Source organism: Podarcis pityusensis (assembly GCF_964106645.2).
Source record: "Podarcis pityusensis genome assembly, chromosome: 5".
NCBI lineage: Eukaryota > Metazoa > Chordata > Lepidosauria > Squamata > Lacertidae > Podarcis > Podarcis pityusensis.
Genome location: NC_138032.1, coordinates 30130988 through 30203076, shown reverse-complemented (window position 1 = coordinate 30203076; position 72089 = coordinate 30130988). Strand labels below are relative to the sequence as shown.

The 72089-nt window shown below is 42.8% G+C and overlaps 3 long non-coding RNA genes across 3 annotated transcripts; 1 reads left to right on the top strand and 2 right to left on the bottom strand.

Moving 5' to 3' along the window:
• Positions 1–21773: 21773 nt before the first annotated feature.
• LOC308477929 lies at positions 21774–45471 on the bottom strand. Its single transcript, XR_013986763.1, has 3 exons — positions 45397–45471; positions 44323–44369; positions 21774–21904 (listed from the first exon to the last, which is right to left on the bottom strand). It is a non-coding gene; the product is annotated as an uncharacterized lncRNA (long non-coding RNA).
• Positions 45472–58469: 12998 nt separating this feature from the next.
• LOC308477398 lies at positions 58470–60110 on the bottom strand. Its single transcript, XR_013986541.1, has 2 exons — positions 59998–60110; positions 58470–58711 (listed from the first exon to the last, which is right to left on the bottom strand). It is a non-coding gene; the product is annotated as an uncharacterized lncRNA (long non-coding RNA).
• A 42-nt stretch (positions 60111–60152) lies between these two features.
• Positions 60153–64739, top strand: LOC308477390. Its single transcript, XR_013986532.1, has 3 exons — positions 60153–60214; positions 61800–61928; positions 64408–64739. It is a non-coding gene; the product is annotated as an uncharacterized lncRNA (long non-coding RNA).
• Positions 64740–72089: the final 7350 nt, after the last annotated feature.

Sequence of the window (72089 nt, the reverse complement as noted above, 5' to 3'; positions counted from 1 at the left end):
TCTAATTTTCTCCGTCTCCTCCGCTGCTTTCTCCTCTGCCTCTTCTGCCGCCACAGTGGCCAAAGTGTCTTCTGAGAAGGTGATCATGAAAAGGTCACACCAGAGTGGAGGCGCTTTGTTGTGTCCCTTTCACGATTGCCAGAGCAATACCAGAAGGCACTCTGGCGCTCTTCAGGAGTGACCCTGTGACTCACACCAGGGCACCAGTCTTAAATGGACATTCTGGCATCAGAACTGAAGCCACAATTGACTTCTGTGATCTGGGATGTCCCACTTAAAATGGGACAGTTGCGGGGTATCTTTCTGCTTCCAGTCCTTTTTGGGGGGTTCCTGTTTTTTTACTGCACTCTGAAAACTCAGCACATTGCTATTTTTTTAAAAAAAACCTGTTACTTGTTGGAGCAAAATCTATTTTGGGAGCAAAGGGATGTTCCGTGAGTGGAATGCTGAACGCACGCACAGATGCTTTCCATCATTAGCATTTCAACCATTTAAACATTATCACTTGAGAACAAAATATTTATATTTGAAAGTGGATGGGGGTTAATTCTTTATGCTAATCACTTGAACTTAAAAGACGGTTTGCTGTTTTTCTCCTGGCCCTGCTGACGCATACATTATGGAGGATAGGTTTTGTAGGAAATCTTCAAATTAGTAAATCAACCCACCTCTCCAAACATTATTACTAATCAGAAGAAAAATTATGGGACTGACCTCCAGCAGTGGCTAATAATAGAGAAACTGCAACCACTGGTAATGTTGAATGGTAATGTTTCAGGTGGGTGATGATGTACGCTGTCTGTGTTATTACGCAGACAAAATAGCTGGCTGGGGTCCCCACCCTCCTTATGAACATTGTGTCCAAAAGAAATTGTCAGGGTCACAGTCTACTCTATGGGGAGCTTTTGCACCTATTAAATACATCCTCTGTAATCTGTAAGAGGATGCATTAATGCTTTGTGTGTGTGTGTGTGTGTGTGTGAGAGAGAGAGAGAGAGAGAGAGAGAGAGAAACTGTGCCTGTTCCTTTATTTAAAGTCATACTGAACATTTTTTTCTGAGGTGTTTGCATAATAATAATAATATTAATAATAATTTATTTATACCCCACCCATCTGGCTGAGTTTCCCCAGCCACTCTGGGCAGCTCCCAATTGAGTGTTAAAAACAATACAGCATTAAATATTAAAAACTTCCCTAAACAGGGCTGCCTTCAGATGTCTTTTAAAAATAGGATAGCTGCTTCTTTCCTTGACATCTGATGGGAGGGCGTTCCACAGGGCAGGCACCACTACCGAGAAGGCCCTCTGCCTGGTTCCCTGTAACCTCACTTCTCGCAATGAGGGAACCACCAGAAGGCCCTCTGAGCTGGATCTCAGTGAACAATGGCTGAACAATGGGGGTGGAGACGTTCCTTCAGGTATACAGGACTGAGGCCGTTTAGGGCTTTAAAGGTCAGCACCAACACTTTGAACTGTGCTCGGAAACGTACTGGGAGCCAATGCAGATCTCTCAGGTGTTATGTGGTCCTGGCAGCCACTCCCAGTCACCAGTCTAGCTGCTGTATTCTGGATTAATTGCAGTTTCTGGGTTACCTTCAAAGGGTCACCTTGTCACATCCTGAAGGAACAACCAGAAAGGGAAGCCTTGTTGGTGGCCCACCAGGGCTGGCCTACCAAAGAAATAGTCTTCCTCCCTGGAAACCAGCTACAGCTGTGGCAAAATTCTTACTCTTTATGGCTGGGTATAGCCAGGGGCAGCGTATCCCTTTTTGCTGCTTGAGGTGAAACAGGAAGCGCCACCCACCTCAGCTGTCTCTGTTAGAATCCTTGATCTATGATTGCAGTCATGGGATTGTTGTCTATCACATGACGGTGTATGTTTTGACTCCACAGAGTGGGAAGTGACGGAGACAGGATGTTTGTGTTACTGTGTTCCGTGAAGTGGGACTATTCTCCTTTGTTCTTTTTCTCTTTGCTGTCTGATGCTAGAGAGAGAGGGAGCCATGTTGCAGTGCTCCGTGTGTGTTTATATGTAAATAAAGTAGATTAGCCAAAATGCTGAGTTGCTGAGGTCTGTTACGTAACTGTGCAAACTCTGCGGATCCCTAAGTCTGCTGGTGTCAGTTGGCATCGGTTGCTGTGATGTTCGGGCAGAAGAAAGCTTTTGAAGCTCCCAAACGATTGACCAGGAGGGAGAGAACATGCCAGTTGGGCATGTGTCTCTACCAGGGTCCTACTCGAGTGTAGGCTGAACTCCTGACCGTCTCTGCTAAGAGCGCCACCGCCATGCCACCAACCTCTGCCCATGCTGCTTCCGCCGGCCCTGTGTGTAGCCAACAAGCTGCTGTTCTCCACATATAGCAAAGTTCAGCTTGTGTCATATTCGTAACTTAAAAAAACAAAGAGCTCAGATGTTCAAGACTGTGTTGAAGGGTAATGAAAAATGTTGTTTCAGAGCCAATCCTCTGTAACTTCTTTATGCAGCTTCTGGGTCAGATTATTTAGTATGCTCATATAGTAGAGAGACGGTTTTAATGATCGAGCAAGGTTTTTCCACTGGTAGTGTGATATTTAATCAGAACATCATGAAACAGACCATATAGACATAATTAAGTACACATGCTTTAACCTTTCCTGGCAGAGCACAGTGTGTTTCAAAAGAGGCAACCACAGTAAAGCTTACTAACTGCATTTCTGGTTAAAGGGGGGGAAAGGACAAAATGCCAATGGGTGGAGAAACGTCCATTTAAAAGCACAATGTCTGTCAATTTCACTTCTATAATTTATTTTAATCTTATAAATTCCATATTATTTCAGAATTGGTATACTGAAGGGTACATAGATGTAAAATAACATACTTAAAATGCCAAATGCCTCCTCCCCCTACACTACAACTCCTATCCAGTTCTTTCTTATTCACCCTTCAGCTGCTTTTAAATTTTATGGATTTTTTTCAGTAACTGAATATTTGTTGATCTGTTGCATTCACGTCCCAGCCTTCCTTCCTATCTGCTACCCAAAACACACAAACTAAGCAGCAAGTGCTCCACAGTTTCAGACATCAGTACCCGTGCCTTTTTTCTTTAAAAAAACATGTTTAGGGGTACTCTCATTTTGACTCAAGAAAATCACAATTTTTTAGTTCAAATCTGGAAAAATTAAATACAGTAATAAATACATTGGCATGAGTTTTGTGTGCACTAACACCTTCCCGATTCCTCTGCTTACTGTTGGTGTCCGTCGCCAGATGTCGTCCTCTCAAAACCGTGAATTCACTGAAGGCTTATGCAAACTCAATGGAGGGCCTACCAATTTTGTAAACATCCACATTCCACGCTGCTTCATACATTAAACACTCCATCTGAGACTCAGGAAACAGGAAATGAGGGCGCCATCAGTGTAGCAACGGAACTGATGATTCACCATGCTAGAGAAGAAACTATTTTTTAAAAAATAATTTTTAGTTTCTTCTCTAGCATGGTGAAATTTTTAGTTTCTTCTCCAGTTAGATTCACAAAATGTTTAGGGGTATGTGTCCCCCTGCGTCCCCCCAGAAAAAAAGCACTGATCAGTACCATCACAGTGGGGGTGTTTGGCTGTATGAACGCCATTTCCAGACCATATGCCAACAATACTCCAAGTTACATAACTGACTTCCTTTTTTTTTTTAAGACTTGAAAACGAACCATCAGCACTTTTAATTGTCTCTTGTTTTTTTAAAAATTTATTTAATCATTTTTTCAATACAAACAACTGCAAAAGACACATACAACAAAAACCATAATAACACTAATAACGCAATTTGACAATTCAGATTTGAATACACTGATATACTTATGACTACACCTTTTTAACAATATTTTCCCACCACTCTCTCCTCCCCCTACTTCCCACCACTATCTGCCTTATCACTTAAATATTCCTTCCAGATTTCTTCATATTTATCCATTCTTAATTTGCGTCAACATGCAATTCGTTCGTATGTAGCTAATCTGTCCATATTATCAATCCATGTGCTCAACGGAATCTTTTTGCGGCTCTTTCAATTCATCAAAACAAGTTGTTTTTTAAACTGCCTGCCTGATGCAACTGACTTCCTGAGGAAAAGACTATTTCCAGGAGAACACTTTCCTAGCTACATGGATGCTGTGGCTTCTGCACTAACATCACCCACGAAGATGCATTATTGTTGGGGCTACAGCACATCTATCCACCAAACCCTACCACTTTGTTCTTATCCACATGCACTTTTGGGGAGAACATATATCTCCAGGTCAGTAGCATTGCCATGGGCACTCACATCTGCTCAAACTCAAAGACTCCAAGTTCGAGCCCAGCAGCTCCCGACAGTGTCTTCCATTGTGGGCTCTTCTTTCACAGCGTTTCCCAAACTTGGGTCTCCAGTGGTTGTTGGACTATAAATCCACGGACCTCTGCGATGCTGATTTATGGCTGGATGGTGAACGCGAATTGAAAAGTCTTCGGTTCCCTGAGAAAAAAGCTCCTGTTTTGGATAAAACAGAGCGGAGAGAGGCCACATACTTCGCATTCCAGAGCTGATAAGAAGTTCCGTTGCTAAGCGACAGGTCGTGAGTACTTTTTGAGCTAAATTTATGGGCTGGTTAACTTTAGAAAGCAAAGAGAGAAAAGAAGCTTCAGAAACGAAAGCAAGGCTGGGTGTTTTTCAGCGACGCTTGTTGTAAACAAACTGTTGGAAAGGGGACTTTCCAAGCAGAGCGCAGCTTGCTGGTAGCTGTTGGAATTGCAGCGAAGGCTTATTGTTTACAGATTCTCGGAAAGGGAAAATTCCAGGCAGCTGGGCTGACTGCCAGGTGCAAGCAGCTTGTAAACAGCCCAATAGACTTTAGGATTTTCCAGCTTGTAGCTGATGCTGCAGCTTGGGCTTAAAGGTGGCTCTGTTCTCTCAAAAACTGAATAGCCAAAATTGGCTAGAATGGTCATTTGCAATGGAATTCTTGCTGGTGGGAGAGCAATTATGGGACTTAGTCCAAACTTCACAGCCTGTTGCTGTACAAGCACAGGGGAAGAAGGCTGCAGTTCAAAGTGAATTGAAGCAGCGTGTAATGAGAATTTTGGCGGAAAATGTGGACGCTTATCTTGAGCCAGTCCTAAAGGGTGCACAAGAATCAAGGGTCGCTTGGGAGCCACTCCGCAAAGCTTGTGAAGCTGGGGTGGGAAGCAAGGACCGAGAATTGGTTGTGCCAAAGGGGGAGAGCCAAGATAAAGCTAGCCAGATTCTTGAGAGCTCATCAAAAGCTGGGAGGAGCTTTGAGCCACAACAGGGAAGTGAAGGGACTGTTGCTGCTGTTGCTGATGATGATCCTAGCATTGCTGCAATGGCTGTTGCTGATGGGGGGAGTGAAGCTCAGAAATCAAGCACCCCCACTACTATTGCTACAGAGGAGAAAGCTGTAGCTCAGAACGCTGTTCGTCAGGAGACACCATGTCAGGAGAAAGGAGCTAGAGGGAGCTCTGTAAAGCCTGAGGCTTCAAGCAAAGGTCAAGCCAACTCCCAGGCAAAACCAGATATGGCTTTGATGTCACTAAAAGCCACATCATCCGTGGAGAACTCATTTATTGTAGACACAGGAGCAACGCAACACATGGCATCACGCCGAGAATTGTTTTCTACGTTCGAGAAGCAATGCTTCACTGTGAAACTGGCCAATGGTCAGGAAATGGAAGCAACCGGGATCGGAACTGTGTATCTATAAAGCCTGAACTTGACTATAAACAATGTTTATTTTGTTCCTGATTTAAAGTACAATCTGTTGAGTGTATCTCAAATCACTAAGAAGAAACTGGTGTTATCCTATTATGAGGACAGTTGCAAAATCTACAAAGATGGAGAGCTGTATCTTTCTGCCAGAGAGAAAGACGGACTATATCTGTTAACTTTTGATGAAAATGATTATAAAATGTGCACAGCATGTGAATCTAAAATGCTTTCTCTTGCAGGTATCTCGAAAGAAGACACGAGAGGAAAGGCAACAAAGATTAACAAAGTTTTTCAGCGAGTGTATGCTGATGTAATTGGTCCTTTAGCACCATCTAGAGGCAATGCAAAATACTATCTTGTATTCGTTGATCATTTTTCTCAATATGTATGGATTTACATTTTGCAGAGTCCCAGAGAAACCTTAGAAAGGTTTAAGGAGTTTTGTGACAAGGTTAAGAATATTCATGATGCTAATATTGATTTTCTTTTCACAGATGAGAAGCCAATTTTTCTTTCACAGGATTTTCAGGATTTCCTTGAGAAGCAAGAGATAGAGCACAAGGTTGCTGTTTCAGAAGCTGCATGGAACAAAACTGTTTGTGTAAAAGTGAACAAGGAGTTGCAAAATGGCATGAAGGCACAATTGCTGAGTTCACACTTGCCACATGAGTTTTGGGCTGAATCTTTATCATGTTTTTGTTACACTTGGGTGAGAAAGGTTTCAAAAGGTATGGAATGTTCTCCTTTTGAGAAGCTGTTCCACAGGAAACCTTCTGTCTCACATTTTAAGGTTTTTGGATCTCAAATCAGAACTGAAACTCCAGATGGGGTGAAGAAGAAGGCATTTTTGTGGGTTATGAAAAGGGTCTTTACAGAGACCCTCTACAGAGTAATTTTGTCTGAATCTGGTCAGGTGATTCTCACAAAATTTCTAGAGAGTGCTCCTAGAGAGTAATTTTTCACACATTTCACACACTTCCCACTGCTGATGATTCAGATGATGAATTTGATTATTCTGATTATAGTGGTACTGAAAGTGACACAGAAAGCTCAGAGAGTTCTGTTGACACAGTCATTGAGAGAGGTTCACACACAATGGCAAGATCTTCACAGGTTAAGGATGAACCACTGTTTACTATTGGAACTGGTTCTCCAAAAGGTCCTGAGACTGAACCAGTCAGCAAGGAGGATCAGCACCTCATACGCAGGTCTGAGAGAATCACAAAGAGCGTACCACCAAAGAGGTATTCTCAAGAGTTTGCTAGTTCAGCTGTTGCATGTATTACTATTGTTGACAACAAAAACCAGGTTAAGGGTATGTCTAAGTCAGAGACAAAGACACAACAGGGAGTTGCTAAGCATAACACAACGTTCCCTAACCAAGGTAATGCAGAAGCACTTATTCCTTGGAAAACAGACAACCAGAGAGTTACATTGGTGAAACCAGTGGCGGGTAGTTCCAAGGGTGGAACTGAAACAACAGGGGATTGTTACATGTATAACAACTGTTTGTTTTCTTCTCTGGATCAAGCTTTGTCCGCAGCTAACGATGATTCAAATGGGGGAGGATGTCAGTATATGGAAACATCAAAGCTGCAGACAGCCAGATTGTTGACATCACATGATGTGCCTATCTGTGGGAAAGAAGAATTTCCCAGGACGTTCACAGGCTGGATAAGTCTTTGTGAAGAGTGTAATTTGAAACCTTCTGTGTGTGCATGTTCAGGAAGTTTGTCAGATGTGCTAGAAGAACTGAACTGAAAGGACATGTTTTTCTCTAGTGCTGTAATGTCAGAAATAAACATCATGTAAATAGATTTCTGACTTATGTTCTTTCCCCGGCGGAAGCAGGAGGGAGGGGTTGTGCATTTTACCCACGCTTGGGAAAATGTCGCCTATCAAAATCTCCCTGGTCTGTCTGCATATCAGCCAGAGGAGGTTACCGGTAAGCAAGCTCCAAGGACAGTGAGAGGGGCCAGCCTCTATGGAGGGGACTTGCAAACCAACATAAATCCCATCATCCCTTGCTAGCAGGACCAGTTGTTAGGGACAAAGGGAATTGTAGTCCAAAGACAGCTGGAGACCCAAGTTTAGGAAACTCTGGACTAGAGGATGCTTCCAGACTGTCACCATTTTGCAGGAAGGATTCAAGCGCATATCAAGGATTTTAAAATTTTGCAATTAAATTGGACTAAAGTTGCCCTAGTGCAATAAATCCTCTTTTATCAAATAAACAAACAAGCAACAACGGATTTTTTTGCATTTAGGACAGTGATGGGTATGCATAGGAAATTAAAGAGAATATGTGTAACCAACCCACGAGCAAATCAGGATGAATTCTCATTGTCCAACCACCTTTAGCTGTTCCTATTTTATCTGTAAGGTGCCTTGAGTCCCAGTCAGGGACAAAAGGTGGGATATAAATAAATATACAACAAGAAGAAGAAGAAGTAAACAAATAAAGTGAATGCTCAGTAAGTCTAACCAGCTTTGTGCAAGCAAAACAGGATGAATGCTGAATAAGTAGCTTGTTTGGAGGAACCCCAGGAATGACCCCAAATAAACAACATTTCCCAAGAGTGGTGTGTTTCTTTGATGCACGGTTTGTGGGGTAAGGAGGTTAGAGGGTATAAAGGAATCTTTTTGAATTGTAAGAACTTCAGTACTAGAAAAGGGCTGATTGTCCCAAAGAGGCTCATCTACCTCCCTGCATTACAGATCTTTAGGCTCCAGGTGAAAATGTTTCTCTGTAACCAGGTCTTTGGTCGATTAACATTCTATGTCTTTTTAAATATGTTTGTGGAGAGGATGGGGTTATTGCTTTGCTTTTGTTTTCCTGTGCATTTTGTGTTCTCATTTTGTATTTTTTATGTTGTGTACCGCCCTATGATCTTTGGATGAAGGGCGGTATACAAATTTAATAAATAAAAAAGAAGTAAGAAAGCTACCAGGCTTTGTAATGAATCTCCACGTGCCGGTTTCAATTGCAGTATTTTCAGTGGCTGCTGCCAGTTTTGCATATTAATGGACATGCTGCCTTCTAGCAAGCTACTCACGACAATTTGCCCTGTTTGAACGGTGTCGGGAAAGCCCTCTTGGCACCATGTGATCAAAACCTTCCCTGTTGTTTTGGCAGACATCGCATCTGAGCAGTCAATGGTGGCTGTTTTTGCACAGCTGGCAGAGAAAAAATCAGAAGGAGGAAAGCACAGGGGCCTTCAATCCATATATCATGCAGCCCATGCAGTGCTGAGCGATTGTCTATCTGTTTGAGTGGATTGACTCAACAGATGCATCCACTCCCTTCTCACCGATGGCCAGCTGTCTAGCACTATGTGAACAATTCCCACTTCCATTGTGCTGGATGCTAAGAATTACAGCTGGGAATTATTCAGGACGTACCCTTTGCACACATGATTCTGAATCCAGTAGGGGCGTGTGTGCATACATAACCCTTGGTGATGGTAGGAATCATAGTCTTATCCACAGATGGCTTAATAATCAGATTCAGATGGGGAGCAACTTTGACAACTGCAGACGCTCAGGAGCAGAGGAAGAGAGCTGCTAATGTGAAATTATGAAGTAGTCTACATATGTAAAAATGTCTGCATGAATATGGGTTGCATAGGAGCCAACTTCTAGGGGCCGAGGTCCCTTCAGCCCCCCAATAAAATATTTAAGGGGCTGCCCCCAAGTTGATGGACATTGCCATTCAAATGGTGTGTATGCGCCATCTTGTGATTGATTATGTGGGGTGGGGCTTACCTGCCTTCCCCCCACTATTTTATTCAAGTTGGCAGCCCTGATGGGGTTGTGTCCAACCAAGTTGTCCCATTCATTCACAGACTTCCTCTGCTTATGCAAAGGGGCTTCTCTTCCACCTGCACGCACCCAAATCTGTTCTGGAGGCTCCTCAGCTCTCTGCAGCAGATTTGGGGGGCACACAGGGAGAGGAGACGGAAAGGTCACCTGTGCAAGCAGAAGTCCTTGCAAGGATTGGACACCTTGGCTACAGCTCTACATTTCTGGCAGCACAGTTGTCACAGCTGAGATAGGCTGTGGGCAGAAAGGCAGAGCTCTTCATTTCAGTCACTGTGCTCAGTTTCCCACCCTCAAATAACATAAACAAATGAGTAAATGGATGGGGAATAATTAGGATTTGAAGTATGGAAGCAGATCATAAAGGCTTTCTAGCAATTATGTAAATAATGTGGATTATCTTTATTTTGAATCCATGGCAATGCTTAATGACTTTTCATAGTTTGGAAGACTTATCAGGCCATAAATCATGTTGAACATTAGGCTGTATTATTATTTCTAAAGCTGAATATCGGCACATGTGGGGGATTTTTCTGGTTTTTGTTTATGTGTTATATTTTGGCACACAGTATCACAGAAGATTTCCATTCCTCCCACAGGTATGAAATTTTCTCTTCTATTTGCATTGTTGTACTCCAATGCATGTTGTACTCAGATGAGTTCAGTTGGACTTACTCCCCGGAAACTGCGAATAGGGCTGCAGTCTTAATGTTAATATTAGGACAGTGTTTGGGCATTTTTTGTTCATTTAGGTTTATTTCAGTTTATTTATTTAAAAGCATTTCTAAACCGCTTAATATTTAAACATCCCTAAGCTGTATACAAAAATACAATTCAAAGACAATAAAAGAGTGTCATAAAAGTGAAGATACAAATGTTAAAAGCAACATTAGGAAGAAGACAAATTCAGCAATAACAAGGATCAATTATAGATCAAGGAAAACCTGGGCAAAATGATACGACTTTGCAAAGCATCTGAAGCAATTCCAGAGGCAATGGTGGACAATGCCTGTTTTCAGGTCACCATATTCTATCGGTTGCAATGGCATGAGTAATTTTTTTACAGGTGATCTAAGTGATGCTAATATATAAAGCCCTGAACGTCTTGGGACCAGGTTATCTGAAAGCCATAGTATTTGACAATGAATCTCGGGTTTGAGTAATGTTGTCACTTTGCCCAACATCTGCTAAGCTTAATTTCCTTTAGTTGACAGTCCTGGGTTTCATCTTTCTGTTTCTACCTCATTCTGACCCTACAACATTCCTGTTTTTCTGACACTGCCCACCATCCAAAGTATTTGTAATGTTCTCAACTTTTTGGTTATTGTCGTCTCCGCACAATCCTTTGGAGGGTTCCAATTACTCTGTCACCATTTGCAAGAATTTTTGAGAGTGATTAGGTCTCTCCTCCTGTGTATTGTCAGGAAACAAATTCCTGTAATTTTTCTTCCTTTTTTTCCAATCCTTCGAAAAAAAGTGTGCTTAACTCCCTTCATGTCTATTGTTGGTTTAATACTTCTTATTCAGTGGCTGAGCTCAGGCTGTTTTCTAAAGACTCTCCTTTCTTAAGTAAACGAGAAACATTATTTCCATATTATTTTCAACTCAGCAGGAAAGCATAGGAAGGCCAGTTATGCACCACAAAAGAAGACTCAGATTTGCATAAAAATAGCATATGCTAATTTGTAGGTATGAATGCAACTTTAGAAATAATTTAAATAGAAATGCAATACATCTTCCCATAGTGAGGAAGACAGACTGAGTGACCTATAGCTCAGTTGCTCAGGCTACTGTCCAAAGTGCTAACTGTTGATGGGCAACTTCAGGGCTCCCTCTCTAGTTCATTACCTTTAAACCAGGCATGGCCAAACTTGGCCCTCCGGCTGTTTTGGGACAACAATTCCCATCATCCCTGACCACTGGTCCTGTTAGCTAGGGATGATGGGAGTTGTAGTCCCAAAACAGCTGGAGGGCCAAATTTGGCCATGCCTGCTTTAAACCAGACATGGATTGGGCAGCCCTTCAAACAAGAATACCATCTTCTCTAAAGTGGGCCGCACAGTTACCCTAGAAAAGCAACATAAGCTATATTGCTTAAAGAGAATTAACCTTCAATATTGATATGTCATTGTGCAGCACATTATCTAAATTCATGTGTTGCTTCCCTTCCATTAAAGTTAAAAGCTACTGAAATTATTTAAATGCATACAGTTTCTGTATTGACTGGGGAAATTAGTAACAGAACACTGGAAAAGCTTGAGCTGCATCTTGATCCTAGCAGGAGCCACGGTGGAGTAAACACTTCCATTGCAGCTCTCTGCTCCCATCCCTGGTCAATAATTCCCCACCTCCATGAACCTCATCAGTCAAGAATGAGCAGTTAGCTTCTTGGGCAGGGAAAAAAAAAATCTTTAGCTTGGAAGATTCACTTGTTGCCACCTCTTGTGCATGTGTAGAGATTTGCTTAGATTTATATGTGGCATATAGGCATATATAATATGTTTCATTGTGCATAATAAAACTGTTTTCTTTAAACAGGCTTTGTTCCATTGCTATAGTCGTACTGTGGAAGTCAAAAAGCTTAGTTCCCGAACGTTTTGGCTCCCAAATGTCACAAACCCAGAAGTGACTGTTCTGGTTTGCGAACTACTTTTGGAAGCCGAATGTCTGATGGGGCTTCCATGGCTTCTGATTGGTTGCAGGAGCTTCCTGCAGCCAATCAGAAGCCATGCTTTGGTTTTCGAACATTTTGGAAGTCGAACAGACTTCCGGAACGGATTCCGTTTGACTTCCAAAATACGACTATACTTGATTATATTAGAAACTGATGGAGGAGACCAGGGAGGCAGAGCTGCTTGGTGGCAATCTTGTATTTGTCAGAAGAAAGATGCTAAAATGTAGTGATGACTGACCAGAAGTCCTTCTGGACAGAAATCCTGTGCCTTTATCAGTGGCCTGTTGGAGACAGATTCAACAGGTGCAGCTTTCCTATCAGTCATTGCTTATAAAGTTAGTTGATTTGAGTTTTCAACAAATGTTAAAGAACTAACAATCTGATTTCTTCTCGCTGCATGGACCCAACTCTGTAGCCAAATACCTTAATGAAAGACTTAAAAATCCCTACAATCTGAGTGGGTGAAAATGTACCTGCCAAAAGGTTTTGTGAGATAGCAGGCGGACAGAACACACATTAGCCAAATTTGGTTCAGAGAACATGTTCTGCCTGACTGCAGAAATTCAATAGTATTGACTTGAAAATAAAGCCCTTAACTGAGCAGTTTGAGCAATTTAATACTTAGGAGGAAAAGCCAATGTTTTCAGCAAAATGCAACAAATTCTTATTGTGGGCAATGCACACAGGGATTATCCATTCACCGGGGCTGCCGTTTCCTTTAAATGATGGCAGCAGGGCTGCATGAGGATTCCTTTGGAACAGAGGCAAATGCCTTACCTGGACTCAGAAAATTGGTCCATCCAACCTACACTGACTGACAGCAGCTCTCCTGGAAACTTTTCCAACCTTACTTGGATTTGCCAAGGACTGAACAAAGAACCTTTTGCATGCAAAACATGTGATCTACTACTCAGCCACAGTCCTTCTTCCAAAACAACAATCCTAGTACTCTTTGGATCAGTGACTTTATTCCAGGCATAGGCAAACTCGGCCCTCCAGATGTTTTGGGACTACAACTCCCATCATCCCTGACCACTGGTCCTGTTAGCTAGGGATGATGGGAGTTGTAGTCCCAAAACATCTGGAGGGCCGAGGTTGCCTATGCCTGCTTTATTCAAAGGAGCATCAGAATCTGCCTTATTGGTTTATCAAGCTCAGTATTGCCCATTGGCAATGGTGCTCTAGGGTGTCAGATGGGGATGTCAAGGATTGAACCTGGAACTTTTCTGAATGTGAAGTGCATCCTGGACTGTACAAAAATTAATCTCTGATCTCTCTCTGTTTCTTCCTCCCAAGACCACTCCTCTACCTCTATCAAAGTTTCTTTACAAACTGTGCTGGCTTCTAGGCCAGTTCTGCCAAACTGACACCAGCAACAATAGAGATAGAATCACAGTCTCTGATTTCCCCAGAGTCATTTGTGTTCCTGAGAAGCTTGTTGTCTGGTGGTGGTGGGAAAAGAAGGTTTTAGCTGTGTGTAGAGATGCAAGTCCCAAGTAAAGCATGTGTGGTAATAGACCTTCCAGGTGTTCCTATTTTCCAGGGAATGTCCCAGATTTAAAGATGCCATCTTGATTTCTGATTTGACCCTGGAATGTCCTGCTTTTCCTTAGGACATCCCTATTTTCATCAGTGAAATGATGGAGGTTATGGTAGGACGTCCCTATTTTCATTGCAGAAATGTTGGAGGGTATTTAGCAAGCTACAAGTCCTTCCCACCTTATCTTTGCAATGTGAAGCCACTTAAGCATGCTTCCTGCCCATGCTGCAAAGGTAGCAGGAAGGGCCTCAGGTCACATGAGAAAAACTTAAATTACAGGATGTCCCCTCAGCAGTGTCACTCAAGTTTCCAGGAATGAAGATTCTCTTCAGATGAGGAGCTACACTACTTGGTGGTGTCAGATCTTCTGAAGAAGTATGGGAAGGAGCTGCACTCCTATACTGGAATTCTGGAAACCTAGTATGAGAAGGGAACTTCTGCCACCACAGGATTCTAGAAGCCAATATTTATTTAATTATCAAACACAAATTTAAATTAAGCCAAGCTGTTTCCCATAGACAATTAGCACACATTCCTTTATATTTTTGTACATTATTCTCTCTCCTCATTAGCAGATGGCAACGAGGTCATCATGGTCTCGTGTCAGACTGACCTCAACCAGCCAGCCCCATTCCTATAATTTGTTCAGCATAGTGACAGAAGCAACTCAAATCACTGATGAAATCGGATTCAATTATTACTATGCTGAAGAAAAGTTCATCTCAGTATTTTGCTAATGACTGAACTGGAGATCCAAACATGTCTGAAAGAAGATAACATATCTGACATGGCTCTGGTGGAGATCTAATTAAGCATTGTCTCTAATTGGACTGTCACGGTCAGGGCATGGAGACCATTTTATATCTTTAGCTGATCTGGAAACAAGTTCAATTTCCTGAGAATCTTCCAGCTGCCTGTCACGGGCACATAAGGCAAATGTTTCTGTTAGGAAGATTGCAGAATATATATGTGTTGGGAGAAAGGAAGTAAGGTTGCAAGAATTTTATCCATCATTTTTAAGAGGGAAATGCAAAGCCGTCTGGCCAGCTTCAGAATTCAAATCCATATCTCCCACCTAACCTGAGTGTAATTTTGAGGTTTTATTTTGAAAATGGCAGGGAGGGAACCTTTGCTCTATAAAATCCCTGGAGAGAAGAATTGGGGGCTGGAGTCAATGTTAACCATAGCTGGAGCCTGAGCCATAAGTGGGTGGAACATGAACATGGACACATGTCAACAGATACCTTTTACATTGGCAATGGTCTCATTAAGACACTGTAGTAGTGCATTTACAACACACACACACACACACACACACACGAATCAAAACCTTTTTAAAAAAATAATAATAATGCCCTGATTCATATATTTGTGTCTTAGTGAGGCTGTTACCACCCACTCACCTTCACAATTAGAGGGTTCCATACTGCGTGTGTTTTAAATTGATTGTAACCATATTTTAACTAGTTCTTGTTCATTAGAACTGCACTTGCTGAACCTTCATGGATCACTGCCTTGCCGTGGTGAAGGGGCTTGAATAACTCAGAGAAGCTATGAACTATGCCAAGTAGGGCACATAGTGAAGATGAACAAGTCATAGTGGAGAGTTTTGACCAAACGTGATTCACCCGGAGGAGGAACCGGCAAGCCACTCCAGTATCCCTGCCAAGAAAACTCCATGGACAAAGACAACAGGCATATAAAAGTTATGATGCTGGAAGATGAGCCCCTCAGGTTGGAAGGCATCCAACATGCTACTGGGGAAGAGCGGAGGACAAGTACAAGTAGATTCAGAGCTGATGAAGCAGCTGGGCCAAAGCTGAAAGGACGCTCAATTGCGGATATGCCTGGAAGCGAAAGGAAAGTCCAATGCTGTAAAGAAAAATATTGCATAGGAACCTGGAATGTAAGAACCATGAACCTGGGTAAGTTGGATGTGGTCAAAAATGAGATGGCAAGAATAAATATTTACATCCTGGGCATCAGTGAACTAAAATGGATGGGAATGGGCGAATTCAGTTTGGATGACCATCATATTTACTACTGTGGGCAAGAAACCCGTAAAAGAAATGGAGTGGCCCTCATAGTCAACAAAAGAGTGGCGAGAGCTGTACTGGGATGCAATCTCAAAAATGATAGAATGATCTCTATACGAATCCAAGGCAGACCTTTTAACATCACAGTAATCCAAGTTTATGCACCAACTACTGGTGCTGAAGAAACTGAAATTGACCATTTCTATGAAGGCTTACAACACCTTATAGAAGTGACACCAAAGAAGGATGTTCTTCTCATTATAGGGGATTGGAATGCTAAAGTAGGGAATCAAGAGATAAAAGGAACAACTGGCAAGTTTGGCCTTGGAGATCAAAACGAAGCAGGGCAAAGGCTAATAGAGTTCTGCCAAGAGAACAAGCTGGTCATCACAAACACGCTTTTCCAACAACACAAGAGACGACTCTACACATGGACATCACCAGATGGGCAGCATCGAAATCAGATTGATTATATTCTCTGCAGCCAAAGATGGAGAAGCTCTATACAGTCAGCAAAAACAAGACCTGGAGCTGACTGTGGCTCAGATCATCAGCTTCTTATAGCAAAATTCAAGCTTAAACTGAACAAAGTAGGAAAAACCACTGGGCCAGTAAGATACAATCTAAATCAAATCCCTTATGAATACACAGTGGAAGTGAGGAACAGGTTTAAGGATTTAGATTTGGTGGACAGAGTCCCTGAAGAACTATGGGTGGAGGCTCATAACATTATACTGGAGGCAGCAACGAAAACCATCCCAATGAAAAGGAAATGCAAGAAAGCAAAGTGGCTGTCTAGTGAGGCCTTACAAATAGCGGGGAAGAGAAGGCAAGCAAAATGTGAGGGAGATAGTGAAAGATACAGGAAATTGAATGCAGATTTCCAAAAAATAGCAAGGAGAGACAAGAAGGCCTTCTTAAACGAGCAATGCAAAGAAATAGAGGAAAACAACAGAATGGGAAGAGCCAGAGATCTGTTCAAGAAAATTGGAGATATGAAAGGAACATTTTGTACAAAGATTACCATAATAAAGGACAAAAGTGGTAAGGACCTAACAGAAGCAGAAGACATCAAGAAGAGGTGGCAAGAATACACAGAGGAATTATACCAGAAAGATATGGATGGCTTGTACACCCCAGGTAGTGTGGTTGCTGACCTTGAGCCAGACATCCTGGAGAGTGAAGTCAAATGGGCCTTAGAAAGCACTGCAAATAACAAGGCCAGTGGAAGTGATGGTATTCCAGCTGAACTATTTAAAATTTTAAAAGATGATGCTGTTAAGGTGCTACACTCAATATGCCAGCAAGTTTGGAAAACTCAGCAGTGGCCAGAGGATTGGAGAAGATCAGTCTACATCCCAATCCCAAAGAAGGGCAGTGCCAAAGAATGCTCCAACTACTGCACAATTGCACTCATTTCACACGCTAGCAAGGTTATGCTTAAAATTCTACAAGGACGGCTCAAGCAGTATGTGGACCGAGAACTCCCAGAAGTGCAAGCTGGTTTTAGAAGAGGCAGAGGAACCAGAGACCAAATTGCAAACATGGGCTGGATTATGGAGAAAGCTAGAGAGTTCAAGAAAGACATCTACTTCTGCTTCATTGACTATGCAAAAGCCTTTGACTGTGTCGACCACAGCAAACTATGGCAAGTTCTTAAAGAAATGGGAGTGCCTGATCACCTCATCTGTCTCCTGAGAAATCTCTATGTGGGACAAGAAGCTACAGTTAGAATTGGATATGGAACAACTGATTGGTTCAAAATTGGGAAATGAGTACGACAAGGCTGTATATTGTCTCCCTGCTTATTTAACTTATATGCAGAATTCATCATGCGAAAGGCTGGGCTGGATGAATCCCAAGCCGGAATTAAGATTGCCGGAAGAAATATCAACAACCTCAGATATGCAGATGACACAACCTTGATGGCAGAAAGTGAGGAGGAATTAAAGAACCTTTTAATGAGGGTGAAAGAGGAGAGCGCAAAATATGGTCTGAAGCTCAACATCAAAAAACGAAGATCATGGTCACTGGGCCCATCACCTCCTGGCAAATACAGTGGTGCCCCGCAAGACGAATGTCTCGCAAGACGGAAAACCCGCTAGACGAAAGGGTTTTCCGTTTTTGAGTTGCTTCGCAGGACGAATTTCCCTATGGGCTTGCTTCGCAAGACGAAAATGTCTTGCGAGTCTTGAGATTTTTTTCCGCTCCCCCCCCCTTTTTCTAAGCCGCTAAGCCGCTAATAGCCTTTTAGCAGCTAAGCCGCTAAGCCTTTAATAGCCACTAAACCGCTAATAGCGCTAATCCGCTAAGCCGCTAATAGGGTTGCTTCGCAAGATGAAAAAACTGCTAGACGAAGACACTCGCGGAACGGATTAATTTCGTCTTGCGAGGCACCACTGTAGAAGGGGAAGAAATGGAGGCAGTGAGAGATTTTACTTTCTTCGGCTCCATGATCACTGAAGATGGTGGCAGCAGCCACAAAATTAAAAGACGCCTGCTTCTTGGGAGAAAAGCAATGACAAACCTAGACAGCATCTTAAAAAGTAGAAACATCACCTTGCCAACAAAGGTCCGTATAGTAAAAGCTATGGTTTTCCCAGTAGTGATGTATGGAAGTGAGAGCTGGACCATAAAGAAGGCTGATCGCCGAAGAATTGATGCTTTTGAATTATGGGGCTGGAGGAGACTCTTGAGAGTCCCATGGACTGCAAGAAGAACAAACCTCTCCATTCTTAAGGAAATCAGCCCTGAGTGCTCACTGGAAGGATAGATTGTGAAGCTGAGGCTCCAATACTTTGGCCACCTCATGAGAAGAGAAGGCTCCCTGGAAAAGACCCTGATGTTGGGAAAGATGGAGGGCACAAGGAGAAGGGGACGACAGAGGACAAGATGGTTGGATAGTGTTCTTGAAGCTACCAGCATGAGTTTGATCAAACTGCGGGAGGCAGTGGAAGACAGGAGTGCCTGGCATGCTCTGGTCCATGGGGTCACGAAGAGTCGGACACGACTAAACAACTAAACAACAACAAAGCTGAACCTACCAGTGGTGGCTGATGCCCATTGGGACTGGCAGGGTGGAAATGAGGGAAGGAGGAAGGCAGAAGGGGAAGCCACAACCAAGGACAGGCAGAGCCACCCTCGACTGGTTGCCATAAGATGGCAGGCAGGTGACTCAGTCTCTGCTGGATCCTACAGTATTCATTACTGTGCAGTTAAAAAAAGGAGAGATCTTGCATTTCCCATTACCTTCCTGGAACTTATGTGGGTATTAATTTGGCATAGCTTTTCAAGCTTCCTTTTAAATGAGTAATAAAGTAAAGACTCTTCCTTCCTTCTGCCTTTTCCCCTACAGGAATCTGAATGCTCAGTCATAGATTAATCATTAGCCTTCTGTTCTTCTAGCTGGAGTATGGATTGTTGATTCCCCCACACCACACCCGCAAACCACTAGGGTGTACTTAAATCTGCTGGCCATTTCTCTCCCTGTGTTTTATAGCACTCTGAGGACTCCACAATTTAACCTCCCTTTTCACAAGCATGCTTTGGGGCTATCATAATCACTGCTCTCTGATTTGATTGCCTTCCTACCATCTGTCATTTCATGTGACTGATATTTATGTCCATCGCTGATTAGAAAACCCCTCTGCATGGAAAGACAGGATGTCAGAAGAGCCTTTCACATCCACATTAATGAGACCTCTCTTTTACAAACATACTCTCTGTTTCATTTATTCAGTCTTTTTTTCTTCCCACAGTCTATATCCCGGCGATTTCATCTTTTGCTTGGACGTTAAGTAAAGCTGCTAAAAGTACAGTACAGTGAAAATGCCCTTGAGTTAAAGAAATAATGACAAGAAGATCAATATTCTTCTTATATGCTCTGAACGATCATTATGGGAGAAAATTTAATCTGCTGTTGGTGAGAACTGAATGTGCATAACAACAAACCTTCAAAATTGACATTGCTCCACTCATTTCCTTATTTTACTCTGTTTTCTTCCCTCTTGGTGTAGGGTGGCTCATTTTTTTATCAGGAAATAAGACTACATGATGACATTCAGAAATAGGAATGTCATTACCCATACCACTCAGGGCAAACTTTTGGCAACATTGAACAAATTATTCCAAAGCTACTGATTCCAAATAATTTCTCATACTTTTCTCCATAGTGATGCATTTGGTATTTACAGGAAATTAGTCCTCTTTTCTTGCCATCCCTTCTACTCTAAATTTTTGAGATCGCAATTCTAGACGGAGAATTTCCCTGTTGAATACAGATTTGTAGTATTTTATACGTGTTTATTTAAATAGAAACATAACTGAACAACTTCCATCAGGGGGGGGGGGGAAATATTTTCCCAGGGTCAAGATTTCTTCAGCCTTCTCAGATGGTTTTCAGAACTTGTAAATGTTGTAAATTCACGAGGAATTATAAGTATAGCCAACAAAACCTATCATTAAACTTTTTAAGGCTCACTCTATAAACTTGGTTTATAGAAGGTCTGCATATTTGTAAGTATGCTGCTCAGCAGTGGTAAATTAGAACAATTGGTTTTTGAACAGATGGAAATTAAAGCTCTGGCAAGATGTGCTCTAACTGGCTGGGCCTAATCACTAGTCTTGCAGCAGTATTTTAGACTAATAAAAATTTCTAAGGAGACTCTTAAAACAAAGGACCTCCACATACAAAAGTTTACAACAGTCTGATCTGGAAGTTATGAGAATGTGGATAACAGCGGCAAGGCTATCTCTCTCAAGAAGGGACCACAGCTAATGAAAGGTGCCTATTATCACATATGCCACTTGGGAATCCAAAGATAAGGCAAATCTAAAAGCATTACTCATCATGCACCTGTGCTGAAGTGAGCAACCCATTTAAGCAGGTCAAACATCACCACTCTGGTCCACAGAACCACCACAAATAGCTTTTTATGGCAAGCTTGGGGAATAACTTTTGGGAGGTTTCCACTTCTGGGGAACTTCAAAGAGATCCTGATTTCACTCAGGCAAGCTGCCTGAAATGATCTGTTTCAGTCTGAATCAAACAACTTTATTGTTGGGTCCCATTTTTACAAAGCAGAGTGAATGGAATTAACCTGTCTTTCATGTGTTTTGTTGGGCTAAAACATTCAGTTTTAGAATAACAAGAATCTTACTCCTTATACCACCACGAACTGTTTCCTCTAGTGAAACCACTTGTATTTATTTGGCTGATATTTAAAAAGCACTAGACATATACTTAATTTGACTTTTGACTGATTCCTCCTTGGAAGCACAACAAGGAGAATTTTGCCTCTCTTCCCTGAATATTCAAGTGGCAGTGATCATTCAGAAGCCTCTGTTTTGGACTCTTCATCTTGATTACTAACCTACTCATGTTTTTCAGAAAATGGCTTATCATCACTCAGGGGTCCTTTGAAGTTTCAGGTAATGGAGCTTGACAGTGAAAGTATTGCTCAGGACTCCAGTGGCAGAGCCAGAAAAAGTGGGCGATGATTAGCGTAGATCAAAGAAGAGTTGCGCAGATAGCAAATTTAAAGGAAGCTTTGATACAATTGTACTGACCTGAATGACTAGCCGTTCTTATTTTTATTTGTAAGCAGTCTTGGGTCCCTGTCAGAGGAAAAGGTGGGGTATAAACATACAACAACAACAACATGATGTAATGATTGCCCCTGGTATGGATATAGAGGGCACATCAGGTTGTAGACTCCAGCACAATAGTAACCAGGTCTACTCAGAAATAAGCCCTATTGAATTCAACAGGGCTTACTCCCAGATATGTTTGAGATTGTATTAAAGAGCAGTAGTGGGGAACCTCTGTCCCACAGGACAATCTTGACCCTCTGGGTGCTCCAATTTGGCCCATGAGACTATTTTATCAAAGCCACACCCACCTGTCAATCAGGCTACATCACTCCAATGGGCAGGTGATGTCAGCTGATGGGCAAAGCATGGGATTCAGTTCTGTGTTGGCTGCACATACCAGTTCCCTGCAGGAATTGTTTAGGATTTCAGTTCTGTTGAGTTTGGCTGCACAACCTGTTTCTCCTGTGTTGGATGCACAGTCGATGGATCAGCTTCAGTAGACACTGTTCTCAAAGAAGTGGGGACAAGATTGCCAAAGAATAATTTAAAGGCACATGGTGTTGTTGAGCTGCTGAATCCAAGCACATCTATACCCCTATAATGTCACTTCCAGACAACCTGCTTACTAGCATTCATCCTGATCTCCCTGCAGGGAGAGTAGACATTGAGTATTCATTCTGATTTGTTTACAGAGAAGGTAATGGTGTTGCGCCAAGCAAACTTCCCCCAAACATTCAGGCACATTTTCCTGTCACTTTTTGCAAAAAGTCCAATTCTTAGGGGAAGTAGGTTTGTTGTGGAGGAGTCCCAACAACTTCTAGTAATCCAAATTATGGCTAGTAGCTGTAATATGATTATTAGCTGCATAATGGCTATGAACTATTCCCCATGTATTTGTCTAAAAAGGTAAAAGACCCCTGACAGTTAAGTCCAGTCGCAAACGACTCTGGGGTTGCGGTGCTCATCTCACTTTACAGGCCGAAAGAGCCGGCGTTTGTCTGCAGACAGTATTTCCAGGTCATGTGGCCAGCATGACTAAGCCACTTCTGGCACAACAGAACACTGAAACCAGAGCAGCACACGGAAACGCCGTTTACCTTCCCGCCAGAGCGGTACCTATTTATCTACTTGCACTTTTTGGCGTGCTTTCAAACTTGTAGGTTGGCAGGAGCAGGGACCAAGCAACGGGAGCTCACCTCGTTGCGGGGATTCGAACCGCCGACCTTCTGATCAGCAAGCCCAAGAGGCTCAGTGGTTTAGACTACAGCACCACCTATAAAGTCAACATGGGGCCCAGCTACATGTGACTTTGAAACATGTGGAGGATTTGCCTTGTCCTCCCATACCATCATCTCTACAAAGAAATCTGTCTTTTAAAGCTCCTGTATGGCATGGGAGAACAGCTACCACTGGCACCTATGGAGGCTTTATGCACCTGCCAAGTAGCAGCTTCAGAGGGGCAATATTAATCACTATTGCAGAGTGGAAGGAAAGACCCCCCCGCCATCCCATTTATTTATGTATATATTGATTGATTGTGGAAAAAAGAAGAACCTCAAAGCGGTTCACAAAAAGAATAAAACAATGAGATAATCAGTAATCAGTAACAATGAAATCATCATTGTGCTGCTATGATTAGGGTCCCCAGCTGCTATCAGCTGTAGAAGAAAAACACACTCTTATGCCACTTGTTTAATGTCAAGTGTAATTTGACACTAGACTTCTGGTCACCACCACCTCTTGTAGCCACAAATTGCATATATTAATTGTGAATTGGGTGAAAAAGTACTTTCATTAATGCCACTTAGAAAATAACATCCAATGTTATTTCCTGGCTTTAATTATACAGACACTTGCAATGCAGCATTATTAAGTTCATCTGCACGACATGCTAGTGTTTGGAGAATAAATGACCCATATTGAATTAGTTCTGATTACTAAAAGCAAAGAGGGTCTCTCATATAGCAGGCCGCCTTGAACACAGTGCTGCCTCCTGTGGATTATCGCAGACAGTCCTGACTTGGAAGATGCAGACAGAAAGCAGACACAAGTCATTTCCTCTGCATTTGCGTAGCGGCATACCCTATACAGAGTTGCCTTGAAACTTATCCAAATGATATGAAGTCAGTAGAAGACTGCTGGGAGGTATCACATGGGAACAGATCTTCTTGTGACATTTCCTGTCCATCCTGCTTGTAGCTGGAGTGGAAATAATGGCAACTGTAGCCTTTTCTAGAGCGATCCTGACAGCTTTTTTGGCTGCCACAACTGGATGGAAATAACAACCCAGTTGCATAACGTTGATAAATTTCAAAGTGGATCTATTCATTTATTTAATTCCATTTGTGCATCACTTCCCATCAAATATCTGGAAGCGATCTTAAAAGAAAAACAATGGCACATTTTGATATATAAAAGCCATTAGAACAATTAAAAGACCAACACATTTATATGTAAGAAAGATAAAAACCCTTCCATGCATAAAAAGTTCAGCAAGGTTTGCTAAAAACGTGTTATTCTTTTTTCTCCCCCTTTTTAAAGCGTCCTACAACTTGCAAGAATAAATGGAAAATACCAATTCTAGTTCACATTTTTTAAGCAGCAACAGATGTGATATAGCTTTTTAAGGAAAATTACTGGCCCGCCCTAGCATTTTTTTTAAAGGCATGGACGCTCTAAAATAGGCACGGAGCTCTCACCCAACAACAATGGCTTCATTCCAGTGAAGGTGACATGCCTATGACCAGACTTTACTCTCTAATCTCTTAAAGAGATAAGAGTGTACATCAGAGTAGGAATGCTGGTGGCACTGTGGTCTAAACCACTGAGCCTCTTGGACTTGCCATATAGAAGGTCGGCAGTTCGAATCCCCATGACGGAGTTAGCTCCTGTTGCTCGGTCCCAGCTCCTGCCAACCTAGCAGTTCAAAAGCATGCCAGTGCAAGTAGATAAATAGGTACTGCTCCGGTAGGAAGGTAAATGGCGTTTCCGTGTGCTCTGGTATCCATCATGGTGTTCTGTTGTGCCAGAAGCAGTTTAGTCATGCTGGCTACATGACCCAGAAAGCTGTCTGTGGACAAACGCCGGCTCCCTCGGCCTGAAGCGAGATGAGCGCCACAACCCCATAGTCGCCTTTGACTGGACTTAACTGTCAAGGGGTCCTTTGTCTCTACCATTTTTTTTTTTACACCTGGATCTCTGCTTCAAGCTGTTAATGATCTTGACAGCACCTATCCAAATCTCCTCAGAAGTAAGTCCTATTGAATTCAGTGGGCCTTCCTCCTAGGATTAGGATTGAGGTTAGGATTGAAGTCTAAAGCAATAAAAGAAATTTGGTTTGGTTTGCATGATGCATGCCTACTTTGTTTACACTTCAAATATAATAAGCAGCCTGAAATATAATTGTCCTTCAACATTTGTGCTTCTCTTAATTTTGCTGCACATTTCTCCAACAAAAAAGTGTATATTAGGGAAAGCATGCATTTAAAATGTTCACATTAGTGAAAAACAGCATACAAAATACATTATATTAGGAGAAATGACTTGCAGAAATGTGTATATTAGAAGAAATGCAGACGAAAAGGCTGATTGAATTTTTATGATTCTTTTGAAAAACTAATCTAATGCAGAAATGTAGCTAACAGAATTTAAGACTGGAAAAAATTAGACATCACAAGAAACTGAAACTGATGCAACTATCCATCCCTAGACAAAATTGAAGGTAGTATCAGAAAGTCTTGTGGTCTCTATCATTATAATTTTGGGTACCCCTCAACTGTCCCTGGAAAATTGGACATCCCATTTTTCACGCTAGGGCATGGCAGCCAGTTTGGGTGCCGCAACCTTGTGCCATGGGTGTGCAGTCATGTGACTTGCCTGGGAGTGCTCCCCAAATTTTGACCTGGACATGTTGGAGGGTATGACTTATGTTCATATATTATCTTTATCCAGTGATTGTTTCATAAAGTCCATTAACACACATTGAAGAGTAACAACAAATGGGCTTTCATTTTCTTTCAAGGCAGACAGGAAAATAAGAGAATATCCATCCCTTATTCAGGCTGACTGCAATCTCTGGTGTTGACACATTCAAATGGTTGTGATTTTTGAATGGCAGATTTAAACGTAGGTTTACTTCCACTGACGATGACCCTTGAGTTATTATAGCTGATCGATTTGAAGGCATGACCATCTAGGTGTCTTTTTTGGCCTTTAGGACAATCTAATCTGTATTAGATTAATACGTGCTTGGTTTGGGGGGGGGGCAGGGCTTTTTTAAAAAAAGAAAAGAAAAGAAAAACAGACTTTTTGTTTTGTTTTGCAGACAGGAAGAACTCAGCCAACATGTCAGCTCTGCAGGAAAGCACAGCGGGGGATTTTCAAAGGGAACGGGACAGTTCCAAACAGACTTTGTGCTTCTCATTCACCGAGACCCTTCACCTATCAATCTGCGCCTTAATCTCTACATGAAATACACAAATAAACACAGTGATGATCCTCTGTCCCAAAACCAGACAAACGCCCTTCACTTTTCCTGCCCCCTTTCCTCACTAATCTTGCCGGAGTCAAACTCTCTCAAGACTCATCAGAAGAAATGTAGACTAGCAAATGAAAACTTCCAGCCTGAACGGTTTAGCCAGGGTATCCATGTTGCAAATCTCATTAAATTGCACCGTGGAAGAAGCCGTGCGCACCTAGCGCTGGGAATAAAATGGGAATGAAGGCAATCAATCACCGCCAAGTCACTGCAGCCGCTCTCCCATTCCCGTTCCCAGTGGCCCCATTGCAATCATGCTAGACACCAGGTTAGCCTGCACACAATTAGAAGGTTATTGGAGGCATTCGAAAATGCACCGGAGGTGATCATCATTGTACACTAGGTTAGTTAAGTTCCTGTTATTAATGAATGATTGGAGCCCTCATTGAGCGTGGTAGACAGAGGGGTAGATTACCCATTTTGCATCAACTTCTTGCAACAACATCTCTGAGACTCATTGCTTCCAGATTCATATTGCTTATTTGGAATACATCTGCCCCATGTACTGTTAGCCTACTCTGTCAAGTTATTATTGAGTTCTGAAAACCTGCTGATACACAAAGAACATTCTTGATCTTGGAAAAAGCAACAGTTCCCTGTTCCTAGGCAGAGATGCTTGTCCCAATGGCTGAAATTGAAACCTCCCCCTAGCGGGAACAGGAAAAACTACAGCGTAGCCTGTTTCAATACGAAACTAAACACATATCTAAAAATCACTTTGGGGTCGGGCTCCATGTCCTCAATCATTTTCTGTTACAGTGGTGCTTCAGGTTACAGACACTTCAGGTTACAGACTCCGCTAACCCAGAAATAGTACCTCAGGTTAAGAACTTTGCTTCAGGATGAGAACAGAAATCGTGCGGCGGCGGCACAGTGGCAGCAGGAGGTCCCATTAGCTAAAGTGGTATCTCAGGTTAAGAACTGTTTTGGGTTAAGAACGGACCTCCAGAATGAATTAAGTTCTTAACCCGAGGTACCACTGTATATGGCAATGTACCTGCGGCAGCAAAGCCTCACCACAAACAGCACATGCAAGCTTTCCTAAGAGCTTTCCCCAGGGTTCTCATGTTGAATTGCCTTCACTTTATAACAGTAAACTCTGGCTAAAACGTCGTCATATTTTTTTGCAGGGTATGTCTCTTCAGTACAAATAGGATTTCAGAATCCTATAATGGAAACATTTAGAGGAGGCAGTAAAAGGATATCATATGCGGACCATTGTCAACTTCTGGGTGTTTTGGTCTTTTCCTGTGGACTTGGGGGTAGCGGGGATTGGTTGCCAGACCCCAAGTAAAGGCCACAGGGGGCAGACTGACTATAGGGATGGTGTGTATTTGGAGATGGGGGTGGGAAAACGGGGGAACACAAACAGCAAAATTAATACTTTTTAGTCTGGGCAGAACTTCTTGAAAGAAGAAGAAGAAGAAGAAGAAGAAGAAGAAGAAGAAGAAGAAGAAGAAGAGTTTGGATTTGATATCCTGCCTTTCACTCCCTTTAAGGGAGTTTCAAAGCGGCTAACAGAGCATCACTAATAATTATTTAGCAGAGAAAATAAGAACTGACAACTATTTAGAATACTGCTACTTAGATCCTGTTCAAAGAAACTGTTTAAAATAGCAGCTAGTTTACTGTTTTAATGAAAGTGGAAGGACCCGTAGTCCTACAATCCATCGGGGTGATGGATGTTGCTGGGCATTTCCAGACTTTTGCTGTCTTCAGGTGGGATTCAATCACACACTGCCAAATACAGGTTGCACAAGTATATTTGATTGGGAAATCTTGTGCGACAAAAGATTTCTGCGACAAACCCACTTCCCCAAGTGACCAGCCTTTTTGCGAAAAGGAAAGTAGCAGCAAAATGCACTGGGAAGTGTGGAACGACACTTGCAACACCACATTACCTCCGTTCATACATATCTGAATGAATGCTCAGAAACAGCTAGAGTTGTCTTGCAACCTTGCAAACCAATCAGGGTAACACTCACGAAGAGGTCGCATGGTAGCATATCAAGGAACAATTGGAGAGCCACTGATTGGTTACCTACTGCAAAGGTTTATGCCCGCTCTTACTGTTATGATAAAATGGATGAAGACAACTCTGTATTCAGAAAGTACTTTTGAGACATAATCTAACCAAGACTGAGAACAAATAAGGAGTCCCCCCCCACCCCACTTTGGACAATTATGTTTTTGTTAAGCATTTGTAATATATTCAAAGGCACCTGCAGGTTCTTTTGAGAATCGGTTCTTTGTTATGATAATGAAAACACCTTGAAACTAAGAAAAAAATCTCTTTTAGTTCGAAAAGTAATTTGTGTGTTCTGTGGCGTGCATATGATGGCTGTTGTGTACAGATTTAGCAAATGTAGCCCTTAAAGAGGGAGAATCAAAATTTATCTCTTGATTTTTAAAGGAACAGTTTTACAGTGGCACATTTTATTAAAGTTTAGTTAGATAATATAGAGCAGAGGTAGGCAGAAGGTAGATCCCCGGGTGATTTGTGATAGATCACCAAGGATTTCTGATTCCCAATTAGTTAACAATAGCAGCAACTTATAAATCACAGGTGAGTAACCTGTAGCCCTCCAGATGTTGTTGGTATGAAGCAACTAGGATCTTAATCTATTTTTTGTGGGATGTGAAACACAGAGCAGTGAAATACAACATTCCTAGAGTGGACATAAAAAGGGGATGTCTGGACCAGCCAGTTGGAACTTCCTGTTTCCTCCTGGGCTCAGACAGACTTCCTTTACATGTGACCAGAGGTGGGCGTGGCTTCATCTGTGCAGGTGATAAAATAGCACAGAGGAGGCAGCCATCTCTCTCCTGTACTCCATTCCTTGAAGAAGCAACATCTGCTTAGCCTGAGATGCTAGACCAGTGCTAGTTTTGAGGAAGCCTTGGGCTAGGTGCCATTTGGGGTTCCTCCAGCACATCCCTGGTGCTCCTCTGATACTATCCTAGTGGATTCCACAAAGAGAGCTTACCAGGGGACAGAGGAGGTAGATGCTGACACCTGCCAGGATTATAGCAGTGGCTGCACCTTTGGGCTGAAGCAATTTTCTTGCCATTTACCCCCAACCGCTTCCACTTATTAACAAATAATTTATGCGTAAATGCTGATTGTTTTCCCAACTTCACATTCAGCTGCAATCTTGCTTGCTCGTCTGTTACTCACCAGTGATTTGTTCTTTGGGGTACATTATACTGATTCTTATTCTCCCCTGAATAATGGAGTGCTTTTGAGCAGGGAAATTTCACAACGCTACAGTGCTGTGCTTTGCTGTTAAATTCTATTTTTTTAAAAATGCAGGCTTTTAAGTATATGAGACAAAATGTACAAGACATTCTCTCTCTCTCTCTCTCTCTCTCTCTCTCTGTGTGTGTGTGTGTGTGTGTGTTTAGCAAAATGTTCACATATTCAGCCATGGTGCTTTAAATTACTTTAGTGTGCTGAGATTTGTAGGGGGAAATTGGCAGTTATGCCATTGCACCTGCTGAAGGAAATGTGCCCTGAGATACATTCTCAGTGGGCTGCTGTACACTCAATTTCAACCAAAATGTGGTAGAGACCACCTGGGACTGTACCATTTCAGAATTCATCATGAAATGCTTTCCCTTCCAGCTTTATGAGAAGCTGGAATGTGAAGCAACAAGAGTTCTCGACTAGATTTCTTCATGGCACCCTAGTTTGCAGGAAATGTTTCTTTTACATTTAGGAGCATTTGATCATGTGACACACACACCCCATCCTGAAATGGTACAACCCTAAGAGGACTGAACATTGGGGAAAACATAGGCGTGCAAATCACCATTATTAATGGAGGGGGTTATTCATTTGTTTGTTTGTTTAGCTATTGTCTCTGGTTGTACACAGTTATTAGAGGGATGTGAGCTGATCTTAACCTTAAAAGGCTATGTCCCTGGGTATGTAAGTGGGGATCTTCCTTCAGTACTTGCTGTTTTGTATCCATGAGTTGAGAACAGAGATAAGCAAATTTGTCCATGGGGATTTATCCCAGTTTCTCATTTTCCCAGTCTTAAATTCAGTTCTCTACATTTCCATATGAGTTTGTGATTCTTTTCTTTTTTAAGTCCTCGTAAAAACTTATTACCATTTTAGTGCAAATTTCTCCTAACGCACACATTTTTCTATGCAATTTTGCCCAATACACACATTTTTGCAAACCAGTGTTTTCTATTATACTGCATCTTTGCATGCTATTTTACTAAGCTATGCAGTTTTATGCACACACTCCCTCAGTATATGCATTTTTGCATATAGGCTGTAAACTGCAATGCAAAATTCAGGAAAGCGTGGATTTCAAAAGATAGTTGTGTTTCCCTTGGGATATTGTTCTGGAAAGTGCTCATTATACGGTTTACCTTCAAAACTGAACGGAATCAAATTCCTCCCCAATCTCTGAGTGAGACTAGAAACATTAGGTTATGTCATTCACTTATTCCTTCGCTAAAATAGTTCTCTTCAAAGCACTTCAAGATGGCTTAGAGCATTAAAAAACTAGATGCGTGCTTAAAAGACAATATCAACACAATCAATAAACCAAAAGTGAAACAATGCAGGAGTGCCAGCTTGGCCCCACGGTGTGGGTGCCTGGGGCCATGGGTGTCATGCACCATGCAGGGCCCTGGCACTGAAATTTGTGGGTGCCCGGCCCCTTCATGAGGAATTTTGTGGGTGCTTGGGCACCCGGGGCCCCAGGCAGTTGGCACCTATGATATGGTTGCCAGATGTTTTTCAATGAATCTGGGGACACGTTTTTGTTTTGTTTTTAAGCTGAGTAGCAACAGGGAGTCAGTAGTGGGGATGGTGAGGCAAAAGACCCTGGGCCCAAGCACACATGCAAAGCCCTTCTTTCACACCCTGTGAAACATAAATGCTCAGAGTTTTTAAAAAACTGGGCAATGGCCACCCGCCCGCAACTCCCAAGCTTCCCCCAATCAGTCAAAACAAAGGGGGAAGGGGGCAGGAGATCTGTACCGCCAGACGTCCCCTGTTCCCCTTTGGCAGTGGCTGTGGCAGTGGCAGTCAGCAGCCTGAAGCCAGCCTGGTAGCACAGTTGACTCTGGCTGGCGAGCAGCTCCTGAAGCCAGCCAGAGCCAACTGCGCTACCAGGCTGCCTCTGGGCTGCTGAGGCTGACGCTGCCACGTTTCCCGGGGACAGATTTGCAAATCTGGGGACAGAATTTGTCCGGGGACAGATTTGCAAATCCGGGGACTGTCCCCGGGAACTGGGGTGTCTGGTAACCCTAACCTATGATACAATGGCTCAGTGGCCAGGATGGAGAGTGGAATGAACACCCCATCACCATTACAACAGCCCAGAGAGCCCCAGCTATCCTGTGGGATAAAGAAATCTTAACATGCCATTGCAAACCCATCAACAGGAGATGGCTCTCTCCTCGGAGGAATTTTCAGCAAAATCATTTGTATCAGTTGCGTCATTCAGGGCATGTATTCTCTTAATTAGTGTCTCAGACAAAGTCATTGTCCATACGCTTTATTTCCATTGTGTGATGTGAAGATGATCAAGTCCTTTCCTTTTGTAGTTTCATAATGGCCAATGGTTTTTAACAAATATGTTTGAGCTACTGAGTGGCTGGTTGGCCTGGAGTTGGGTTACGGTTGAAAATGGCAGCCCATATGGAGTTTCCCCTGCCCTCCCCGCATAATACAGAGGCGGCAATCCTATACCCACTTATTTAGAAGAAACTCAGTGCCGCTCAGTACAGCTCACTTCAGAGTAGACATGATACCTGGCTGATCATAACACGCTCACACCATTCATTTGCCCACACCTGCCATGCATTGTTTGATGCCACTGGCAAAAGTATGGATTGGAAACACAAAATGTGATGATGTTAGAATGTAGGTGCAAAGGAGGACGTGTTCCTTGCCTGGTGTAGTGACTCATTTGGGTCAGAGAGCTGCTCAGGGAGTCAATGGACTGTCCCATTGATTTCAAAGGATCTTAAGTATGTAATGGGCCTACTTTTGGTTGGATTTTTACATCAAGGTGACTTTAAGGGTTAAAGCTTCTCTGGTCAGCAATATAAATGGCAATAAAGAAGCTGCCAGGATGCAAGAGTTCTGTGACGAGGATGTTCATCAGTATGGAAATCTTGAGGACTCAACCCTCCTCCCTTAAGGCCTTGCAGAAAATAGGCCAGGCAAGGGGAATAGGTGGGTTGTTCAGACTCAATCAAGAAAGCAGACCACAGTTATGACTCACTGGTTACATTGCCGCTGAGTCATACTGAGCTCTGCAGTGTTAGCACCGCATAAACAAAGGACAGCTAAAGGAACAGAACTGCTTGAAATGAAGAGCTGAGCCTTGCTTGTTTCTCTGGTAAGTTAAAAAAAGGCAAGGAAGAATTATGCCAAGGTGGACCCCTCCAGATGTCATTGGATGACGACACCCACCATCCCTGACCATCCTGGCTGGATTTGGAGCCCAAAAAGATCTGGATAGCACTGTATTGGCTATTCTTTTTACCATAGCATTTACATCAGAAAAGCAGGCTTGGGGAACTGTAGCCCTCCAGGTGTGGTTGGACTTTAATCAGGGCTGATTAAACCACTAAGTAAAACATTAGCAAATCACATATTAGCAGCACTATTCTATGCACATACACTCAGAGACATGTCCCCACCATGTTCAACAGAGTTGACTCGTAGGTAGGTGTGCCCATCAAACATCATTTTATTGTACATCTATGATGATTTCGGTTCATGGTAGTATTGGAGAAGTTACATTCGACCCCAGTTGCAACACTGTTTGCATCTGCAATAGTTAGGCTGCAGGCAATTGCAATATGGCAAAGGGGGGGGGGGTCCTTGGAAGGGAATTGCAAAGTCTGGGCACAGTTTTCTCTGGGGGGAAAACCCACATGCTAGTTCAGCCTTAGTGTGAGCTCCTGGAGCCTGGGGCAGGCATGCACATGTGCCAGGGGGTATGCACACACTGGGGGCGGGGCACGGAGTGCAAAGGGTGAAGGATCCAGTCATGACACCCCAGCCCTTGCCACTGACCCCGGTGGAGCGACCCTGCCCCACACTGAAGCCAAGTAGGGCTGTGCTGTGCCGCCTGCCTGCCTGCACAGGATTCAGCCTGGCCAGCCAACACTTGGTGGGCGCAAACCTGGTGTCACCATGCTGGCACTGGCGGAGGAAGGGGGTGCGGTGGGGGCAGACTTCCCCGGGTGCCATCAATGAGTGTTTTTTTTACAAAATGCAACTCAACGCTGCCTGTGGAACTGAGCAGGGTTGAGTTGCCTCGTGGTTGAGTTGCTTCAAGCACAGCCGCACACACATACACACTGAGGGGGTGACATTCGGCGCGCTGCCCGCCTGCGACTCCCAAGCCTACCCTGAGCCGTCAGAGGAAGGTGGCTAGCTGTGCTGCTTTGCCGGCGGCTTTCCACCCTTTCCCCTTCCTTTTGACAGCTCAGGGGAGGCTTGGGAGTCATGGGTGGGTGGCGCGCCATTGTCCCCCATGCTCCCGGGGTGCTGGAGGAGGGCAGGGCATGGCTTTCTTTGACAGGGTGTGGAGGGAGGGAGGGGGGAAAGGCAGGATCTACATCGGATAGCTGCCTGTGCGGCTTTCTTTGATGCGGGTAGAGGGAGGAAGGGGGAATTTCAATGTGGGGTGCGTGACAAAAAAATTCTACACCGGGTACCACCTGACCTTGCTATGCCACTGTATGCTGGTGCCCCCAGCCCAGTGCAGCCCAATGCTTCTCTCCACAAGTGTTGATTCCTCCAACTCTGGGAGAGGAGTGCTAGGCCAGGCTGCACTGGGGGCATCTGCCGGGGGTGCCTGCTTTGCACCCCCTCAAAAAACCATGCCTAGGGGCATGGCCCCACTGGCATCCCTCATGCTACACCCCTTTTGCTTTACTGGCTGGTATTTAATATTGTTCTTTCTAATTCAGTGAGGGCTTTCAGTGCTTGCTACCACAACAGGCAAACATATACAAAAATGAAGTGGTTTTCTTTCTGTTTGGTTTGTGAGAGATCTTTGTACTTTTGTTCCCAACAATGTGCAAATGTGCTATTTTTGCTATTCAGCAGACAATCGTTCACCTTCACCTTGGCTTAGAAGAAAATAGCAAAACCAAGGGTGGGTCCGTAGAAAGAGCTCAGAGAAAGGAACGTGCGTGAGAATTGCTGTCAGCATCCATGCTGACCTAAAATCCTCTTTCTCAGTCCAAAATTACATTTCAGCGAGGGCCTCCGCTGTGATATTTATTACTTTGAGCAACACTAAATAGACCTCTTCATGACGAGCTTTGAAGGTCTGTGTCATCCCAGTTTGAAATCACAGTTGCAATTTAAAGCACCTTGTTTTAACTGATAAAAGCTTCCCACCCACTGGGATTCAAATGTTTCTTACACTCTCGTGGTACAGACATTCTTATTTTTATTCTGGAAACCACAGAGACTGAGTACTTGGGTCCCCACCCCCCGTGTAGTCCACGTACAATCTAGATTTCTTGCAGATTTTTGGCCTCTGAATTCTACTCCTTGAGAAACTGATTCCATTCCAAAAAGAAAAACTCACTGCAGTTTGATTCTGCATTTCTCCCACAGTGTGTCCATTTCAAAACAGATGTAGGCAGTACCAGCAATTGTGTTTGTGTCCGTGTCCCCACACCTGCCAAATGATGTTGTGGGTGGATGTATACCAAGACTGAAACCACCATGTTCTCCTCCATTAACCTGGAACATGTGCAAGAAGGGAAAGGTGTGGACAACCTAATCAGGGGAAGGGTTTTCAAAGAGGTATAAAGTAACTATATACCTTTGTGGATGGCAGGATTCAGAATCAATCTGTATTGAAAGCAGCATATTGAGGACAAGCATAAATGATTCCATATTGAGAAAAAACACATTTTTGTGCTACAGATAGGTTAGCATGTATGAACCACAGTGAATCCATTAGGCTCACATTTGAACCACAGAAAGAACAATGAAGCACAGTTGTGCCTTGGAAGTCGAATGGAATCTGTTCCAGAAGTCCATTCAACTTCCAAAATGTTTGGAAGCCAAAGCACGGCTTCCAATTGGCTGCAGGAAGCTCCTGCAGCCACTTGGAAGCCACGAAAGCCCCGTTGGACATTCAGGTTCCAAAGAACGTTCACAAACCAGACAACTCACTTCTGGGTTTGCGGCATTTAGGAGCCAAAATGTCTGAGTACCAAGGCATTTGGGATCCAAGGTATGACCGTACTGTTTCGTTTTATGTTTATGAAACAAAACTTAGGCAGCCCAATCTTTTTTAAAAAGTCAACATTATTGTGATAGTGCAAATTATTATTGCTACTACATTTTTAGCCCATTCCCCCCATTACTCCCCCCAAAGAATCCTGGGAAGTGTAGTTTATCTCTCACAGAGCTACAGTTCTTAATACCCTTAACAAACTACATTTGGCAGAATTCTTTGAAGGGGAGGGAGTCGTGTGCTTTCAGTGTATGGCATGTATGCAGCCTAAGTCTCATTGATCTCAGTGGGGCTTACATCTTAAGTAAACCTGCCCAGGTTTGTACTATTACTCTACTACAGTAGAGTGAAAGTATTATGCTGGAAGGAAGACGCTCTGATTGATTTTAAATAAGCAATTCTGCTTAATTTGTTTTGTTAGTGATGACCTGGGCTATGGACGTCATGGCCTATTGTTAAGATTTGCCTTTGGAAATCTGCTTGGGGCTTGTGTTTGTGACTGTTAAGTCAATATATGACAGAATCCAGGCAAAGCATTAAGTGAACCATCTACGCCGTTTTACGCAAATGCTGAAGATTTGACAGGTAACAGGCAGCTCTGCCTCTCCAGGTCATATTATCTATATTTCACTGTATCACTACATAGATTGACGTGTAGTATTGTGAACAGCTGATACTGTTATTGTAAACAAGTGGACTGCAGGCTGCTTAATGTTCTGTACCAGATGCTTTGCTGATGAATGTATGTTCCCCTGGCAGCTCTCAGGAGAGGCTGAAATTGCAATGAAGCCACAGAGAGATGCGAGGAGCCGCAAAGCAGCGTTGTTACATTGTATTGTGATGTCAATACGATCAGGCCTCTATCAGTCAAATGGGGAAAAAACATGTGGCTGCATATAGGGAACTCTAGATCCAAAGGATACATGCTGTGTTTAAAAATCCATGCTTCCCATCTTGGGTTCCAAATAAAATCCATTCTCTTGAAGGATTAAGTGAAGGCTGGGGAATTATGACAGGGAGTCTCATTACAATTTTTGTGTGATTGTCTGCTGTTTTAAATTGTTGCTAATGTTGTATTTAATTTTTTTGCAACCTGCCCTGGAAAGTAGGTAATAAACACAACAAGACTGCTAACAATAATAATGATAATAGTAGTTCATCATTGTTTGCCTTAGGCGTGGTGAGATGAATGAACTGCGAGGCCTTTTAACAATTTTAGTGGTAGAATTAAGCAGTTTTAAATTAGTGGATTAGGTCAGTTTATTTTTATTGTTTTAAGGAAAGTTGTATAGATTGATCAGCATTTTATTGTTGTCTTTTTGATGTCTACTGATGACCTTCCTCTACCAACAAGCCTTTTGCATGTAGATTTTTTTATCCCGGTCTTTAACTGTACAGTGGTACCTCGCAAGACGAATGCCTCGCAAGACGAAAAACGCGCAAGACGAAAGAGTTTTCCGGTTTTTGAGTCGTTCCGCAAGACGAATTTCCCTATGGGCTTGCTTCGCAAGACGAAACGTCTTGTGAGTTCTTGCGAGTTTGTTTCCTTTTTCTTAAAGCCGCTAAGCCGTTAATAGCCGCTAAGCCGCTAATAGCCATGCTTCGCAAGACGAAAAAACCGCAAGACGAAGAGACTCGCGGAACGGATTAATTTCGTCTTGCGAGGCACCACTGTACTGCCCTAGAAATTGTGTTTCTGCATGTTTGGCACCATATGTGCCAACTCCCTGGGGCCCTGGGTGCCCGAGCACCCACAAAATTCCTCATGAAGGGACTGGGTACCCACAAATTTCAGAGCCAGTGCCCCACAACCATGGGTTCCGGGGGGCCCGGCTCCAAAATTTGGCACCCATGGTTGTGGGGCCAAGCTGGCACTCCTGCTACAGATCCACTAACACTATCACCATGCTAACTAACACTGCTGTGTAAAACCCACAACCTCTTCCCTTGACTTTCACAGATTATGAACCAGACACTGACAGCAAGCAGGACATGCAGCAGGACAGGACATCAAGATACGACCATCAGGACAACTTAATGAAAGCAATGCCCTAGAGACAGTTATACTCATCTCTAAACCTAGGCATATTTCATTAACCAATGGGAGGGTGACTCAGCAAATAATACACAGGTACCCCTGTGCACCTTCTCTCTTATCTCTGAACATCTGGAGAATGGGGTGTGTGTTCCTCAAGACATGAGACCAAGCATGGTGAAAGTTAACCCACTGTTTAAATTACACCAACACTGGTGATAGCTTGGGAGCTGCTTTGGGCACAGTCTTGTAGGAAAGTGGAATAAAAATAAATGGTTGGAAATTACAGGATTGGGGCAATCAGTGGCTGTGTACACATTACCATCTTAAAACACAGCCAGGTCATTCTTTTTCTTGATTCAGATTGCATATGCTTTTGCAGGGAAAGGCAGATGCATCAAAATGTGTTGTTTCATAAGAAATCTGGATAGAGACAGGACAGATACGGACTGTGGTTAACGTTGTGTGCTCACCACCTCCCAAACCAGCATCGGGAGCACACTTGTTGCAGAGTAAACAGGACTGTGTACACAGTCTGTATCAGGAAAAATCTATTTACTCTTCCTATTTTGCTCTGCTCCCTTCTCTCATTGCTTTTCTGTTTGTATCTGTCTCACACACCCCTTCACACTTAGAGTTATACACACATGCAAACACACACAAACAAACACATACCCCTCAGGTGTCTTTCAACATGAAGCATGGAAGTAGCTGGCTGCTAATTTCCAAGTAAAGAACTGAGCTAGCTTTTAGCACAGTCTTCCTCCCTATGCAATTGCTTCTGTGCCTCTGCTTAACCTGTATATTTGTGAAGAAACAGATTACTACAAAGAGGGTATATGCAGGAATGGGAGCAGCGGTCCCCTAACTGCTACCATAGTTGCAGCTGTGATCTAGAATGTAGTATGCAGAATTCTTGCTGCAGAGGGGAGAAAGCTGATTTGCCTTCACTTAACTTCCTGTCAAAGTACATAGAGAAATATTATAAACTGACAATATACTGTTGTAATATGAATATACTGTAACATGAATTTGACCCTTTCACCACCTACAAATGCCATCTTCAGGTGCTTCCTAAGTGACATTTTTATAAATGTCCCTAATAACAAACTAAATCAGCTTCCATGCATTTGTTTCCTGAGCTGTTTTATTGCTCCTAGTTTGGGACTCCCTCCACCCATTTCTTTTTTTTAAAGACATGCTGGTAATAAACCTGGCACCCTCACCCAAATAATTCAACAATTCCCCTTAAGCACCCACACCTCAGAATATAAGTAACCACAGGAGGTAGGGCCAGTCCCAAATATTTTGGTGCCTGAGGCAGAGTTACTGCAAATGTTGCCCCACATCAAAGTATGTTGTATCCAAGTATGCACAACCAAGATATTTTGTGGCCTGAGGCAGAAAACTCTCAAAGCACCTTACCTTTCCCCCTCTCTGGCAGAAAAATGACAATAATGACAAATTAAATAGCAATTTACTGCCCTCCACAACAGTCAATATCACCTCATTCTGCCCAATAGTGACAGGTGACCCTGGCAGAAGGAAATGGTGGTTTTGGGTGGGGTGGAAACCTCCTTACTATGTGTTAAATTCCCTACGCCCTCCAGTCACACAATATTCAATTCCTTCCCACTTTTTGTTTGGATTTTAGTAGCTTTCTCTTCCTCTGTGTATAACCCTCTACCTCACAGTAGTATGGTCCAAGTAATTGAATTGTGGTCCTCGTGTGAAATGAAGCCAACTTCAACCCGCAATTTTTCTTTCATCAATTTATCAGGGACAGTTCAGTGCAGCAACCGGCCATGTGTAGAGAGCTCCTGAAGTCTTGCCGGCAGGAGAATGAGAAGTGAGGAACCACAGGGAAGCAGTTGCTGTTTTAGCTTCCTGTTACTGAATCTTAAGCTTCATGTTGGGATGGGTGAGGATGTCAATTTCGGGCTTTCAGTTTCCCATTTTTCCAGGTTTGATTCTCCACATTTGGTTTATGATTTCTTTTGCACCACGTCAGTGCAAATTTCTCCTAATATACACATTTTGTATGCCGGTTTGTCTAATATACACTTTTGCAAAGCAATTTTCTCTCATTTAATGTGGCGTTGTATGTTATTTCACTAATAAATGCATTTATATCAGGACCGGTTCAAGATGTTTTGGCGCCTGAGGTGAATCAGAAAATTACGTCCCCCAAGAATCCTGGAAATCATAGTTTGTTATTGATTCTTTTTTCATTATTTTAAGAATACAGGAAAGGGGACTAAACCAGGGATATCCACCTAGGTTTCATCTTCCCTGCTCAAATGAGCTGAGCAGCTACTACAGTGCCCAGAAGGTAGCCTTAACAACATCAATGAAACAAGTCTCAGCTCACTTGAAGGTATGATGACAGCCGCTCTCCCCTACCTTCCCTTATGCGGAAGGGACATTTATTAGCTTGCAGCAGTCGCATGACATGGGGAAGTGAAGGGTCCAGGCTGTCCTCCTCAGCCATGAGTCCAGGCAGGTACTTGTTATTGAGCTCGGCCTTGGCTGTAGACCTGGTGCTAGGTACCAGCGGAGTGAGGGTGATGCTGGGCCCAGTGGGACAGAGTCAGTGGCTGAGGGTGGCAGGAGGGATGAAGGCTGGGGCCTGAGCACCCTGCTGCTGCTGCTGCTGCCTCCTCTTCTTCCTCCTCCGAGCTATGACACTTCACAAGCTAACAGATGTATTTCCCATCAGCTGCTACTTTGAAATAGAAATGCCTGGGATTGAACCAGGGTCTACTGCACGCAGAGGATGTGTCCTGCATATTACTGTGGCTCCTTCCCAACAATTCAAGAGCTAACTTGGTAAAGGTAAAGATACCCCTGACCATTAGGTCCAGTCACGGATGACTCTGGGCTTGTGGCGCTCATCTCGCTCTATAGGCCGAGGGAGCCGGCATTTGTCCGCAAACAGCTTCTAGGTCATGTGGCCAGCATGACTAAGCCGCTTCTGGTGAAACCAGAGCAGCACACAGAAATGCCGTTTACCTTCCTGCCAGAGTGGTACCTATTTATCTACTTGCACTTGACGTGCTTTCAAACCCCTAGGTGGGCAGGAGCTGGGACCGAACAACGGGAGCTCACTCCATCGCGGGGATTCGAACCGCCGACCTTCTGATCGGCAAGCCCTAGGCTCAGTGGTTTAGACCACAGCGCCACCCGCGTCTCTGATAACTTGGTAGCTTGCCTCAGATTGGGATATTGGAAACTGGTTAATAATTATCCAATATGGTGGGATTCCAGAAGGATCTTATAACTGTGTCCTTTAGGCCTGCTGAAACTCTGCTTATTGCAAGGAGGCAATGACCACTCCCTTCACCCACTCAACCAATCAACTGCTGGATTTTTTGGATGAGCCAGGAAAGCCAAGGATCTAGCTCTCACATTTCCAAGCAGTGCCGGCCCACCCATGAGGCAAGGTAAGGTGACTGCCTTCAGCGGCAGGATCCACAGGGGCAGCAGAGTCTGATGTAGATCTTCATTTCCCCCTTGTTCCTGATGTAGTTCTCCACCCACCCCTTCTTCCCTTGTGGGGAGCAGGGCTTCATTTTGTGGTTCGCCTCAGGTGCCAAAATGTCTTGGACCAGCCCTTTTTCCAAGGATCCCATTCACATCCTTGGGTTGTACAAGTTGAAAAGTATCCATTAACACTGGACAACTAAGGTGCCAAATTACCTGCACCAGACCTGTAAACTATAACATCCAAGTCAGAATGGAGCTGATTTTGTCAGCAGAGTGCTGAGCAAATTGTTCATAGCAAGTGGTCTAACTGCTCCTCACGTGGACCAAAGTGTAAAAGACCCCGGACCACTCAAAACAGTCATGCTAGATGGCTCCTTGATAACACAATGCAGGCGGGGGGGGGGGGAGACATTTCACTGCCTGCATTGCTGCAAAAGAAGAAGAGGAGGAGGAGGAGTTTGGATTTGATATCCCGCTTTATCACTACCCGAAGGAGTCTCAAAGTGGCTAACAATCTCCTTTCCCTTCCTCCCCCACAACAAACCCTCTGTGAGGTGAGTGGGGCTGAGAGACTTCAAAGAAGTGTGACTAGCCCAAGGTCACCCAGCAGCTGCATGTGGAGGAGTGGAGACGCAAAGCCGGTTCACCAGATTATGAGTCTACCACTCTTAACCACTACACCACACTGGACTTCAAATAACCTGTAGCTTGTACTCGGTTGGATTCATTCCAAGTTTTCTGCCAACATGAGTTTCAGAATCACCAAGTCCTTCGAGAAACAGGGGGCTGGGCTGGCTCCACTCTCTGAGAGGGTATACTCAGGAACGACCATGTCCACCATTCTGGTCATTTCTCCATTCCAGAGGTCCACCAGGGCTTTGACAGAATTGCCTGCTAAGGTAACAGGAAACCCCTGAAGAGCCATCAGGAAACCATCCATATCCATCAGCTTCCTGGGGTGAACCATCTTAATCATTCCCCCTACCCCTGAGTATACTACAGTATACTACTGATTGCCTTCAAGTGTACAGTAGCTTCATATATAAGAACTCTGTCCCCAATTCTGTGAAAACGGGTCTCTCTGCTTTTAAAGTTGATTATAGCCCGCTCCCATGAGAGCTCTTATTTGCAACAAGCTGGATACTTCACTAGAGACGAGAACCAAGTATGAAATTGGGTTTTCTTCCATCTAAGTAGAAAGGCCAACCAGAGTATTTTGTGCAGTGTAGTCACGTACCCTGGGGCTGAGTGCAGACAGATAAAATTAATTTGATAGGTGACTCACTTCTTGCCCTTGTTAGTTCACAATGATTCATTTGATCCAAGCAGATTTTCTAACTCCAGTAAATGCAGGCTAGCGAAAATATTGCCTGCAATATATTAGTACACTGGACAATGACAGTTGTTAAGGTACCTGCCTGCCGGTTGGTGATGCCCCTCAGAGCACATTCAGAACAACTTCCTTTAAAACTGAGCTGCTTATTTAAAAGGAGAAATGAATATGCAAAGTGTTCAAATCACCCCAAACAGATTACTAGCGATAGAACCTGGGCACTGCTGACATCGAAGCTGTCAGTTAAAATATGTGCCTAGCCTATCTGCATTTCAGTAAAGCCCCCCTAAAATAAATTCTGGTTATGCCCATGCTGGCATGGCAGGAACAAATATCCCTCAAAAATGCCTTATTTCTGATGGCAAAACACTTTGAGCCAGGCCTGAAATGGAAAGGGAAAGCTTTAACTCTTTACATGGTTCATGGTGGGAGGGGGAGAAACACCCTCAAATCATGTGACAATATCAAATGGATAACAGGGAAATGCGACTAGCTAACTAAACGATATCCAAAGGAAGGCTTCAGCCTAGGCAAACGCACTAAAATACATTCTGCACAACTGGAGCCAAATGTGATTAACCATCATCATCAGACCACATAAAGTTATTAAATGCAGCACGGCTTATCTTCTTGTTGTAATATGCTTTTAGGGATGTTCTTCCGCTCCCCAGGAAAAAAAATTAGCCATGTATGAACGAACAGGAACTGGGATTATAGAATATAAAATGCAGTTTGGGCCCAGAGGGCTGCAACTATTACAATCTGGGTAGCCATTTTAGGATATTTCCAGCAGGTTCTTCTTCCCAGACCCTGCTGGGAGGCAGGCAGTTATCCTATTACAGTATATTAGAAAGCAAGAGAGGTTAGCTGATTTTTTTGCATGCAGTTTGCTACAGTCTTGTCAACCCACACAGCAATTAAATCCATCCATTAAGAAATCTAACAAACCGAGGATTGGTGATTGTATTTATCCCAGGCATGTTTCGCTAACAATGAATTCCTAATCACTGTCTACTCAGAAATGAGTACTATTGAGTCCAATGGGTCTTACTCTCAGGAAAGTGGGGAATGGATTGCAATGTACATTTTTTCTTTTTGTTGCCCCGTTAAACCACCTAGGGTGCAATCTTAAGGCTTGATCTGCTGGGATGAGCAAGCTAGGATCCAGTGAATCTCCAACTGAGCAAGGGAGGGTTATGGCTCAGATAGGTTATGCTGGTGTAAATCCCAAACCCTGGTTTAGCTGAAGTTATGTTAAACCTGAGTTCTTCATTCAGCTCAGCCAGGGCTCAGCCAGCAAAACTGATCTGGGCAGATTTTAAACTAGCATAAGCCCTGGAAAGCAGGTGTTCCTTAGGGCTGGTGAGGAACCTGAAGGGGGACTTAGATGGGATCCTAAGTTTGTTCAGCTAGACCAGGGGTCTGCAACCTTTAAGACAAAAAGAGCCACTTGGACCCGTTTCTGAAGAAAAAACAACTGGGAGCCACAAAACTTGTCATTATAAAAATAACTTTTTTGTCACTTTTTATTATTTCTTTGTTTGACCCCTCAGAATTACTCCTCCTCATAGAAATAAACATTAAATTAACAAGTTACCTTTTTGTGTGTGTGTGTGTGTGTTCTTCACTCCCCTTCAAAACAGTGATCAGCGTACATGCCCCCTTTCAATGCAGTGACCAGCGTACATGCCCCTTACAATGTAGCTGGCGGGCGGGCGGGAAGGTGACATTGGGACGGTGCGTGACTAACGCACGCACCGCCCCCATGCGACGTCACAGCCAGTACAGCGCCCGCCACAGTGGGGAGTGTCGGGGCACACAATGCGCCTCCTCCCCTTGCTAGTATCCGCCCCGGAGCCGCGGCAAAGGTGTAAAAGAGCCACATGTGGCTCCGGAGCCGCAGGTTGCTGACCCCTGAGCTAGACCATATGACCTGCTAACCTGGTATAAATCAAGCTGGTGAAAGGGGTGGTGAAACTGAAACTCTGGTGACAGAACTATTTGGTATGGTGGTACCAGGAGGGTATGCAAGCCCCAGTCCGGTGGACCAGAGAAGACAAAGGTCTCCATAGCCTGCTAGAATCTACAATTCGGCTTGCCAGATTGCCAGGGGCAACTGCTACAGACAGACTGTCTTTGTATTGCAATTCCAGCACATTAGACATTCCACCGGTAGGCTTAGCTATAAAATCCATCTTAGGATAGACAGTTAGAATGAAAAACATTGCTCCATGCCAGCCCCAATCTCCAAGTGGTGAGAGATTTTTAGGGGTTCCAATGCTTACCTGGGGTTTGGTTGTCTTGGAATGAGGGTCGGCAGAGACTGTGATGCCTGCAGGTGATATGGTTTTATTGACACATATGTACAAGCTAAGCATAAGATCATGGGTAGGCAAACTAAGGTCTGCGGGCCAGATCAGGCCCAATTGCCTTCTGGATCCAGCCCGCAGACGGTTCGGGGATCGCCACGTGGATCGCCAGTGCACACATTCTTTCCCTCCTCCCTCCCTCCTCCTGGCTTCTCTCTGCCCTGCCTAGAGGCAGAAGGGGGCTGGGCTTTGTTGGTGCCAGCAGCAGCAGCGCTCAAGCGGCCGCCATTTTAAGCGGCCCCTCTCTGGAGCCCTTTTGTGCGCTGCTAATCGTCCCTCTGCCACCGCCAGCCCCTGCTGCTCACAAGACACAGGTAAGCAGCCACAGGGGCTCGTGGTGCTCTTGCATCATCCCCCCCCCAAAAAAATATAGTCTGGCCCCCACGTAAGGTCTGAGGGAAGGGGACCAGCCTCCGCTGCTGAAAAAGTTTGCTGATCCCTGCATAAGATGGAGATGTTCGCAGTATTAACTCCCCAACATATCTTGTTTCTCCATTAATCACAGATTTGGATCCAGCACAGATCAAGCATGTCTCCAGCTTTCAGCCTGCTTCAGTTCAGCTCTCTCTCTCACACTCCAGCTATTGTTCTCCTACCTAGCAGCTAGGTGAGGCAAGACCCACCCATTAGCCTGGAGGGCACCATCACATAGTTGCAACCTAGCTCATTCTTTAAGTGGCCAGCTAAGGTCTTATAAAAAACTTGTCTGACCAGTTCTTCAAACTTCTCTGTTGGATGCTCTCACTGGGTACAGAATTCCAAGAACTGGAAGAGAATCAGGACATTCTAGACTGACACCCCCCCCCCCCCACACAAACCCACAACAATATGAAAGTACATCTGGGAAGAAAAAGATCAAATTATCATTTATAGCTAGCCATTCTTTCTTAGTATGCATCTTACTACACTTTCAGTCATTGCCCTACTGTGAGGAAATCAATGTGAAAATGCTAGCAAAATGTCCAACAATTGGGAATATGTATGAAGTGCCTGCGTGCATTTTTAAAAGCTTTTGCTGAGAGGCCTATTAAACATGCTGTTTGTAGTCTGTTGCTTACTAGGTGTGCATATCAGTCTGCAAGAATGAGGTCAGTCTGCAAAAATGAGGTCTGAGGTAAAGCTTATGATGTCACAAAGGTATTTATGGTTACCTAAGGCAAAGGTGCTCCCTGAATACCCTGTTCCTGCAGGGAAGGGATATTAGGACATCTCCCTCTCATATTGTATGCCATAAGGTTGCTAATCCACTCTGTTACTTTCCTCTTCATCTTAGCTTTCAAATAAACACTTCTCCCTGGTGTGATAGAAAAGTTGTTCTGGAAAAGAAACCATACTTTCTGAATAAAACAATAGATGGATCTGCCTATTTCCATTCTGTGTCATTTTTCACGTGTTCACTCATACATCTGTTGGGTGTCATGACTCTCTTAGAGTTTGTGGGTTCGGCCCTAGGATGGAAGGCTCTGGAGGAGGAATAAGATAGAGAGGAAGAGGTTTGAAGAGATGGAAGTCATTCATTCCCTCCATCTGATCCCATCCAGTTTTAGTATGGCGATACGACCTCCAGTTCTCTCCCTTCCTAAGGGGAAGAGAGAATTGCTGGAATCTAAAGAGGGCTCTGAACAGGAGCCTGGAATGGCTAAGCAGGATTTGGGATAGGGGGTTGAGCAGGTCCAAAGCTTTCTCTCAGAATCAGGCACCATCTTAGAGAAGGGAAGAGACACACCCACTCAGTGACTCAGACACAGTGCCCATTTGCAGACCTGCCACATACTTGGGGACAGAAACACTTGCGAAAACTTGATGGGTGAGCGTCAACCTCGTGGAACAACTAAAGAAGAATGGCAACTAAAGTTGACAGAATATGCACAACTCGCAGACTTAAGATGCAGAATAAGAGAACAAGAAGAACATACGTTTAAAGGAGATTGGAAAACGTTTATTGAATATAATTGTGTACAGCTGAAAACGCAGCATTAAGTTGAATTCAACAGTGTAAACAAGTTTTGATGGAAGCAATAATGGAATACTTAATGGTATAGTTTCTGTAACATATGCAGGGATTTATGATATGCAAAATGAACCATGGAAGGAGAAGAATGGAAGTCATTGATATCTTAAGAATGTGAAATGAGTATTTTAAATGGTAAAACAGAAAATTTAATAAAAATTATATACACAAAAGAAACAACCCCACCTCGCGGAACAACTTTTCCACTTTTGTGACTAATTGAACTTCTTGTGCTTGGACCCAGAACTTGTGGACCTTAGCCTCACCCCTAGACTGGGATCTGGGAGTGTAATACTGTAGCTGTTTCCCTGATGCTGATCCTGTGCTCTTTCTTCCTTAATAAAGGTCTTGTCCTTACCCGCATGGCAATAAGAACATTGTCATGTTTTGGATGCGGGAACCAGGACAGTAGGTTGTATTCAGCTAAGACCTATTCAGAGTTCACCCACTGAAATGAATGAACCTAAGTTAGGCATGTCCAGTACCTTCAGTGAATCTACTCTGAGTAGGACTAGTGTGGCATACCACCCATTATGTTCCATTTTCTATGGAGTGGGGGGGGGGAGGGTACCATACAAAAAATTGCATTTACCCGGTAAATTGTTCACAATTTCTCACTAAAGGCATTTCTCATTAAAATATACGATTTCCTCATATTCTCCCCTAAAAATACGGATTTGTGTACATATTGCTCCCTTCAAAAAAAGAAAAAAAGAAAGAAAGAGAGTTTTGTATGGATTTCCTTGGAGAAAAACTGAACAAAATTTGGGGAAGTACACAGTCCTGTTGATAACTATGCTGCGTTCCACATACAAATCCAGGAATTGCAAATTAGGTTGTTTCGCCCTAAAATGCAGACTCTCCACCATGCCTGTCTCCGTGAGATATTATTATATAATTGTGCAATGCCTTGCTTAATTGAGGCCTTTGTTCTTTTATTTATACCCCGGCAGCAAATTGAATGTGTGCATGGAACTCATTTGGCAGGGAAGATGTGCTTAAAAGCAGCTGTGAGCATCCATTTGAAAGGTAGTAAAAGCCCACATCCTTTCTCATCTTTTTGCCTCTATCCAAATTGAGTTGATTTTTCTGTTCCACAACATATGCAGAGGTTGCAAAAGTGGGAAATGAAGGAAGTGCAAACGAAGCTGACTCAGCATCTTCTAATGTCTGGTTTGCTCCAAGCTATTAAAGCAGACGACAAAAATTAATTATGGCTCGAGAAAAATCATAATTGTACATGTAAACGGCATTTGACAGGGTTCCAACTATATTGCCACTTGCTTCCTGGCTAGGAAGAGAAATGAGAAAACGTTACTGCAGAAGATGTTTTATAGATGATATAGATATAGATAAAATGTGTGTGTGTGTGTAGTGTATATGTTTGTCTATGATGTGAAGTGATTTGAAAATCAAATTTTTTCAAAGTGGTGTGTGTGCAGAGGCACGTCTTAGAGTCTAGACAATGACCATCCATCACTTTACCAACTCCATCCATCATGCCCTTTTCCAGTGTATGTGTCCCTGCAAAATGGTATCTGCTTTTCACCATTACTGAGGACTTGTATAAAAGACCTTATCATTCCAGTAGCCTGCTGCGTATTTCAATCAAGTGACCTAGAGATCTGTAGGCAAGGAAATATGCAGCCTCGTTTTCTCAGATTGTGCTTGACTTCCCATTTGGGCTACCTAACCTATGTTTTATGCCATGTACTTTGATATTTTTTGTAGTTTTTTTTAGCTTTTTCCATTATTATTATTATTAAGGATTTTTCTTTTGTAATTTTGGTTGTTTATATTTATCTGTATTTGTTTAAAGCAAAATAAAAGTATAAAAAATATTTTTTAAAAAAATATGCAATGAATAAATATATTAAGTAGAATATTAGCAACAAACCAGTTACACCACAGCCTTTTTCACATTCACAGAAGATAGGCTTTGCTTCTAAATCTTGTGCTTGCTTGAAACCTCCTTCCGATCCCTTGGCTTCATTTGCTATCTAGAATTATTTTAAAGGTAGAAAGAAAGAGTTAAATTCAATTTCAGTACGGCCATACAGCCAAATTATCATCTTCCTAGGGAAGGTATTGATTTAAACCCCCTGCGGCACAGAAGTCAACACCATCTTCATTTTTTAAACAGTAAATCTATCTGTATGAAATATATAACCATACCTGTTCCATATTTTTACAATACAGTGTCATTTTAATCACATACTGAACTCTCTGTTCTAATAAATATCAGCTCAGCTCACAATTTTATATATATATCTAAAATGACTGAGCTTTATTGCTAACTACCTCTCAGCTTTGTGATGGTGGCAACACAGTAAAATACTTGTTTCAAACTGATACACAGAACATTCAGGCAAGGTAGGAAAAATGCACAGTTATTGATTTTTTGGGGGTTCCTAGTACTCTTATTTTTAAAGGTGTTTCACTGAACTAAAAGTAGTGAACACTGGGGTTTTTGTTTTAAAAAACCACCACAGTCAATATTTCCACAAAGAGCTAAAAGATCACATCCAAGATCCCCACACATATTATTTACTTGTAATGGAATTGTGGTTTGGAAAACAACTAGGGACCACTTCTAAATTTAACTTTGTAGATGGACCTAAGCACTTCAGAAACTACAAAAATGGTCTGCTTCAGCCTTAGCATTGTATCGATCGAAATAATACAATATTCATCAAGAATGTGTGGTTTGGAAAAGTGAGCTAAGAAGGAAGAGTGCTTAGGCTGTGTAATAATGAACCGTGCCTCATCTAAAGGAATGTTTGTGTAAAGAGAGGCTACATCTAAAGAAGCTAATACCATAGTATCAGTAACTCTGGTGTGCTCTATAACCCTGGTGAAGTGAGATGTGTCTTGCAGGTGAGTCCTTCGCAAAAGGTTGCAAAAATGAATCTAAATATTCCGCAATGGGTTCCAGAATAGACCTGGAGCCCGATAATATAGGTCTACCTAGGGGAGAACGTATGTCCTTGTGGATTTTGGGTAAATAAAAAATAGGCGTGCGAGGATAAGGATAATTCCCAAATCTTTGAAATCTAAGGAGGCTCATCTCTGTGCTCCACTACTGTGGGAAACTCATTATGTCATATTGTGCAATACACTTTCGTCATAAGCCGGGTCCACTGTCAATAGTTAAAAGTCCCAGCGATGGTTGATTAGCCTGTTCAGTCGTTTTAGCTTCCATTTTAAAAAAAGAAATAAAGACAGGTGTACAATAGTTTATTGTTTTATTATGCATTTTATCATTTATGTTATATACCCTGCCCTGGTATTTATATAGATGCTGAGTGGGCTCTCTCTATCTTTTAAATAAATAGAATAAATCACAAAGGGAGTGTTGGGGTAAGTGTGGCAGAGCGGAATAACACCGCCATACTTGCAAAATACTTGAGTTCAGCTTAAGCTGCTGGAGCAGAAGTTACTGAACCAGAGGATTGGCACCATTCAATCTAATGTAGCTCAACTGAGATAATAGGATGTGACTTCAAGTAGTTTTCCATAGGCTTCCCTGGGGAAATCACAACGGATGCAACACGTTAGCATTGCAAAGATAATAGATTTTAGATACTAGGATTCTCTTTTAAATGCTTCTTAGAGAATGGGAGCAGGCTTCTAATATCTGGTCCTTTCATTTCTGCTAATAACATTTTCGTGGGGGTCTTACTAAGTCAAATAGTTTCCCTTTTAAAAAAAATTATGGTTGAAATAGCAAGTCCTGGGTGGGAAATTTCCCATGTGATGTATCCTGCAATCCTTTGTGCATTATTGTGTTCAGCAGCAGAGTAGGAAAGGAATTCCTTATCCTGCGCAAAACCATCCTTTCTTGCTGCAAACATCACAACACCATCTGCTGCTGTGAAACACTGCTTAGTGCTTAGTGCTGCTGGCTTCTCCTGACTCATATAATAAATACCCTGCTCCTGTTGTTCTATTGCCATGTTTCATTATGGAGCACTTAATGAGCTCTTATTTGGGTGTTAAAAACGCTACATTACATGCGCTTCATTTTAAAATAATCCCAAGCAACCCTTTGGGTCAGTTTTGCAAGTTGAGAAGATTTTAATTGATGATCATGATGATATGCCAATAACGTTATCATATGCTACTTTGCTAATTTAGTGGCTGATGCATTAACCCTTCCTTCCTTTATATATGTCCCCAGGATAACAACAGATAGACAGATGCCACCACATTATCATGGCAAGTCCAAGATGGCGTTCATTCCAGAAATACCCTTCAGCCATGAATCATGCAAAGAAGAAACCACATGACAGAGCTTTGCTGTTTAGTTGGTTCTTTCCCCCAGGCCACCATGTGTTGACTTGGACTTTCTGCATAGGGGAATCCTACTCAAGATCAACTGATGTGAATACTTGGAAGTCTACACATGAGCAGCTACTTACACATTGCCATCTGGGGGTGAGCCAAGCAATAGGCATGCTCTGTACTGTCACCCTGCTTCCATTCCAGTAATGGTATGACATCTCTTTCATGTGTGAAGGCAAGGCCAGGTGTGCTATTAGACAGACTGAGACACCTGCCTCAGGTGGCAGGAGCTGGGGGCAGGTAGAGATGGCAAAATGTTGAAGGACAGAACAGAGTGTGCCCTGTGGTCTGCCCTGTATTCCCTAACCTAGGCTGCTGCCCTCAGGTGTGGTAGTGGACACTTCCCTGTTTTTATTTTCTCTTTAACAAAATTTATATACCACTTGAGAGTAAGAAACCCACTGAGCAGTTTACCAAAATATAAAATTAAGCATTAAAATTATAGATTAAAAAACCAGTTAACAGTATGTTAAAAGTCTTCAAATAGCTATTAAAATCAACAGACACATGTCAACGTTCTGCAGAACTGGATAGGATTGCTTAAACAAAAATGTTTAAACTGGACAAAAAATACAGTGAAGGCACCTGCCTGGTGTCAGTAGGCAAGGATTCCAATGTGTAGGTGCTACCACACTAAAATATTGATATTTTACAAGTGCAGAAAAAGTATTATGTGGCATCTGTAATATGGAATAAGGCGATCACACAAATAAACTACTCTTAAGCTGTTAAAGGCTTTATATTCTAATAGTAACACCTTGAACTTGGCCCAGCAGCAAATGAGAGACCAGTGCATATATCTGAGCTGAGGTGTTAAATGCAGATACAGTGGTACCTCTGGTTACAATGCTTCTGGTTACGAACGCTTTGGGTTACGAGCTCTGCTAACCTGGAAGTAGCTGCTCCTGGTTGCAAACTTTGCGCCAGGATGCGAACGGAAATCGCGCGCTGGAGGCACGTGCACAGCGGGTTCACAAAAAAGACAGCAAACATAGACAACAATATATATAATCAAAATAAAAACAACAACCCAATAACAACTCCCCTCACAAAAAAGAGCCACATTTTACAAGGGCATAGGATGTCCAACCAATGGCCTTGTTAAAAAGGAACGTTTTTGCCTCATGCCTAAAGGTGTATAATGAAGGTACCAGGTGAACTTCCCTGGGGAGAGCATTCCATAGACAGGGAGCCACTGCAGAGAAGGCCCGTTCTCGTGTTGCCACCCTCCGGACCTCTCGAGGAGGAGGCACACGAAGAAGGGAATAAATGTGTCATCCAACAATACTTGCAGCTGCCCTACCACAACTCTCTCCAACAACTTCCCAAAGAAGGGGGTGAGATTCCATAGTTATTGCAGTCCAAGGAGTCCAAGGCTGGTTTCCTTAGGAAAGACAACACCCACTACCTCTTTCAAGGCAACAGCCACCATTGCTTCACCCAGCATAGAGCTAACCATGTTTTGGACCCAACCAGTTTACATGCTGCCCGTGTTAGAATAGTATAATAAGAATAAATTTCCAATGTGGAATGGGGTGCCATCTTGTCCTTCAGCTTTGGCAGCAAAATGTATTGGGGCAGCTCTGTGTGAAAGGAGCTACTGTTGAATTGTTCGTAGAATAGATCCACATGGATTTTTTTCCAGAATGAGTGGCAAGATGGGCTTCAAGAAGAGCTGGTCCACATAGACTTGCTCATCACCTGATGTCTGTAACATCAAGGGTTGTAGCCAACAAATTTTACTCAGAGTAGACCTACTGAAATTAACAGACCTAAGTTATGTTCATTAATTTCACTGGATATACTCTGAGTAGGACTAGCTTTGGCTATCACCCCAAATAATTGATCCACTTTGTGAGTTGCGGACCACTGCAGATATAGCATTAACAGATGAAACAGCCATTAGAAATCACATTCTGCTGGCAGACTTTTGCCTCAAATGCAGCACTGTGCTTGTCAACGGAGAAAGTTTCCACATTCAGCTGTCAGTTATCAAATCTGCAATATTCCAGTATAGGGAAATCAAATCATGGGCATGAATGTGCAAAGCAGACCAAGGATCATGAGACTCACATTCCGACATCTTATAAAAATGAAGCAGGGAGGGAATGCTGTTTGCACCAAACCTTTAGAAATCGAGTTCTGATGACAGCCAGAAGGAAAAAATAACCATGAACAAAGCAAAAGGTTGTATATATAGTTGTTTCCATCACCAGGCATAATTCTGTTTGATGTTGTTAATACAGATGCTGCAGCCGGTACCTTTATACACCTGTGTCCTTGAAAATAAAGTTGTTATAGCAACAGGCTGAACTGTTATACAGATTTAATTCTGCAGCTATACTGTAAGAGCTATAAATAATTAGCAATTATTTGGTACCACAGACAGACTTTAAAAGCCCATGCAATATCTCTGTGCGTCAAACTGTGAAATAATGGACACAACATCATTTGCTTCCGCAACTGAATAAGAGAGGGATGCATTATTTATGTACACAAACAAACAAAAAGTGGGAAATCCTTTATTTTTCCTTAGCAAAAGGAACATGCAATCTATTAAACATGCATATATAAATCTAGGTTTTCAAGATTGTCATTCATTGTTCACATACATCCCTTTTTCATCCTTTCTGTGTCGAAAGATAATTATGACCCTGTCAATAAGCTATCAGGCGTCCTTGCTCAAAGAGATTCTAAATCAATCTCATCTGAATTTGAAAAATAAAATTGAAAAATAAAATTGAGTTAGATCTTTTAGTAACCAAGTGAAGACTTTCATTGTGCCTTGCAGGGTAAGAAGGCTTAAGATCGTTGTCTGAATTTAGAAACAAACAAGTTGCAGAATGCAAAGCAATCATGGAAACATGGTTAAAGGCAACTTTCTCCAGGTGGCAACATCTGAAAAGATTGTGCTGTGAAGGTAGTGTTAAAAGTAACATTAACAATTGACAAATGATGTTTCAGATGACTTGAGAATGTTATAGTTCAGAAAGCACTGAACTGCTGAGTCCCCTATAGTAACATAGAAAAAAATGATGTATTGAGAAGCAATTATTTAAAAAAAGGCATAGTGCCATATGGCAAATACAGTCAAAGCTTTGTGCAAAGGCTCCATACAGAAAGCATATTAGAAACAGTCACAACTGCGAACTAGATGTCATTCCCTATTTTTATGAGACAGAAGGCTGGGCTTTTAGGGGAATTTGACATTTTGCTGAAGAGCAAAGTGTTTTGTTTTCTTCTTAAATACTGGAATATTATTCATAAATTTTTATTTTCATACAAAACATCAGATAGTAAGTTATGGGTTGACTATAATCAGAGAGTAAGTTCTGAACTGTCCAGCACAAGATACTGGCAGAGCAATCCAAACGTTCTTTGTTCTGGGCAGATGCTGGTTGGATTGGGCAGAGGTGTCTTTCTGCCAGCTGTGTGGGCCTCCACCATCATCTGCCTGCTGGTACAGAGATCCCTATTTCCACCTGTTGAACAGGTGAGCAGAGGTGCTGCTGGCCTCCTGGCAGCAACCAGCAGAAAGCCCTGGAATGGATTTGTTGGAGCCATTGGGACCATCCCTGATGCCATTGCATGACTGTATCAGATCCTGCCAGGCCTGAATTGCTGTGCCGGCTCCAGCTTGATGCAAACATCTGTCTACCCCTCCAGCTTCTACCCTGTCCGCTGTGAACAGCAGGGCTAAGAACGCAGCAGTGTCCTTCTCATTTATAAAGCCCTGCTGGAGTAATATTATTGCTCCCCAAAAGCATTATGGGGCTCATTAATTCCTTTCTCAGGAAATAGCTACCAGTTTCTCTACTCACAGAGCAGATGATCATGGTACAGAACAGCCTTCCTCAATCTGATGCCTTCTGGAAATTGCTGGACCACAACTCCCATCATCTCTGACCTCTGGAATTTGGATGGCACCAGGTTGAGGAAGGTATGTCTAGAACTTCCAGTTACAAGCTCAGCTGAGAGCTGTACATTGGTACCTCGGGTTAAGTACTTAATTCATTCTGGAGGTCCATTCTTAACCTGAAACTGTTCTTAACCTGAAGCACCACTTTAACTAATGGGGCCTCCTGCTGCTGCCGCGCTGCCGGAGCACAATTTCTGTTCTCATCCTGAAGCAAAGTTCTTAACCCAAGGTATTATTTCTGGGTTAGAGGAGTCTGTAGCCTGAAGCGTATGTAACCCGAGGTACCACTGTGTTGCCAAAATGCACCTGTATGTTTCTGGTGCTTTTTCAACTGCTTCCTCAAAATTTCTCAGTCTAGACATAAAGGGCCAACTCATGCATGATAGGGCCAGCTGGTTCTTTTCTCTGTGCAATATTCAATATCTCCCAAGCAAACTGCAGCAGGAGTTTATTTGTGGGCCATACATTACTACTATCAACAAAATCTCTGCGTACACACAGAGAAAAAGTGTTCATTTGCCTGTGCAAGCTCATACCCAAACCATTTCTTGCTAACCCATCACAATCATCAACATGAAATAGGCTTCTGCCTACAAGTGTTTGCACTGTAAGAAATCAGAATTTATCTGAAAAGAGCAACAAAACTTTGAGATTATTAAATCTCAAATTAACATGGATCTTCTTCAGCAATGTATCCAGCAGGGGGCGATAATAATTTCATTAAATTCTGTGTTCTGAAATGGAGACAAACCAGTAAATTAACTTGCCTGCGAATATTTCAAAACACTTCTGGTGCTTTCATTCAAAACTTTAATGAAAAAATGCCCTTATTTTTCATGATTCTTATCACCTGAAGAAGCAAAAGTATCATAGATTTGCCCATTTTGTTGCTGTAATTTGTACGCCAAATCAAATTCAGTCATTCGCTAAAAGGTTTAGTGATGTTGATGCTGCTGGAATTTTATGTCCATAATTAAATCTAGATTATTATTTTTGCCAACTTCAGCATTTGGACTTCTCTTTCCTTTGTATATCCCTTTCAAAACCATAACTGATTGAAAATAATGATTCACAAATGTACTCTGTTGGCTAAATAAAAACTTGGCAACCATGCAAGCGGAACCTGGAGTCTCAGGCTATCTCTAAATGCAGTCTTTTGCAAAGCCACAAGCATACTGAAATGAAAATCAAATGCAGTTTTCAATCAACAGTGTATTTTCTTTGCTGTTGAAGTTGTATCAGTTCTGTTGCCACACTTTTCCTGATATCAATAATCGAAATTTGTTCACAAATCTTCCTATGTCTGAGGCAGCATACGCTCTACACCTTTGAAGCACATTCGCACTGCAAAGAATTCTGGGCACTGTCATTTACCCCTTGCAGAGTTACATTTCCTAGCATCCCTTAACAAACTACAGCATCCAGGATTCTTTGAGAGGAAGGTGTGCTCCACATGTGCAGACACATCTTGAGAAGGATTTTTCATCTCCAAGTTACTGAAGAAAAAATAAGTGGACCTTCACATTGTCCTAAGTATATCTGGTTTTCCTGGGATAGCCACTGCCAACATTTCATTTTCTATTCATGGGTTGCCTTTTTAAAAGAATTGTATAAGCAACCTACAATTATTTTATGTATTTGTTTCATACAGTGCACATGCTGTGTTATATATAACTGGTTTAATTCACACTGAAATGGGGAATGGCTCGATGTATATTGCTGAAAGGGTTTAACTGGAATATTGAAACTGAAGCTTTAGAAAAGCAAGGAGAGCTCCTCTGAGCTTTTTGCCTTTTATTGTAACTTATTTTGGCCCCAATATATTTGTTCCTTGGTGCTGGAGGAGACTCTTGAGAGTTCCATGGACTGCAAGAAGATCAAACCTATCCATTCTGAAGGAAATCAGCCCTGAGTGCTCATTGGAAGGACAGATCGTGAAGCTGAGGCTCCAATACTTTGGCCACCTCATGAGAAGAGAAGACTCCCTGGGAAAGACCCTGATGTTGGGAAAGATTGAGGGCACAAGGAGAAGGGGACGACAGAGGATGAGATGGTTGGAGAGTGTTCTCGAAGCTACCAGCATGAGTCTGACCAAACTGCGGGAGGCAGTGGAAGACAGAAGTGCCTGGCGTGCTCTGGTTCATGGGGTCACGAAGAGTCGGACACGACTAAACGACTAAACAACAACAACATATTTGTTCCCAGGTTCAGCCCTTGCCTGGTTCAATCCTGGCATCTCCACATTTGGCTATGAAAGACTCCTTTCTGAAAGTAAACCTGGCTAGTGGCATTCAATGAATGCAGACAATACTAAGCTAGGGAAATCAGTGGTAGTTGTGGTATAAGGCAGCTTCCAATGTTTGTGAGAAGAAAAGAGGACATCTACAGGCACATGAGCACTACTGGAAAAGATTGAAGACTCTCACGCACTATTGTAGCAGTAGCGAGTGCTGATTACTGCAGATAGTTGCTGAACAGTCTACACAATCCACGGATGGAACTATGAAATTACACATATCCGTTCCCTCCGTCTACTTTAATACATATTAATTCTTATAGCCATATGCTCCATAGTGCCAGTGGCGGAGCTTCATGCTCCAGCACCCAGGGGTGGACAGCAGGCAGGGGCGGGGCTGGTGCGCCACCTGCAGGGGAGTGGCGCGCATCCTGGGGGCATGGTATGCCATCTGCAGGGGCGTGGCGCCCAGCGCAGGTGGGTGGCACAGCCATGATGGCACCCCACTGGGATCGCGCTGCCGGGGGCGGTGCGCTCCCCCCGCACTCCTCTTCCTCCACCACTACATAGTGCTTTGTGTCCTGATTCCTTTGGCTTATTGAAAAAAGTTAGAGAACTGCTTCTTCTTCTTTTCTGAACATGGCACATAGTTGTATGAACCTATAACGATTCCATTTGCATTTGTGCAGTGCTTTTTTCTTAAAAAAGAAATGCCTAGGGGTACTCTCATTTTGACTCAAGAAAACCACCGTTTTATAGTTCAAATTGGGGGAAATAAATACAGTAAACAGACAAAAGTACAAAGAACACGCATTACCTCATATTACACAGCTGACAGCTCAAAGGAACTTCCACATTGGCATGAGGTTGTGTGCACTAACATCTTCCCAGTTCCTCTGCTTGAAATACTGCCCCTCAATGAGGCCAAACTTTCGATAGTAAAACACCACACATCCACATTCCACACTGCTTCACACATTAAATGCTCTCTTCCGTCTGAGACTCAGGAAATACCTGGAAAGGAAAGGAAGCCGCTATCGGAGGTGGTAACAATGAAACTGACCAATCACCATGCTAGATTCCAACTCCTACTTTACACATTAAATGCTCGCTTCCGTCTGAGACTCAGGAAACACAGTGACAGGAAATGAGGCCGCCATCGGGGGTAGCAACGGAATTGACAATTCACTGTCAGTTTAGGGGTATGCGTCCCCCTGCATCCCCCCAGAAAAAAGCACTGCATTTGTGCCTGTTTAATATTAGTGTGTATGTAAATCTGCCCCTCTGTTGAAATGAATAGGGGAGGTCTGCAAGAACAGGAGTTCCTTGTATGCAGCAGATCATATCTGGGGCGTCAATCAGATGTGCTGCTTGGTCATTAAGTCTAATTGTCATTTTACACATTAGCAGAATCTCTTAAATATTTAAATGCTTCCTTAAAATGGGGGGAAAGAAAACTATAGAGCCATAAATCTCTCTAAAGTGCAAGCAGAACATATCCTGTGGGACGAGTGAATAATTTCTCTAATAAATAAGAACTCAGTCTCAGACAATTGGTTTTCAAAATATACTTAGTGCCAAAATAATAGTTAATTGGTGGTGATGATGCATAGCTGTTTGTTTGTTACAAGACTCTTCCAGGCCTTCCCAGGAGAACTCAGGATGGAAGATGATACTGGAAGCTGCTGACAAGAGCTTCTTCATGCTAAAAGCTCAGACATCAACGTCAGGAAATCAAAAGGCTTTATTCTGTTGGTGACTGATCAGGTTGCTTGAGATGATTCCTCCTTAATACCTGAAGGATAAAAGAATCAAGATGCCAAACACATATGGTCTAATTGGTGCACACGCATGTTCAAGGAACAATGCAGAAAGGATGCAATGCAGTAAAGATATTTCCATGTAGGGCAATTGAGCCAATGTTAATCTGCTGCACTCATTCTGAATGTAGCCCCCATCTCTTTGATTCTGTTCATGTCTTCCGTTCATTTGATATCTCATCCAAGGAACTCGCGACAGCCCCCCAAATGTATCTCACAGCAACCAACTGAGGAAGGTTTGGCTGAAAAAGACTGTTACTAGACCATGGTAATAACCCACAAGGAGCTTGGAGATAGAACCCCATGTGATAAGAATCCCATTTTTTAAATGAACATATCATTTCTATTTAAACCTGGAGAATGCTGTCCAAGTGTAACCTACAGGGTCAATCCAATACATTTTACCACCTGAGGCAAAGGACAAAGAGGGTGTCCACTCCCAGAAGCCAACTCAACTGGCAGTTGAATCTCACTTCAACACTGGTGATGCAATATCATCCCCTACCACTCCTGAGGCACCAGGCCAGGTTAGGGCCTCCCGAAAAGACCATCTGGCAACAGAAGGGAATGGCTGGGGACTTAGGAGAAAGATCTAGAGCTGCTGTTCCTGCTCCTGAGCAGTTGACACCTGAGACGGTTGCTTCACTCTGCCTAATGGGAGGGCAGGCCCTCGTAACCTATTAGCTGTTGTTCTTTGGAATTAATCCAATTAACTTTGATGACATACCCTAGTTCCCTCCCTCCCCTCCAAATTCTGAAAATAGAACCATTAGGGGCTAACACCTGTAGTCTAGCTTACTGGCTATTTTTACAGTTTACATTGTTTTGTGCATTATGTTATTAATTCTTGCAAACTGTCTTGTAAGGGTTCCACCCCAAAATGAACATATTAAATAAATAAGCAACATAGCACTGTATTCATAAAAATTCGTATGAGAAGCTCCACTTTGAATTTGTGGTGAGATATTAGATTTATTTTGCAACACATATCAGAGCAAAATATTTTTAAATTTTATATTAATGTGCTAAAGCTGATGGCAGTTCTAGGCTTATTCTGATGTCAGACAACTGTTATGTATCTCTAACCCCATCTCTTAATCTTCCAGGACTCAGCTTCCTTAAAAACTAAAGTCAAATCAAACCAACCTTTAAGAACTGACAATATTAATAGGGGGAAAGAAACAAGTCATGGATCGTGATGGAAGACAAATGTCAAGCAACACCAGGTCAGATATATTTAAATGTTTAAATATGATCATACCTGTCTGCCTCATCTCAGAAGCATTTTTCAACCATTTCTGGACCTAAAATGTAACAAATGATGTGATTTTTCACATTTAAATGGCAAGCAATGCCACCAAGACAGAACATCCAGTGCTTCTGTGATTCTGGTTGCTAAGTACCCAGTGTTTATCACTTCGACTTAAGGTGGAAGTTTGTGAATCCAAAGATTTCCACTGTCTTCGCTAGAAAGCCATGTAAGATCTCTGGCCTCAGAGAATCAGAGCTTCTCTTATTAAGTTAGAGGGTTAGATACTGGCCCAGATTCCCTCCATCTCCCTCCCCCCCCCCGCCCCCTGGTAAGCAGCTATTGATGCAGCTCTGCCCCAAGAGAGCCACAGGAATGGTAAATCTCTAGAATATTTGCAGGGGGTTGGCAAGGTTTTCTGACTCCCAGTTGTTTAAGAAAAGCAACAACTTTTCTCACTAAAATCAGGCTGTTACAATGAAGAAAGCTAGGCAGGAATGGACTTCCGTGTGAAAGCACTGTGATCTCAGTTCAATTCTGCTGCATAAAATAAATTCCTAGGCTCAGAATGTGCTCACAGGAGCTTTGCTTTTCTGTTCTATCTGTTCGTCTTCCAAACCCTGGCTCTGACTGTTAGATCTTAGTGTTCTACCCCTGCCATGTTTTTTTTTTAAATATAAAATAAATAAATAAATAAACAATACATCACAAATTGCTGCAGAATATGGAGAAACGAATTTAAGATTGGAAAAATGAGAAACTAGGAGAATCAAAACTCAGAGGTCCTTCCATCCAGGGCTTTTTTCCCCAGCTGGAACTCAGTTCCAGCACCTCTCAGATGGGTGCTATTGCAATTATAAGACAACAAGGGAGGTATTTGTGGTGAGTTCAAGCACCTCTGTTTCTAGAAAAATAGCACTGCTTCCATCCTTCCATTAATATCAGGAGCTTTTCACTTGGCTGGGAAGCTTGTGACATTGGCCCAAGGGCTCTGCAAAGTCCCTAGGCGAGCCCCAGATGAAATGTCTTCTAGCTCACTAGTCTGGATTCATCTGTGTCCATCCATTAGAAGGCAGGCATGCATGTGCTTTCTTTGCAGAAGTGATTGCCAAATTAACTTAGAGTCTCTCCCCCCCCCCATAGATATAGGTTGTGTGTCTTTATCTGTTTGATAAAGCACTCACCTGAAGGAAGAATCCCTTGTCTTTGTTTCACAAACAAATGCAAAAAGCTGTGTGTATATTGCAAGGATGAACGTCAAATTGCCTAAAGGAGATAAGCAGAAAAGCTCCAAGTGGAACAAGGCAAACTCTTCATGATGTGATGCTTGTTTGAGCACCAAGTTCAAGTGAAGATGAAAGCCATGTGAGATGTTTGTATTGTAATGCTGAACTGCGCTCTCTCTCTCTCTCTCTCTCTCTCTCTTAAAAATCCCTTCGGATTTCATTTCCATCTCTCTCTCTCTCCCAAGAAACCCTTTCTGCCTCGTTGCTTTTAAAACACATCTCTCCCCTCCTTCAGATCACTCAGAGCGTCTAGGCCTATTTTGCATGATCAAAAGGCATGCTTAATATGACCCTCCCACAAACCGTGACCCACAGCGAATAAAGAGGATATAACTCCAAATAATGGTTTCAGTGGTGGTGGTGATGGAGGGACAGGAATAACAGACCAGCTTTTCTCCCAATCTAATAGATAGATGTGCATTTGGGTATGGGAGAAGGGGGGTGGGGCACAGCCTGTAAGGTATGGAACTGAAAGACTGTATTCATCAGTAAAGAAACAGATGATAGCATTGTGCTGCTCATCCATAGGGAAGAGGACATATGATGAAGCATTGCCTTGTGAAGGGCAAATCCAACAGGCAGCAGGATGCGAAGTCACAATGTGGTGAAATACATAATCAGGCAGGAGTTAACGTGAACCCACTGCAAATAACTCTGGTGAGAAACACATTTATGCAATTCAACAAAAGAGTTATCTAGCAGTGTGTATTTATGATTTCACTGAACACAGATAGAGGACATGTGCATTAGAATGTTTGCACAGGGCTCCATTGCCTCTTACAAATTGCAAATTCAGTCTCTCCCCTGGTCCTTAAATGTTGCCTTCTAGCTCCATGGCTTTGCCAGGCCTCTTCCTGCCAGCCTGTTCCCAATGCCTCCCCGCTGCCTGCTTGGACTGCTTTCTTGGAACTGACCTTGACTTCTTGAATATTCATTTCACTTATTCCTCAAGAGGGATGCAATGTTTTGAAATCAGAAAGTCCAGTATTGATGAGCTCAGAGCCCAAAGCAGGCCTGAGAGTTAGAACGAGGGGCACAGACTGTTTTGCTGTTTGCTTGTTCACCAGGGCCTAGATGCCAGAAACTTTCAAAACCATGGTCTATATCCAACATTAGTCATCAGCAGTGTAGACCTTTTGAAACTATGGTCCTAAGTTAGTCGCGTTCATTAATTTCAATGGGTCTGATCTGAGGATGACTGCTGTTGCATACAATCCCATTATTTGTAAGAAAATAAGAAAACAGTGACAATATGCTTATTTTGTGTAGGCTGATTTTCTTCTTCTAAATCCTATACTAAGGTTGTCCAGGCATGTCCTTCTTTTGTCCCTTACAGATTATTCAATGCCCCTAACTACTATTATAGCATCACTTGTTCACTCACTGTCATGAATTGTCCTTGTCCTCATTAATTCATTGTTTGGTGCAGCCTCCAGCTGATTATTCTTGGACCTCCTCAGGCAATTTAATCCTGTCTTCTGTCAGAATAATATGTTTGTTCTTACTTACTCATACTTTTTTGCCTGAGACAGAACCATTTGATTTACTTTTAAAACATTACACAGGGTTTTTAAAATTTCCCACTTTTACATTTTGGTCCTCAAATGGATAGCCATGGTACCAACACAAGTATTGCCCTGAAGAAAGTTAGCCATCCCTGTTTTACATCATAAGCATTCATTGTTCCCAGTATTACATTACATCTGTTGGACTCTGACATCTTCAAAGCAGTTTTGCACAACTTGTCTACTGATGGGATAACTCTCCTCAGCTGGGTTTGGAACAGAACCAGCATTTTGAGTATGATTGGAGGAAGTTAAAAAAAAAGTGAGTTTTCAAGAGTTCTTTATAGGCTTGTCATCTTTGCACCCATGCTTGCACAAATAAGGAGTATTTCTCAAGAAGCTACAAGATACCAATGGATTGTGGTTAACTTCATGTGTTCTCAGCTTCAAACACCAATGTCGAGAGCATGCTGGAGACAGAGTCAGCAGTAGTGTGCACACAGCCTACATTAGGGATTTTTCCTTTTCCTTTTTTAAGCGTTCATGAAAATTCATCAGCATTTTTGTGCAAATTTCACCCAATATACATATTTTTGCGTGCATTTCCCCCTTAATATAATGCTTTTATTACATGTGATTTTTCACTAATAAGTGCACTTTTATGCACACTTTACCCTAGTTATATGCATTTTTCTCCACAATACTTGGCTGGAGAATCGAACTATGAAATTCCAAGGAGGATTTCAAAAGTGGCTGTGTTTTGCTTTGCAAAGGAAAGCTGCCTTTAAATGTAAACTGAACCAAACTTCTCCCCCATTGCTAGAAGAATCCCTCAGAGAGCTGCACTCTCCTGGACTTATACCCTCCATCATTGTTCTAGTAAGAAATAAGCAACAGGCAGTGTTTGTTGGGCACATTTAGAATGTTTTTCAATAGTTTTGCCTGCTCCACACCTCCAAATAGATCCAGCCAGTCATAATAACTAAGCACTGGCTCCTCTGTATCTTGTTTATAGCCATTTTACCTCACAACACAGGGTGTCAGTGAAAATGCAAACCTTTTAAGCCCTTTTTAGAGGGAGGGGGTAATTGCAGCCAGTGGAAGGCTGCAGGCAATTCGTTTTTCATTTCTGAAGTCTTGACTGGGGAATCGGAGTTATTAGCTTAAAAATAAGAGGTATTGAATGCTTCCAGTGAGTGTAATTGCCATCTTGGAAGAACCTGCCAGGGGTAGCGTGGTATCACTCACCCTAGTAAATGGTGCTGAAACCATTCCATTCCATTGAATCAAGGAAATAGAGAAATGGATATAGAAATAGCTCTCATGGCGGCTTTCTGTTGTGCCAAGGATAATGGAAGGGTCATTCCAAGCGCCCAAGAAGCAGAAGGAGTGAAAGGCATTAAGCTTCACATCTAGAGCAAAGAAATAGTCCAATGGGGCTGTGTATAGCTATATACATGGGGTGATAGTGCAATAAGGAGGACCACAGCACTGCGGAGGAAATTTAGCAGTGACCTCTGAACGCCCCAGAGAGGTTGTCAAATGAAATGACAGCCAAGGATGGCTTTCACAAAGGACGGAGCCCAGTTCTTTTATTCCCTTTCATCCCAAGAATTATCTGCTTCTTGCAGAAAGAAGAGTGAGAGAAAGATACTGCTTTTGTGCTAATCGGCTGAAGTGAGTCACCGCTCTCTACATCCATTCAGTAAAGCTCCATCTCCTGCATCGGTATGAGCAGTTACCACTGAAATATTGGGGATTGTCTGTGTGTGGACCTGTGAATGCCGCTGGACTCACTGCTGGTATATTTAGAGATCTTTGGGCATGTTAGAGCCCCCCAAAAATTGTATCCAGTGTCTTTCTTAATTGGAAAAGCTTGCAAATACCAGATAGGCTTAGGATTTAAATATGTAATGTGATGAATTAATGCATTTAAATGCCGAATGTGAAAGAAACAAAGATGTTAAGTGATTAAGTTAATTTTATGAGAATATTGGTTTTGGAAAACCGTTAAAATGATATACACTGAAATTCAACCAGGGGGATATGAGGAAGTCACTTAACAATAAGATTGGTTTAAATAAGGTTATGATTTATGTTTGTTTGTTTGTTTGTTTGTTTGTTTAAAATTTTTGTGGAAAATCAATAAAAAATGTTGGGGGGGGGGGAATTGTATCCGGTGTGTGTGCATGCGTGCATGTGCAGGGGAATTCCCCCCCCCCCATATAATTTTTATTAAATTTTCCATTTTAACAATCCAATCAAATCACATTAAGTACTCCAAATTATACAAATACATATCATATAGTCCAAACCCTTGTCACATAGTCAACACTGGGTTTTTGTTTGCTGCTTTTTTGGCCTGGTTTCCCTAGGAAGCAGTGAGAGAAGGCGCTTGTGTAGGGCAGGGATGGGGAAGTTGCTGTCCTCCAGATGTTATGGTACTACAACTCCTTGATGATACACCATCCCTTAGGATTGGCCATGCTGGTGGGGCCAATGGGAGTTGGAGTCCAGTGACATCTAGGGAACCACAGGTTCTCCATCCCTGAACACAGGTCAGATCTAGACCCCATGGCTGTTTTTTCTTCACATAAAAGTGGCTAGCTTAAGCCTGTTGTGTGTGTTTTTAAAGGACAGACAGAGTAACACATAGTTTGCTTCTAGGTTGTCATTTAGATCTTCTTCTTTGGCGATCACTCATAGCAGAGTAAGATTGTCTTCCATGAACATGATCTTAACAGTGAGTCCTTAAGCGACTGTGGAGGCCAATTCTGTATCTGCACGTTCTTCCACAGTGGGGACATAAGTTTCCGGGCAGGAGTTCATGGTGAGGGTTTGCCAAAGGTGCCGTCCTCTTAGCTGATTTCTCCCTTTCATCCTGAGTTTGATCATCTTCAAAGTCCATGACACCTTTGGAAAAGGCTGTACTCCAACTGGAGTGCTCACAGGCCAGTGTTTCCCAATTGTCAGTGTTTATAGTACATTTTTAAAGATTTGCCTTGAGAGATTCTTTAAATCTCTTTTGTTGACCACCAGCATTACACTTTCCATTTTTAAGTTCGGAATAGAATAGTTGCTTTGGAAGACGATAATCAGGGATCTGAACAACATGTCATTTAGATACACCTAGAAGGGCATGCAATATTTTTTTTAAAAAAAATACAGTGATAATAGCACCTGTTTCCATACAACACGTATTGAAGTCTCGATATGAATGACATATGCACATCTACAAGGAATTGAAATGGAAACTTCATATTGTAGCTTAGAAAGGATAAACACATTTTATTTCCCCTTGTTATTTTTAGGACACAAGAAGCATAATGAAGAGCATATTTATTTATCTCAGCAGATGCATAGGACTTGCAATGTTTGTAGCTTTTCCTCAGCCTTCCCCTCTTGCTTGCTCTCTCAGCCTAGCAGAAATATTTTTGTAGTTTAATGCTCAGGAGTTTAAAGTTCTGAATTGCAAGGAAAAAGCAGCAATTAGGTAGACTCCCTTTCGTGGAAACCTTTTGTAAAAATGCTACTGCTGTTGCTACCTGGTTGCTACCTTGACCTAAGATCCACCACTTGTGATTCAGCAAGCTCCATTTCAGTCCACTGAGGCCTCCCGTTTTTGTTGACTAGGACTGGGGGGAAAAACTGGAGGAGTTTGACGAAGAACCTGGCAAGCCTCAAAACATCGCTGGTGGGCTGAATTGAGCCTGGCAAATCAGAAGTTATCTTGACCTGACTTAAGACAACTTGATTAACTAATTATTCTTCCACAAGCAAAAGGGTAAAGAAATGCCGGAAGCATGTTTGTGGTGTGTTAATCATATTTCCGTAAAAGGTTATATAAAAACAACCCTACGGGGCAGAAAATGAATAGAATCAGCAGCTCTGTTACAAAAGGTTTTAATTGTTGACATTTGCAGAACTTACCAATGGTGTTAATGAACCTTTGCATATTCTGATGCCAATTACATCTCATCAGTTGCTTGGGTCCTTTATGCAAATGAATTCATTTTCTATCTCAGTGAGCTCTATTTATAACTCTAGTGCTGTTGCTTTGTGTTTAAATTGCTAGATAAGGTAAAAGGGTTTAATTAGCTAACAGTTTAGCTGGAGGCTATTTCCCTCTGTAACCATGCTTTAAATCCAGTCTTCTTCTTCTTTTAAAAGCATCTGAAAATCATTTAAATTTGCAAGTGAAATTCGACACGAAACCATGTTCATATTAACCCCACAGAAATGGTGCTGAATTCACAAATCACTTCAATAGTGAAAGACCAGAAGAATAGATTTACTCATAAATACACAGGAAGACCCAGTTCTCTTGCTCAAAATGTTACAATACAAAGAGCATGTTTATCGGGGTCATGAACATGTCCAGGCACAGCAGGTGAAATTCAATACAGCAGTAAGAAGGTAGCACTTGAGAGGTTGTTGGACTTCTATCACTCCTGTCCATTGGCCCTGCTGGCTTGGGATGATGGGAGTTGGAGTCAGTGACAAGTGGAGTGTAACAGCTTAGCTACTCCAATTTCTATGAATGTCTAGTTCATTTATTCCAAACACTTTAAAATGAACCAAAGAAGAAGCACTGGAATCCATTTCCATGCATGTGTACTTAGAACCACAGTAGGCAAACCACAGAGGAAGAATGTTCCCTTTGTAGTTTGAATCCAAAATATGCCTACAAAGGAACTCACTGTAAGTTGATCAATGGTTATGAACTTTGACAGGTGTACAGGGCTGCCCACACCTCAAAATTGGTCCATGGTGATGGGTAAGGGAATTAAAGAGCTGGCCCACTATCAGGATTCATCTCCTTGCCCTTAATTTCCAGTTTATGAGAGGATTCTGAAACACGCATGCATGCAAACAAGTGATCATTACTTGCATAAACCTGTGCAAAGGAATAAATTGATTCCGAGAGATTTACATTGGAGTAAACCTGCATAGAATGGCAATATACAATTTTCTCACCTTTTATGAGTGACCTCTTTGTCTGTCTCAGCCCTCAAAACTACCTCACTCTTACTTAAATTGCCAGTTCGCTCCTACACCAACTTTACAATTGCTTCCCATATGTGATAAGGAGGTTCCGCTGGCTTGAAGGGACTGGCTTAACTTTACGCCTAATTTAAAAGTAAAAATAAAAATTCCTGAGCTAATCTCAATAAAATGAATACTATTCCCAAGACGTCCTGGGAGCAACTTTCTAACCACTACACCACACCACTCTCCGCATTGTAAGGTTGCCCAGCAACTCAGAAAAAGTATTTAACTGCAAAAATGCTACAGCCTAAACACTATATCTTGATGCCTCTTAAGTTTACATTGGGAGTACTGTGGCGCTACGCTGCAAAGTCAGTAGGCAGCATTGTCTACTGGTTTGACTATTGGACTGGCCAGCAACAGCAGTCACTGCCATCTTTACTTCCCGCACCCAAGCCTCTGGGCTCCACCCCCTATTTTTGGATGGTCCTGGGAGCAGTACAGGGGGTAGAGTAGAGGAGTAGTGTTGAGCAATGTGGGGGATCCACTAGGGTGGTGCTAAGGAGCCCCCCCAAACTTGGCATCAGCCCCACCCTTATTTTCTTCTCCAGTCTAAACTCCACTACATACCAGCTACCCAGATTTGTTGTAACTGAAACCGACATGAACTGGTAGCCTTCTGTGGAAACCCTGCTCAGTTTTTCATTCAGTTCTTTTCCTGAGCACAGCTGAGCAATCTGCAGTAAATCACCTGCATGGTAAACTGAATGCAACCCGCCGATACAGTTTCCTAAATGAATTATCGCTCACAGCGCTTGCAGAGGAAAGGGGAAGGTGGGAGATATCAAGGAGCAGGCAAGCTCTTTAAGACACAACAAATGCTGAAAGCAAAACTTCCTTTAAGAGAGACAAATTGTATTCATCTTTTGATGGCTGCAGGCAGAGCACTCCTGAGCGGGGGACTCATAAAAATTGTGTTAATATGTCAAGCTATTGGTGCTTTGATGGTGAAAATAGCAGTAAATGCTAAATGGCAACAACAACAACAAAAATGTGGTAAAATATGCAACTGAGCGCAGGCAGATCTTAATATAGTGAGATTAAACTCCTTCTCCACCTCTCTGCACCCGTACCTGTTGAACCTTCCTGCTCAAAGATGAGCCCTGAAATTAAAAGTTGTCCTCCTTCTTGATGACAGTCCTTCGTTGAACAGTAAGTGATGCTAAACCATTACAGAGAGGAGGAATGCTTCTGGCATGAAACGGAGATAAATGCTAGTGTGTGTGTTTTGTCATTGCCATACGTAGAAGTAGGAAAATAATATTGCGGTCCTGAAATGCTGCTACTAAAGCAACATCCTAAGATCAGTGACTGGCCGAAGTGGCCTGTCCATCAGGCGATGTGAAGCCATTTGCTTCAGGCATTGGATCTGCCCTTCTCCCTGATCCTCCTCACACCCTCCCTCCCCTCCCCACCACTGCGCTGATACCAGTCTCACCAGGGCATGACCCACATTGCCAACCCAGCCCCATTGCCCTCGCTGCCTCTGTAGCCTTGTGGTGGCAGTGCAGGTGCAGATGAAGGTACAGTTGGGGTGCTGAGGCTGGCAGCATTGCGTGCATGACAGCGGGGGCAGGAAGGGGTGGAGACCCAGATCTGGGAGCATCATCGTGGGGTGAGGGCATTGCCAGGCAGCAAAACGTCTCTGGCCAGCCCTGGTGATTGGGATATATCCCAGCATTCATCCTACAGACCAGTTTTAAGCAGAAATTGCCCGAATGGTGACTTGTACCCCCCCCCCCACTTAAAATATCCATCTCACCCTTGCTATTTTGGTTGAGATGCTTATAACTCAGACAGCACTGCTTTCGAACCAGCTTCCACGTGACCATGCGGCTAAAACTGAAATCTTGTCTGATCAAAGGAGGAAAACTCTCACAAACACACATCTGACATCTAAGGTTATTATGTGGCTATTGTTGCCATGGTCACAGGAAGAAGAGTCTGGGAGTAAAAGGGATGGCCTGATATTGAACTGAATCCATGCAGCGACTGTGTCTGCCTAGCTTGGCTAATGTTTTTGAGATGTTTAGAATGTCATGGTGGTGAGGAACACAGGACTCAAAAAATTATTCTTCTCCACAGGAGCAACCTCTGCTATGACAATAAGGATCATTTCAAAGATGTTATAAATAGAACTGAGCCAGAAAATTTCTCAGAATATTTTTCCTCCTGAGAAAATTTCTGAGACTTCCTTTCCTTTTCTCCTACCCTCCCCCCAAAAAGACAGCTTTGCAGAATTTTTTTGGCAAGAAAGAATCCCATTTTAAAAAAACACACAGGCTGCATACACCTTGTGCATTTAAAACACATGTAAAGCACACTTAAAGCACATGACACCTCCCCCCCCCCCGAATCCTGGGAACTGTAGCTATGTGTGGGATATATTATTTGTGGGAAGCAATGTGCTAAAACTGTAGGGTGTATACGCAACCACAATGACAATTCTCCACATCCTTAAGAATATCCCTTCCTGTGGTCCTGAATTAAGGTTTCCTTCTTGATCTTCCCTGCCTCCAGGCTTTGCCCCACAGCTCATGACTCACCATCTCACAGTATTGCAGAGTGCAATGAAACCAGAGGATTATGAAAGGTGGGCTTTCATGACATACACCCACAACTGCATGTATCTTAACATGGTCCCTGCTAAGTATAAGTTGCTCTGGAAACACCTCTGACTTTTACCCCGGCTACTTACCTTTTCTCTATGCATTTTGGCAAATGCTTTCATTCTCCACTCGCTTTGTGTTCCTATCCATTATTGCAAACCCTGTAAGTATTGCATTATCACTTTTATGTATGCTTAACAGCGGGTGGTGCTGTGGTCTAAACCACTCGGCCTCTTGGGCTTGCCAATCGGAAGGTCAATGGTTCGAATCCCCGTGACGGGGTGAGCTCCTGTTGCTTGGTCCCAGCTCCTGCCAACCTAGCATTGCCGAAAGCACATCAAAGTGCAAGCAGATAAATAGGTATCACTCTGGCGGGAAGGTAAATGGCGTTTCCATGTGCTGCTCTGGTTTCGCCAGAAGTGGCTTAGTCATGCTGGCCGTATGACCCGGAAAAACTGTCTGCAGACAAACGTCAGCTCCCTCAGCCAGTAAAGCGAGATGAGCGCCGCAACCCCCGAGTCGTTCACTACTGGACTTAACTGACAGGGGTTCTTTACCTTTTTAACATGCTCATGCAGTTCTTTTCTCTGGTTGCTTCGCTGTTCTTGTTTTTTGTTTCTTCTTTTTCCCTTACCCAATGCTATACGCCTGTCAAAATAAAATAAGCTTTGTTTTAACAGAAAAAAGAAAAAAAATCCATTTTGCAATGCAGGAGAAGAAAATGCTAAGGAGTAAACCCTACACAAATCCCAAGTGGAGTCCCTAAAAAGGTTGGTTGGCATCTTGTATGCCTCTTTCCATCAACTACTGCAGCCAAGCTGGTGCCAAATCTCTTCCCCTGCTTTCCTTTGGACCACATCAGCAAGGCTGAGAGGAGGGTCTTGTCATCTGGGCAGCCCAGGACCTCCACACACTGCTCAGACTTGCAGCAGAAACAATGCAAGAGACAACGGTTACCGGGTACCAGTGTTTCTCCAGCTGTTTGATTTCACCTCCTCCCAGAGGTGCACTCCATTGTCTTCTGAGACAGATGGATGCCAACAAGGCTAAAGTGTGCTTAACAATGCATATATTGATGAAAATTGGGAAAATTGCTTTGGAAGAATGTGTCCATTGGGCAAAATTGCTCACAAAAGATGGAGCAATTTGCACTGAAATGTCAGTGAATTTTCACGACAACTTAACATCGCAAACTGATTTGTAAATGTGGCCAGCTGAACTAAAGATTGGGGAAATGAGAAAGAACAAAATTGATAGATTCACCCAGACCTAATCGTGAATGATGGGAGTGAAAGTCCAAAAGTATCTGTAGGGCCACAGATTCCCCATCATTGGGTTTGTGGAACATTCTACCTGAGCCTCACCTGCTTGGCTACACTTGACACTCACTTGTGATTCTATTCACAGGGAACCTGGTAAATATTGGAAATAAATTGAGTGCATGAGAGAGTTCCATTCATCCTTGTTGTGCAGAACACCTGTGTGAGAGCCAAGAGAATGCAAGCAGTATTTATACAGCTTGAGATAAGGAGCCAAACAGCTGCCCATGAACTGGGAGAAATTAACATCTGCTAGCAGAAGATGACAGCGATGAGTCAGTGCTGCTGAACTTTAGATGGAGATTATCCTGGGATAACAAATAACCTTAGCAATAA